At 37.7% G+C, this 68,607-nt stretch overlaps 9 protein-coding genes and 3 long non-coding RNA genes across 22 annotated transcripts in view; 5 read left to right on the top strand and 7 right to left on the bottom strand.

Annotated features, from left to right (window-relative positions):
- Positions 1-856: 856 nt before the first annotated feature.
- LOC124191919 (structural maintenance of chromosomes protein 2-like) lies at positions 857-2,723 on the bottom strand. Its single transcript, XM_046584965.1, is given in 2 exon segments — positions 857-2,189; positions 2,192-2,723. Coding segments are annotated over 2 exon segments (1,503 nt in total). The 5' UTR covers positions 2,475-2,723; the 3' UTR covers positions 857-969.
- A 5,486-nt stretch (positions 2,724-8,209) lies between these two features.
- On the bottom strand, positions 8,210-9,832 carry LOC124192071. 3 transcript variants are annotated; one of them, XR_006873570.1, is made up of 4 exons: positions 9,253-9,832; positions 8,902-9,180; positions 8,435-8,771; positions 8,210-8,335 (listed from the first exon to the last, which is right to left on the bottom strand). It is a non-coding gene; the product is annotated as an uncharacterized LOC124192071 (long non-coding RNA). The 3 variants fall into 3 exon arrangements; XR_006873571.1 differs by having other exon boundaries at positions 8,435-8,491; positions 8,581-9,180; XR_006873569.1 differs by having other exon boundaries at positions 8,435-9,180.
- A 9,260-nt stretch (positions 9,833-19,092) lies between these two features.
- LOC124192381 lies at positions 19,093-19,782 on the bottom strand. The gene is made up of 3 exons (XR_006873706.1): positions 19,655-19,782; positions 19,300-19,584; positions 19,093-19,227 (listed from the first exon to the last, which is right to left on the bottom strand). It is a non-coding gene; the product is annotated as an uncharacterized LOC124192381 (long non-coding RNA).
- Positions 19,783-22,927: 3,145 nt separating this feature from the next.
- LOC124192232 (trypsin-1-like) lies at positions 22,928-27,379 on the bottom strand. Its single transcript, XM_046585434.1, has 11 exons — positions 26,772-27,379; positions 26,084-26,286; positions 25,493-25,611; positions 24,742-24,772; positions 24,554-24,668; positions 24,403-24,480; positions 24,283-24,324; positions 24,132-24,194; positions 23,960-24,072; positions 23,242-23,321; positions 22,928-23,104 (listed from the first exon to the last, which is right to left on the bottom strand). The coding sequence occupies exons 1-11, from the start codon at positions 26,953-26,955 to the stop codon at positions 23,008-23,010; spliced, it is 1,125 nt and encodes a 374-aa protein (XP_046441390.1). The 5' UTR covers positions 26,956-27,379; the 3' UTR covers positions 22,928-23,007.
- Positions 27,380-28,648: 1,269 nt separating this feature from the next.
- LOC124192162 (spliceosome-associated protein CWC27 homolog) lies at positions 28,649-31,212 on the top strand. Its single transcript, XM_046585346.1, has 12 exons — positions 28,649-29,085; positions 29,147-29,312; positions 29,382-29,425; positions 29,500-29,536; positions 29,598-29,731; positions 29,811-29,840; positions 29,910-30,046; positions 30,110-30,268; positions 30,358-30,489; positions 30,557-30,744; positions 30,821-30,941; positions 31,005-31,212. Exons 1-12 carry the CDS (start codon positions 29,044-29,046, stop codon positions 31,165-31,167), a joined length of 1,353 nt encoding a protein of 450 aa, XP_046441302.1. The 5' UTR covers positions 28,649-29,043; the 3' UTR covers positions 31,168-31,212.
- A 1,125-nt stretch (positions 31,213-32,337) lies between these two features.
- Positions 32,338-35,243, top strand: LOC124191917 (ATP-dependent RNA helicase SUV3 homolog, mitochondrial-like). The gene is made up of 7 exons (XM_046584963.1): positions 32,338-32,747; positions 32,813-33,035; positions 33,100-33,388; positions 33,474-34,434; positions 34,497-34,618; positions 34,694-34,883; positions 34,969-35,243. The coding sequence occupies exons 1-7, from the start codon at positions 32,477-32,479 to the stop codon at positions 35,208-35,210; spliced, it is 2,298 nt and encodes a 765-aa protein (XP_046440919.1). The 5' UTR covers positions 32,338-32,476; the 3' UTR covers positions 35,211-35,243.
- A 219-nt stretch (positions 35,244-35,462) lies between these two features.
- On the bottom strand, positions 35,463-36,720 carry LOC124191918 (60S ribosomal protein L19-like). Its single transcript, XM_046584964.1, has 4 exons — positions 36,566-36,720; positions 36,143-36,249; positions 35,816-36,088; positions 35,463-35,758 (listed from the first exon to the last, which is right to left on the bottom strand). The coding sequence occupies exons 1-4, from the start codon at positions 36,568-36,570 to the stop codon at positions 35,553-35,555; spliced, it is 591 nt and encodes a 196-aa protein (XP_046440920.1). The 5' UTR covers positions 36,571-36,720; the 3' UTR covers positions 35,463-35,552.
- An 892-nt stretch (positions 36,721-37,612) lies between these two features.
- On the top strand, positions 37,613-46,138 carry LOC124191930 (WD repeat-containing protein 7-like). Of its 9 annotated transcripts, none has more exons than XM_046584980.1 (31): positions 37,734-37,754; positions 38,181-38,234; positions 38,299-38,422; positions 38,610-38,716; positions 38,779-38,857; positions 38,919-39,087; positions 39,170-39,363; positions 39,707-39,852; positions 40,045-40,068; positions 40,185-40,275; positions 40,345-40,519; positions 40,588-40,670; positions 40,732-40,870; positions 40,956-41,176; positions 41,250-41,445; positions 41,545-41,717; positions 41,793-41,952; positions 42,021-42,158; positions 42,271-42,339; positions 42,452-42,547; positions 42,855-43,076; positions 43,165-43,360; positions 43,520-43,742; positions 43,807-44,098; positions 44,167-44,367; positions 44,489-44,675; positions 44,782-44,899; positions 44,987-45,139; positions 45,274-45,456; positions 45,585-45,689; positions 45,782-46,138. In XM_046584980.1, the coding sequence occupies exons 2-31, from the start codon at positions 38,188-38,190 to the stop codon at positions 45,974-45,976; spliced, it is 4,506 nt and encodes a 1,501-aa protein (XP_046440936.1). In that variant the 5' UTR covers positions 37,734-37,754; positions 38,181-38,187; the 3' UTR covers positions 45,977-46,138. The 9 variants fall into 9 exon arrangements, with proteins under 9 accessions (XP_046440940.1, XP_046440936.1, XP_046440942.1 ...); XM_046584981.1 differs by lacking the exon at positions 37,734-37,754 and adding an exon at positions 37,977-38,077; XM_046584984.1 differs by lacking the exon at positions 40,045-40,068 and having other exon boundaries at positions 37,613-37,754.
- Positions 45,942-46,707, bottom strand: LOC124191932. Its single transcript, XR_006873513.1, has 3 exons — positions 46,532-46,707; positions 46,335-46,395; positions 45,942-46,271 (listed from the first exon to the last, which is right to left on the bottom strand). It is a non-coding gene; the product is annotated as an uncharacterized LOC124191932 (long non-coding RNA).
- Positions 46,708-46,913: 206 nt separating this feature from the next.
- Positions 46,914-47,917, top strand: LOC124192228 (NADH dehydrogenase [ubiquinone] 1 alpha subcomplex subunit 8-like). Its single transcript, XM_046585428.1, has 3 exons — positions 46,914-47,201; positions 47,363-47,538; positions 47,633-47,917. The coding sequence occupies exons 1-3, from the start codon at positions 47,073-47,075 to the stop codon at positions 47,841-47,843; spliced, it is 516 nt and encodes a 171-aa protein (XP_046441384.1). The 5' UTR covers positions 46,914-47,072; the 3' UTR covers positions 47,844-47,917.
- A 17,986-nt stretch (positions 47,918-65,903) lies between these two features.
- On the bottom strand, positions 65,904-66,845 carry LOC124192087. The gene is made up of 2 exons (XM_046585237.1): positions 66,694-66,845; positions 65,904-66,617 (listed from the first exon to the last, which is right to left on the bottom strand). The coding sequence occupies exons 1-2, from the start codon at positions 66,820-66,822 to the stop codon at positions 65,961-65,963; spliced, it is 786 nt and encodes a 261-aa protein (XP_046441193.1). The 5' UTR covers positions 66,823-66,845; the 3' UTR covers positions 65,904-65,960.
- Positions 66,846-68,335: 1,490 nt separating this feature from the next.
- LOC124192240 overlaps positions 68,336-68,607 on the top strand; it is a 9,946-nt gene continuing 9,674 nt past the window's right edge. The window contains exon 1 of the mRNA XM_046585446.1: positions 68,336-68,607. This exon is cut by the window's right edge and continues 198 nt beyond it. The gene's annotated coding sequence lies outside the window, so the exon portion shown is untranslated.

Below are 68,607 nucleotides of genomic sequence, written 5' to 3' on the forward strand. Positions count from 1 at the left end.
TGCAGAAGAACCACATGTTGAAGTAAACATTTTTCTTTAATTTGTCAACAATAGACATTTATTAGATTTCTTAATTATTATATTTTCAAGGAAATTGATGAACTGAAGTCCACAAATAGGAAACTTGAAGATACAATTACTTGACTTAAAAGATATTTGAAGAAAAAGGAAGACGAAAATGAGGAACTTACAGATAGGCTAGTTTGGAAATGCTACGTTCGTGGTTCGAAGAGCCGCGAGAGTTAGCACAGCGCATGGAATTTATCAAATTAAATTTTCATAAATTCTTTAATAATGTTTTTTTTACTTAGAAATTTAAAGATATTCTCCTCCATCTTACTGATCCAATTTCAAACTTGAATAGGTGACCGGAATCATTACCTTCTACATCATCTGAGAGTCCTGCTCAGTCAATGGTAATTGGTGGCTTATTATGGTTTTTTAAATATATTTTGATAAATATTTGTACGAGATGCAATTTGTTACGGGAGAGAAGGTTGAGCTCATTGAATCGAAGGATTAGCTCAATACAAGGGTGGAAACTTCAATTGGCAATTTTTTATTTTCCCGTGCCGTTTAATCCCCAACAGTAAGCCAAAGGTGCCAAGGTGAGTGACTTAAGGTGTGTCCCAGCGTTCTGAAGGGGTCCAACTCGTCAGTAAAGTATTACTGTGTCGTGTCGTTTTTGTTAAGCTGGTGTTTGTCAACATAAGAAAAAACTTCAATCGCTTTGCTTTTCTTGGGAAAGTGAACATGGAGATGCGAATTACTAATGTCTAATAGGCCTACCGACAAATAGCCTAAAAGTAAAATTACTTAATTTACGCAAAACAAATGAAAAACTACGAATGACTGATTCATTTTTAGTAACTGACAGAATTATTATTTACCGAACGCATTACACTTAATAGGTTCACGCTTCAGAAAAGATAAAGTACGATTTACAAATGCTTTCTGATACATAATCGTCTACTTTCGTTTTTTAGGCCGAGTTTCCTCTTCCTCCGCTGGGCGGGCATGAGAGGTCGATGACTGTTGCTGAGCCAATCGACTGACCGTAGACATACCTTCAACAAATTTTGTGCGAAAAAGAATATTAGCATTGTTAAACATACCGTCTTTCAGAGATACAACGATGAATTGCGACTGCTTAAAATGTTGCTTCAACATCACCCCAATATTCTGAGTGTGAGACAAATCCAAGGCTGCGTCTACTTCATCAAGAATATAGATAGGCGCTGGTTTGAATAATAGCATAGCCAAAATCAACGACAAAGCCACTAAGGATCTCTGACCGCCACTCAATTCTGATAAACTCTCTTTCCATACTCCGCCAAAAGCAACTTTAACTTCGAGACCGTCTAGCACGGTTTGACCGTCCGGTGGTTGCAGCTTTGCTTTGGTTCCGGGTAACAGGGTAGAGAAAATAGAACCGAAATCTTTTGTCACTTGTTCCCAAGCCACTTGAAGAGTTTCTTTCTTCTTTTCGTCCAGCTTCAGGATTGCGTTTTCAATTTTCGCCTTATCTTCTTCTACAATCCTCTTCTTCCGCATCAAGTCATTATACTGCGCCTCTGCTTGTGTTAACATAGTCATGGAACGAATGTTGACATGGCGGCCAAGCTTTTTCATGGATTCCTCCAATTTATGAACGCGCTGTCCCAATTCTTCTCCATTAATGACGTTAAAATCATAATTAGACCCGGCTACTCCAAAATGGTGTCGATCTTCGTTTATCCAAACATGTTTTTCGAGCATGGCGTCAACACGCTTTTCGGAATCTTTTGCGTCATCTTTTGCTTTGGAAAGTCGATGTTCCAATTTCTTCAAGTGCAGTTCACCTTCACTAACCTTTGCATTCCAAATAAAGAAATTAATTAGGATTATGAAGTATTGTAAATTGGAATTTAAAAAAAAACCAACCTGAGCTTCGTGCTGTTCTTTACCAGCAATTCGTTTGGAAATTTCTTGATTTTGAGCTGAAATTCGTGCCTTAAATTCGTCAATTTGTTTTCTGACTTCTTGTACATTAGCTTGTTCAACTGCCAGAGCTTCATTCAACACTTTCATATCTTCATGTAAATTGGCTAGTGTTATCTCATTCTCTAGATGAAGAACAAAAAATTTATATAAACAGTGCAAAGATAATTTTGAAACATACAATTCAATGACAGAAACAGTATGTCGTTACCTTTTAATTGAATGTCAGTAGCTTCAATAGATTTTCGAAGTTCCTCCAACTCTAGTTTAAGCGAGTCAGCATCATTTGCATGTTCTTTCCATTTAGACTGTGAAGCAGCTGCCGCCATCTTGCAACGATCCAATTCAGCTTGGGCTGCTTTTAACTGAGTTTTCCGAATCTTACTGGCATTCTGTAACTGATTCTCCAACTCCTTGATGCACGATTTACCTTCTTTAATTATGCCGGTGCATTCGAGGGCTTTTTGCTCTGCTGATTCCAATTCCGACTTCATATTTTCGACTTCTTGAGTTTGGCGGTGGTGAAGCGTTTGCTGTAGCCTTTGCTGGAGCAATTCAAATTCGTGCGATACTGTGCTGAAGCCTGCTCCATAACTCGAAGTTCTTGTTCCGCTAATCAAATAATTTTCTTGGAGGGTAAGAGAGCTACAGGAAAACCAATTTCCCTTTTCGGGGTATTGCTGATTTGGAGGGTATAATGTTCTTGAAACATGTCACAAGCTTGTCCGAGCTTCTTACAATTGACTGTCTTGTGCATGTCCACTCGAAAATGATGCATTCCCAGACTCCAGACCAGAATTTACCACGACTTCCACGGCTTCAGTCTCTCGCATGATAACCTCGTGAATATTGGGCACATGAACGAACATGGACATGAAAGATAGTGAAGTATGAGTCCTGGTATTACAGCATAAACAGTTCATGAATGGCAATCATAAACTGCTGCCCCGAAAGCTCTTACGCCTGCATTATCGCCTATTGATGAATTTGACCGAGGGTAAGAAAATTTTTCTTGATTTTTCGTCTTGATTAAAAATCATTCTGTGAGATTGTCTTTTGTTCTTTCTCCTCTGGAATGAGACTCCTTGCTGTGTGGACATGTCTTTAGCTTTCCGGAAGAGAAGACAGCATATACTATAATGATGCACCCATTTCTCGCAGTTTTTTAGAAATATTATCAATGCCATTGACATGGCGTTGAATATCCTTGCTTTTCCTTTACATTAATTTTTTAATTAACTGTTTCTGGTTGAAATTTCCTAAATTGTTTACCGGAATCATACTGGTAGAAGAACACCTCTTGAATGTATTGGTTTTCAATTTCTTCAGCCCTTGAGGTATAGCGCGACGAAACCTTAGTCAACGTTTTTCTGGCCTTTTGGATGCCTTAGAGATTCTATTTTTTAATTGAATCTATGGATGCCATTTAACAATTAAGAAGGGTCACATTTCTTAATTCCATGCATGTATCAATGCTGCCGTGTTGGTTGATTATCACATCGTCTACAATTGTCTGAAAACATGGACAGGAAAATTAGTTTGAGGGTACTACTCCATGCCAACTCCATGATTTTGTATCTGATAGATAAATGAGTTTGTGTTCGACATCAAACTCTTCGACATCTGACTTTGAATCTGATAGAGAAATAACACAGCGAGAGTGTGCTTCAATGAAATGGGTTTGAACAGGATTTTACAATACAGAATCATGCAAATTGGTGATCTTACAGTATAAATTATATTGAGGCTCGAGTTCTACTACATATCTGTACCTTAAACTCATATCAAATGGTACGGCACATCCGGAGTGTGATAATCAAAGAGAGCGTCAAAATTCAGCTTGAGCTTTGCTTATGCGGCGTTGCCTGTCACACGAAATCGTTAATTGCGGAGTTTCAACTAATTTTTAAGTTGACACTTGACGAACTGCAAGTGTTGTTTACCAGCTGTCTAGATGTGAAAAAGAAAGAAATAGCGATGGAAGAATGACATTGTCTAAAGAGAAACTACAACGAACCCATTCCATCAGAACGACAGAGAAAGCAGCAATACACAGACTTTCGTATAACATGCAACGTCGCATAAGCAAAGCTTAAGCTGAAATTTGACGCTCCAAAGTAAGTTAACAAACGTAACGAATATCGATCTCTTCCCCACATATCGATTTTCCACTTTTTGCAACCTCAGCCCCTTCTCCAATCTATAATTGGTTATCTGGAACAACCGTGACTCTGAAGAGTCAGCCAAATAACTCACCCTGAATATTAGCCATGTGTATTCCTATTTCTCTCCTTTCAAACCTTCGGGGATACCTTTCCCTTACTTCATGTACCTTAACGACCGTGCAATCTAGATCTATATCCAGGTTTCTCAGAGACCCAACTGGTATAATAGGACAAAATCCGGAGTCGGACACACGCTCTTAGTCCGCTCCCATTCATTGACAACTCCGAGGTCTCCTCCGTTTGCTTCCTCAGCCTTTACCCAACCAAGAGTCAACAAAATTAGAGCCACTATCACGCCCATACTAACTTAAGGCTCTCTAGTACCCTCTGAGCCCTTTTTTTTGGCGAACATCCGCTGTAAAAGTTGCTTAAGCCATCTTTGCAAAAAAAAAGTTTTCTGAAATCACCTTTTCTATCACTTCAGTTTGCACCTTCCTTTCATTGTGATTAAGGAACTAGTGAGAGTTAGCGATCGATTCTGAATATTAAAGAAATAAGCGTTTTTAGATCCACCGCTCTTCTATTCAATATTTTTACTTCGAGATTTTACTCATAGCTTATCTGCATTCGATGGCAATAATAGAATATTTGTTGACGAGAAGGCTAACGAGGACAGAGTTAAAGTGTTCATATTGTGGACGAAGGGTTTGAAAGTACACTGTGACAGTGACAGTGACATAACCGAGTAACATAATCCAAATGCAGATCACCTGCATCAATGCATTGAAGTAGTTTCGATAAATTTCCAGACGTGATTTGGCTAAAGAAAGCTTGACCGGTACGACCACAACATGGGTATGTGGTTAATTGTTTTAGTTCATGTTAGTTATTGTATATTGTTCATATATTATTGGTTATATTATATTTATATATTTATTAGCTATATAATTCTTTCAGTAGTTATTGGTATGTTGTTCATGCTGGTTATTGTTTTTTTAAAGACAGTGGTAAGTTACATGGCTTTGCTTTAGAATATTCATTAAAACAGGCGAAAGGTGTCATTTAGCAAATGGTTTTGAATCAATATCAAATCTTGTATATTTTCAACAACGATTTAGAGATTGTTGTAGAGTGCAGACTGTAAAGTAGACTTAGAGTGTTGGAGATTAACCTGAAAGCACCTGAACTCGCAATTGTTGGAGCAACGAGAACATAGCATTTTATCACAATATTCACAGTTAATCACGCACACTATTCCACAACAGTTTCTAGCAGGAATCCCAACGGCTTTGTGTGTCGCTTGAATCTCCTGAATTGTATAATGGTCGATAAAACTTCACATGCATTTCGAGAAGTAGTTATCAAGATCTTCCTGGAAAGATGGCTCCTTGGATGTAAGAATAGCTTCAACTTTGTCACGGCTTCAACTGTTGATGATAAATAATATGTACAATCGACGGTATCAGGAGTAGTATTTTACATCTGTAGTATTTAGCCTCACTATTTTTAGGCGACGATTTCTCTCTTTTCCCGTTGCTCCCCACGCAAAGGAGTCATCAGCATATCTAAATCTAAACTTCTATAACATCTCATGTACTGATGATCTACCTCTGGCGCTAAAGAAATTGAAAACAACAACTACAGGAATGTATAGCGCCCAAATAAGTGCAAAAAACTGAGCTAACGAAGTTCTCTCTTTCCTCGGTGCAGGCATTGGTCTTCGTAAACAAAAAACCTTTTTTTTTTTAATTTTTTTTCCTACCCAGAAAATGACCTTTTTCGAATTAAGAGTGCAGAAAGTTCCTACATTTAATTTTTTTTTTGTAAATCTATTTGATTAAAACTTAATTGCACTGGTAATTAAGAGGATTATGTTTCTTTTTATACAGGGTAAATTGAATATGAGATTTATGCTGGTATTTTTTATAAAAAGTTAATATCTCTAAAAATTTCAATATTTGTTGTTAAAAAAACAAGAATTAATATTTAGTACTCGACAAGCTGTTCATAGTAATTGAAAGCTGGTGGAGAATGGAAGTGTGTTTGACATTTCTCAAGCAGACTGAAAACCTGCTGGATTACAATTGCATCCAATTAAGTTATAAACAGTTATTTCATGTCCAAAATAAGTTCTTACATTTATTTTATGTTGATAATTGTTTACATCACTGAATTCTATTACGGAAATGACGATTACTACGTCTATAACTAGTTTACAGATATTGTTTTCTGATGAATCTCATTTAAAGACAGATCACGGGACTATTGCCATTGAACTGCAATCATTCTTCTCTTCAATTATTGGTTTGTTCCTTTCAACAGCTGAATTTTATAAGAAATATACTGAAATGTAAAGGTTTTTTCTTTTAACTTTGCCTTCGTTTTCTATCTTTTATTCTTCTGTATTTTATATTTCATAGAGTTTCCATGGACTTAACTTTGCGACTTCATTCTTTGCATTAAAAAAATCAAATGAAGTTCCATCAACCTCCTGGGTGAAAAAAGAAGTTTGAGTTCTATGGATTAGTCCTAGTATGTAATCAATCAATTTTATTTGAAGGCTACTTGAAATTTGTTGTTCTAAGCTCGTCCCTCTCCCCTACGGATAATACGTAGGGGAGAGTTGTACTTGATGACGCTTTTTTAGTTTTTGAGCCCCCACTTCTTTATTTCTCAATATTTTTATCCCCGCTAGAATTAAAAAAAAAGGAAAAAATTAGCTATCAAAAGCGTAATTTTAGTTGTGACGAATAGCTTTGTTTAAAATCAAAAGCGCTTTGAAAATGGAGGGGGTAGGACGAGTCAAGGGGCAACATGCTCATGAACAGTATCCTACAACAAAATCCGAACGGCGATTTTTTTGTTTTGAGCCACCTATCCATATTTTGGGAAACTGTTTGGCTTTAGACCTAAATTCGAGAGGCAAGGAACAAAGCGAATGGTAGGAACTGAGAAGAATGAAAAAAGGAGTTATAGGCTCAATTAGCCCATGGCCATGACTCTCCACCCCATCCCCCCAAAAAAATATGAACAAAATCAGACAGGCTGTCTGGAATTGTCATGGCGCGAAAAAATGAACAATAAATTATTCCCGCAGCTTTGAGGTTTTCTCGTCACTTGTCCAAAAATTGACAACGAGCCTAATGCTATTCCAGGCATTACTTTCTTCCCACCTTTCGCTTTGTTCCTAGCCCCCTAAATTTAAGTAAAAAAGCCAAACACAGTTTCCCGATATATGGACAGGTGGCTCAAAACAAAAAATCAATGTTCGAATTTTTTTGTAGGGTACTGTACGTACGTGGGGTAAAAGGGCAAAGTGAACACCTGGCGATGGCGTCATCAACTAAATTTTCTGAAACCTTTTTCCTCCAATCTCTAAACCAGCAAAACAATCAGATCCGAGAAAAGGGGTTATTGTTATTATTGTGTTATCAACCAATAATTTTCCCAATAAAAATAAATTAAAAATGGTTTCTGGAAGAGGAAAGAATTTCCTTTTAGAAACTTAATTTTTATAAATTTGTAGTTAACTAGGGAATTCCTCGAAATAAAAGAGACAACGGAATGGACGACACGATTTAAGGGTGGAAAAACTATTTTGTTTGTTGTTCCCATACTACTTCGACTATTTCAGAAATTTTTTTAAAGATGCGCATTATTAAAGGCCATAACTGGGAATTTTAAAAATGCAATCTCTCGATTGCAAGAGGACGAAAATTGGTGGGTGCCAACTTATCCACAAATCTAATTTCCCCACTCTCCCGTACCACAAATATTGATATTCATTTTATTTTATAGTTTTATGAAAACAATTTTTTTAATAATTTTAATTAAACTGTTTTAATTTACATTATTTTTTGGTAGAATATTGGTAGCATTACATGTGAATAAATACAAATTAAGTAAGGGGCAAACACTCTCATTTTCTTACAAAAGAGCCAATATTGCAGCTAAAACTAGGCACAATTCTGTAAACTGCATATTCAAAAAATTGGTAAAACTCCGTCAAAACGGGTTTAGGATACTCGAATAAAGGCAAAAAACCTTGAGAAAAGAACATTAAATGCATTAGAGAATTCATTTCCACAATCAATAATATATAAGTCAACGACGAGAAAAAGGGTTTCAGTTTGATGATGGAAAACAACAAAGGAAAAAAGGAACTCAAAATACAGTAGACAATTTATTACCTTGAGAAAACGAGACAAAATATATTTTAATTACTACGAAAAGAATACTAAGACTCATAGTACTCACATAGTACGTACCCGTTCTACGTAGATACTCACATAGTACGTACCCGTACTACGTAGAACGGGTCTCAAAATTTAGAGTGTGATTTTTACCTAAATGTTTAATGTGGACACAAGGGAGCAGTGTAATGTACTACCAAGGCACGTTTTTGAAAAAGTTGTTGCAAGTAAAAAGTGTGAACCTGGTCCAAGAGTTACAGCAAACCATAGACAGCCAGTAAACGTGGTAGGACAAGAACGACTTGATGTGGCGTATAACAATATTTCCTTTAATTTGTGTCGTGGCTGAAGACGTTGATGTTCCGGTGTTGGCGGGGTCTGCCTTCGTGTAAGGTCCTCAATGTAGTCAAGTTAATTGATTCATTACAAAACCCTAAAATGAAAAGTGAACCTTTTATTCATTAAGAAACATCAGTGACTAATTTAATTAACAAATTTGAGTCAGTGTTCAATTGAATTGACTGCCGGTAGAACATGGCATTTAAATTTAAAAGTCAGCTTACCTTTGGTGTGCCCAGCTCATCATAGAGACCCAGTTTAAAGAAAAATTTTAGGAAATGAAACATATTGGTTTAATTTTGAAAATAAGCGATCCTACTGATTGGGTTAGTCTCATCATATTTCATCAACTTCACTTAGCTGCCGATCCTACATCTCTTACTAAAATGGCTACACCGTTTGTTGACGATACAAATTTCGACGGCTACCGTTGTCATCAAGTCCCGAAGCTTATCAACAAATAAGGGTTGATCTGTCATCATCAGATGATGTTAATGTTGTTGCTGAGTGAATAAATGAAATGAACAATATAGAATATTTCTCTTTAATGTATTTGCCATAAAGGCTTTACATACCTATCTACGTATGGTTGAGAACACAAGTGACAAGTTTTACTTTACTTCCGTAGGGACTCACTTTTGAGGTAGAGAGACAAGCTGCAGCTAAACAGTTGCCTGGGTTTCCGCAACTCATGGGGTTTGGCAACCAGAAACGGTGCACACAGATTTCTCTGTTCCAACAATCCCACTCAGAGAAATTAGAGTAAATAAACAGAAAAAAAGGTAACTGTAGGTTAAGTGGTTGACACAGAGGAGATAATTCCCCTTTTTAGCCTTTTCTTTTTTTTGTGGAGGGAACAAACATTATTTAATAGGGTGGACACTAATCAGCTCGCAAAATTTCTTGAAGTCAGCGTGGGGTAGCGGCTTTGTGAAAATGTAAGCCAGTTGCTTTTTTGTGTCAATGCTCACCACCTTGATTTCTTTCTCTTCTATGTAGTCGCGAATGATGTGGTAGGCTAACCCTTATGTGTTTGGTTTTTGGGTGGTAGGCTGGATGATTGGCCAATTGAATTGCTGCTTTATTATCACAAAAAATGGTGACAGGACGGTTGCTTTCTAACCCCAATTCTTGAAGAAACCACATTAGCGAAACCACCTCTCTCGACTCATCGCTTGCTGACTGGTATTCAGCTTGAGTGGTTGATGCTGCAGTTGCCTTCTGGCGCCTGCTGGACCATGAGACGGGGCCGTGTTAAAGCAAATAAATATCCAGATGTTGAGCGGCAAGAGTCAAGGTCCCCGGCGAAATTGGAGTCAACGTAGCCAACTAGTTGGAATTGGTTACTCCCACTGCTCCCACTGCTTCCGCCAAAGGCAAAGCATAATCCGTAGTGAAACGTAGTGAAACGTAGCTTTTAGGTAGGCGAGGATGTTCTTAACGGCTGCCCACTGTTGTGAACCCGGATTTTGGCAGTAACGGGCAGTCTGATTGACGGCAAATGCGATATCGGGTCGTGTCATAGGAGTCAGGTAGTTTAAGCAGCCGATCGACTCCTGATATGGTACTTCCGCCATCGCCCCTTTTTCAGCTCTAGTGGAGGGAGACATCTCCTTTGATAGTCGGACATGGGGATCAGCTGGAGTGGTTCTCGGTTTACACTCGGCCATGTTGAATCGATTAAGCATTTTTTGAATGAAGGCGGAAGAGCTAATGTAGATTTTCCGGTCCTTTCTGTCTCTTTCAATTTTCATTCCAACGAAACGACCAGTCGGAAGCGTCCTTATTTCAAAGTGTTTGAAGAGAAAGGTGTAAACATCGGCTATCGCCTCTTTGTTGTTGCTGCACAGGAGTCCGTCGTCGACCCAAATCACCAAAATTAGAATCTCCTCCTCTCTAGAACGGAAATAAACACAGGAGTCGTGTTTGCTTCGCACAAATCCAAACTTGAGAATGAAGTCGTTGAACTTGGCATTCCAAACACCTGGAATGCCAAGGAGTGCCTGTTTGAGACCGTAGATGCATTTCACGAGTTTACACACAAGATGTTCCTTGCCTGGTTCGACGAACCCTTCGGGCTGGGTGATATAGATGTCCTCTTTTACTAGTCCATAAAGAAATGCTGTCTTTATGTCGAGTTGTGACATCTCTAGATCGAGAACAAAGCACATAGATAGGATCACACGAAGAGAGTCGTACCTAACGACTGGTGAGTAGGTTTCTTCATAGTCGATACCTTTTGTCTGAGCATGAGCATACCATTTCGCAACAAAACGGGACTTGTACCTTGGTAGAGTAGTTAGGTTACCGAGCTTTACTTTAAAAACCCATCGAGTTCCGATTGCTTGTCTCCCTGCAGGTAATATTTCCAACGTCCAAGTGCCGTTTTTCAGGTGCGAGTAAAATTCATCTTGCACTGAAGCTGGCCAAAGATGAGCCTCATCGCAGTTCACGGCTTCTTTGAATGAAGTCGGTTCAAAGTGTTCTGAGATGTTTTCAGCATCCAGCATCAGCAACCAGAAACGGTGCACACAGATTTCTCTGTTCCAACAGTTAAGTCGCATCCCATTTTTTGTCGGAGTAATAATGCACCGAGACTCTGACAACTGAGAAACATATCAACTTGGAATTACAATATGCACTTCATATTTTTTTTTTGTCAAGGACATTAATTACAATTTTAATTCTGAAAATCATCGATCCCTGCAAGAGTATATTTGATTCCAGACGACTTATTCAGTCTTTTGTGCTAGAATTGTAAATTACTAGTGGGATCGCTCATGAGCGATCTTTGGTCTTGTTGGTAATTGGTCTTGATTTCGGAATCGCTGCAGCGATCCCGAAATGTTATTTGAATTAGAATTATAGTATAAATAACGGATTTTGACACCCAATAAGTAGACAATATATTTAGCTCTTTAAAGTTCTTTTTCCTCGCTACATATAACGCCCCTTTTTCCTCAGACTTTTTCCAATGTTATTTAAGAACGTAATATAACGGGCAAAATACAAAAAATTGAGCGAGGGAGCTCAACCAAAAAAAAATTTTAATTTGTGAAAAAAATACCAACAGGAGAAACAAAAAAGTTTTACGCAACATTTGATTGTGATAGCTGATGTTTGGCAAGGCTGTTTAACAAAGATTTGCAAGTAAACAATGCTGCTTGGCAAAGGAAACAAAAAAAGTGACTAGCATTCTGGCAAGAGGTTCCGAACACGGTCTATGTTGATGGTATGGTGGCGAGGGCCACCATAAATATCTGATAATGTTCGATAAACCCTGAGTGGTGCCGTACAATTTACATAAGCCTTAAGAGCCTGAACTGAACAACAATTCGGATCAGATAGGGAGGGAATTGTAATGGTTTGTAAAGGCCCACCGTGTTGAGCTTTACTTGATTTAAGAAGAAAGAAATCGCTTTCTGAAAATTGGATAGAATGAAAACTTATAGTGACAAGTTCCGAAACGTGGAGAAGTGACGCCAAAGCAAGCAATACCGTCATTTTTTTTGTTAACAAGGAATGGGATATATTATGAATTCTACTTAGTGTAGCCATGAATTGAATGACGAAGGATGGATCCCATGAGCAATTGTACTTAGGTTTGGGGGGATTCAAATTTTAACATCTATCGAGGAGATTTTTAAAATTGGGTGAATCCCAAAAACCCTCTATGGGAGGTATATGTCCATAATTTTGAGCTGGGTTTGAACTAACGCTTCTTCCATCGCATTGGCCACTTTAAGAACGCATTTGTTCTTGGATCGGCGACTCATCCATGCATCCCGCTAGAGTCAGCAAACAAACCACTGACTATCAGTGTGGCCATGCGTTTTTTTTTTGCCCTTTTATTTTGCCCCTTTAATAATTGAAAAAAAAACATGTATGAGGACCTGTTACTTTTAAAATATAAAGGAAATGTTTTTTGCATTGCCACTCAACCCTAATGCCCGAACGTCCAACTATAGCCTATCCCAACTCACAGCGAAGAATCTATTATAATTGCCACGGTAAGTTTGACCATCAGGTCTGTGTGTGTTGCTTATATTTTTTGTATTTTAACTCTGGACATATTTTGTTTATAGGGCTCGGAAATCTTTACGGTGGCTGCACTGGATTCAATAGTAATCGAATCGGAAACATTAAGCGTTTTATGCGGATGGGGATGATAGTTTGTGAGTAGCATATATTTGTGTGCATTTTACCATTTTATTCGCATAATAACCCACTGCTACTTTTACATTACAGACCGCCAACTAGTTGAACACGAGATCCAGAGCCTGCTCAAGAAACTTACTGCTGCTTTCCTTGCCGGCCATTATAATTGGTTACCAATATTGCAACGATTAACACAAACGATCGCTCTTGAAAAACCACCAAATTGACGTGTTTTTATATTTGTTCAGATGAGTAGATGACGATACGTGTACAACATTTGATGGTTAACGGAACAATCCAAGCAAGTAGTACTGAAATTTTGAAATAGAGATATTATTCCATTATTAACCATTTATCAGTTCCAATATTTAAAAATGTTATATAAATCGTAAGTTCATATTAAAAGAGTCACAAAAATTTCTTTGAGATACTACATGGATAGAAAATGTAATCTATCGAAACGACAGGCACGCATTTCATAATTTTTTGTACTGGTTGTGCAACGCAATGAAAGAAAATTTTTAACTGGACAACGAGACACCGTTTTCCGATCAGGAAGAAATTTCATTGACTAGTGAGGTTGCTATGGTGACCTTTAAGTCAAGCCTCAAGGCAAGAACTGTCACATTTTGTTTTTGCAGTTTTTTTTTGCAATGTTGTGCAACATACAAATAGTAATTAATCCATTGAATTTGCATGCAATGTAATTTAATTAACATAAAAAAACAAATAAAAATTTCACATATATATATAACAATTTGCGATCACATTTGTTTTTTCAATACGAATGATTCTGAGACTACTCTGCTAAATTTAGTTATTAGAAACTACTGCTAGTGGCGTTACTAAAGATTTCTTGTGCGTCAAATGCATGAGGACTATGTGAACTATGTGGATGCCGTTGTGGTAACCTTTTGGAGGATGACAAATTCGATGGATGCGGTCGCTTTGCAATTAGACGATCATCAGACCGATACTTTTTGAAACGAGTATTGATCGATAATGGGAAAATCATCGATCGATTAAATGGCCGATACTTTTTTTGCAAATTTAAGGGAATCCGACGTTAATTCTTCAGTTCAAATTTTATTTCTGACATCAAATAAGTAACATTAAATCGCCAATTTTTGGACATCAAAACTATTTCAAATATTTTGACTAAGCAGAAAAAAGGTATTAAAGTATACATCTGCAAAATTGTGCAAAATGAAACATTTATACGCATTATTATTTTGTATTAGAAAAACATTTTTTTTATTTAAAAAATCATCGTAAAATCATAGTTCACGGCGATACCGACACTTTTTATCTGAACCACACCCAATAACTGAAAATCGAAAAATTGGGTATCGCTATTGTAATCGAAAATGGTTTTTCAAACTATCTGTTCGCAAGCCTGACGACCATTTATGATTGCATTGGATTTGGTAAAGTTTGTCGGGTTTGACAAATCCAAATCATTTCGACAATTTCCAAATACCAATCAAATCATTTTGTAAAATATTTAAAAATTTAAAATCAAATCAAATGAAAAAAGAGTCAAATCCAAATCAATCCGAAATTGATTTGATTTTGGTCAAATCCAAATCCTCCAAATCAAATCCTCTTCAAAACTTTTTTATAGAGTGGTTCGAGGTTGCCATTTTGGATACTTATTAGTCCCAGGTTGCTGCAACCACAACCCAATAAGCATTGACATTGTCTATAAGCAAAGTGTAGGAATGGAACAGAGATAAGGAGATGGCTTACTCTGTGTAAAGTCCAGCAGTCGACATTTTTCCCCCTCCTCCTCCTCAGACGACGAATTCGACTGCGCTGCTCCTAGTGGCTCGTAACAAACACAGAAACTCAATGTGTAAAATGAATTTTTATTGAAAGAAGGAAAATGAGCTCAAGTGAGGCCAGGAGCATGGTATAGGAGTTAATGGTACGCTAGGTTGTCCCATTTTTATCAAATTTTTTAATTTCGTCTTGGGGAACGAGATCGGGCTGTGTTGACCTTAAAAAAGAGATTTCTTTTTTTCTTAAAACAAATTAAATTTTGGCGTGCCCCTACTCAAAAAATGTTTTTTTTTGTACCTTTTTTTGTATTATTTAATTTATTTATATTTAACGAAGTATAATTACACTTCGTGGTTTAGACAGAAATATGGTGATTATAAGAAGAGCTTATGTTCAAAATTTGAACAAAATCAGAGCTCATTGAAGGGTGACCCTGACTGAAAAACATAACTCGCTTACAGTATACGCTCGTATACGCGAATACCCCAAAAAAATTTTATTCGTTTTTCCAACTGAATAACCGGGAAATGAACTTTTATACATGATGAAATAGTTAACATTATTGATATAATTAAAGTTCACATTTTTAAATTACTCAAAAATGTTTTGTTCGCTATTTGGGAACGAATTTCTTCGGAGGGTATTTTTCATTGGCAACATTGTAGCCTAAAAAGGTAAAATCATAATACTGGAAAAATGGTACTCAGCAACATTTTTTAGTAATTTCAAAACGTGAACTTTAAGAACAAAAAAATTATTTTTGGAGGAGGGGCACCCCTAAATTTTTTTAAGGTCATAACACACCCCGATCTCGTTCCTCAAAAATTCGATTAAAATGGGACACCCTAGTGGTACACGTAGAGAGAGGGCACAAATGGGAAGAAAATTGGAATCCTTGAAAGCGGCCACTGTTGCCGGGTGTGTAGCGGAATAGTCTACTTTAAAATGGAGTCTTATATGGGACTACCCCCTTTAAAGCCCTACATTTATGTGTGTAATAAATTTCAACTTTTAACATTTGTTTATTATGTGTAGAATAAATTTTTATGCAAAGTTCGTGTAATCAATTTATAAAAAGAACGCCGAAGTATTAAAAAAAAATTAAGAAAGTGACGAAATTGCAATCGCCGAGGTATAGGGGTGTCGATTTCCTTGTTTCTTTGGCTCTTTTACCCGCAGAACAAATATATGCCGGGTTTACGGCAGTTTTTAAATTTTGTTAGGTAGTTTTAACTTTGTTTTGTTGTTTGCTTTTATTTTTCAAGCAATGCAACAAGAAAATGCGACCGACTTGCAACTTGAGAATAAATAACTTATTCTCAAATGTTAAAGTCCTCACGATGATTCATGCCCGTTGTCATGGGCAGAGACAAAGTTCTGGGCTTTTATCGAGATCTATTGTCTATGAGATCTATTATCAATTAATTTAATCTAATTTAAGTTCATTTTTGGCGAATAAACAACTGTCTAATATGTTTTAAAATAATATTATTCGGGGGACGCTATTGTCTAGAATTTAGTTTAGTTTAAATTTTAATGGAGTTCTATTGTCCTGGAATTTTGAAAAAAAAAATCTTAGGAGAAATATTGTCCAGGAGATCTAAATGGACAGGAGATTAACAAGAAAAGGAGTTCCACTGTCTCGTTCTCGTTGTTTTTAATTATTTGCAATGTTTCTACATGTTTATTTCAGCAATTGCTATTTAGTATAACCTTACCTTTGACGTCATCCCGATTTCAATTATTGTTAATAGATTAATTGTGTTTGATCTCTGTTAGATGTGGTTTGATCGCTGTTAAAAACAATGATTTTTGCGGATTTTTGTTTAATCTGTGTTTGATTTCCTTTGATCTACGTTTGATCAATTTGATCCATGTTTGATTTATAATTAAATAATTTTCTTTTATTATTTTTTTGTATAATGATAGAAAGCCAAAACTATGGGGTGCCGTTTTCTATGGGGTGCCGTTGTACCTTTTTACCAACAAAGAAATATTAAACAATAAATTAAACATTATAATAACTTAAATCAATCGTGATCTTGTATTCTAACAGAAATCTAACATTCATTACACAATTCTAACATTCATTTAACATTCATTAAATACCAATAACGCCGAGGTAACACTCTTTTGATTCAAATAAAACATACACAATGAAATGTAAAATTAATCAAACCATCTATCGATTAACATTAGAAAAAACAATCAATCTTTCTGGTAAGCTATTATTTAATAAACCATGTATTTGCAAACCTAACATTAAATCAAACATCATTCGCAATCTAACAGATAAATTAATTGCGATAAATTAATCAATCATGTAATCAAACAGTTTATTTTAATAACAATTTAAAGGAAATGGATATGGTTAACATTTCAAAAATGAATATTTAATTATATTCCTTGAATCAATCAATTAACAAATGAAGTGTAGAGGCTAAGCTAAAAATTAGAAATAAAGAATCATTAAAATTGTAATGTAATTGAAGTTTGAAAAACAATTAAGGATTCAGCAAAGCGTTTATTTGTTGGGTAATAGACTCATTGGCTTTGTAGAATACTTCTCTGTCAGGCCACTAGAGGCATCATAAAATAACAGAAGTCCGCAGAAGTACTCATACGCACGTAGTAGCCTACTCATATTATATATACGCAACCGTCCGCAACAAGCAAAATTGTCCCATCACAGTTGCGCATATTGGTTGCATTTATTCGTTTTTATATCACGCTCATTTTCTGATACAAAATATATTTGGGAACGTGGATTTAAAATTTTTATTCGTTATCAGAAAATAATTTTCATATTAAAACGAATGTGAACCAACACGCGCGAATCCCGGGACACGTTCCACGAGTGCATTTTCAAAAATAAAAAAAATTTGTTTGATGACTGACTTTTGAATTTGTTTGCTACTTTAAAAGTTGTCCCTGTTCTCTGCGTGAAGCCAGTCAATTTCCCAATTCCTTATTTCTGGTAGGCCTACATGTATACGATCTGAAATAATTTTTCGTAAACATGATGGGGGCGAATGGGGATGATGGTAGATCGCCATTCTAGATATAACGTAATGGCATGAAATATAATGAAAATCAAGTACAGAAATTAAATTACAAAATTAGAAGTGCAACAGCATCATAATTGGTGTTTTGTGTTGCGTGATTCTGACCGCTAGATGACAAAGTTTAAAAAAGGGGCGGGGAGAAAAGAATGGGGGCAAAACCATTTGCCATATCCCATATGAGTTGTTAATGCTCCGGGGTTAGTATAGGCTACATTATATCTGAATTTTTGTTTTATTTTTTAATTTGCCTGATTGAATAATAGATAATAGGTTTGATGCAGGTTTACGGAGCTATTATTTTACATTTGATTTTAAGGTTAGGTTTGATTGCAAATTAGATTTGATAAATCTAATATCCCAGGTTTGACGCTATGTTACCCTTTGATGTTTGTTTAGATAAGTGTTTTATATAATGTTGTTTGTTTAATTATAGATTGATGTTAAATGATAGATTTGTTGTTAAAAAGGTACAACGGCACCCCATAGTTTTCCCGAATAACAGCATATGAAAGAGTCAAACAGCAATCAAACAATGAGGAAACATAGAGGTAACTCAAATTAATCTACCAAACTAAAATCAATCCGAATCAAACAAAGATTAAACAAAAATCAATGTTTTTAACAGCAATCAAACACATCTAACACGCAGCTAAAACAGATCTAACCGAATCAAACGTGATTTATTGATTAATAATCAATTAAATGAATTGTACGGAAATTGAAACGAAGTATTAAATGACAAAAGTTGAAATAAATTGGCAAAAATATTATAATTAATTAAAGAAAACGGGAAATATGATGAATACAATAATTCGAAAAGTAAACATAAAATCAAATGGCAACATTTGTATAAAACCAATGGGCTTTTTTTTAATTACCCCACAAATGTTATAAATAAAAGTCACAATGTTCTGAAACAACAAATGAGTGCCCATTATTCAATGAAAAATGTGTATTTAAAATTAAACATACAAACAATGAGTAATGTTTAATAAAACAAAAGGCTTTTATTGAAAATATTCCACGAATCTTGAATGAAAAATTCACAATTTAATAATTTAACTGAATGGAGTCAATGGACAAATGAATGAACAGTGTTCAATAAAAAAGTACATATATTTCAAACGTGCAATACTATGAAACTCGGGAAATGTAATATTTTAGGAAAGAATTATTATTTTTCTTAAAAAAATGTCACGACCATACAAGAAATAAAAACAAAAATGAACTAAACGTATTAGCGTGTATCAGCATAGCCTATAGCATGCAAACCGTATGTTGGTTTACTACGGCTTTACTAGGCGTCTAATGATCTACCTTAATACCCCTCAGCTAGATATTCTTATTGAAGAAAACAATTATAAATTCAAAAATGAAAATAAATAAATAAATAAAAATAAGCTAGTTACGTGAATTTGTATTTGTATTCACATAGTTTCACGTGGAATGGTGAATGGGAATGGGAATGGGCAGAAAAACAGACTAGTACCTTGGTAAATGCCTTTGGCTCTACCTGTGGTCTACCTGTAATTCGCCAACTTGGCCCTGAAAATTACAAATAAATTGCACCATGTTGTACTATAATTGTAATTAAAATACAATAGTAAAAAAACATACCAGGAGGGGGAGTACGGAACTTTTGGGAGCGTTGTTTTAATCTCGAACCACGATCAAGAGCTTCAGGAGGGACGTAACCATATCCAGGTAGCACAAAGTTCTGGGGGCCATTATAACCAGAGGCACCTCCAATTGAAATCGATTATTGTTGCCTTTCATTTTGATTCACGGACGAGCCAGCAGCCGATGAAGAGGTTGGATAACACCCTAATTGTGGCCGAGGCGGTGTTTGTCCCTGCTGACCACCGGTAAATGATGTTGGAGCTACCACACTGCCACTTGGTGCTTTAGTTTAAACGAATATGATACGATTCATGTTTGGCAAAATTAATAATTGAAAATGGTTTGTACTTACGGTTCGACGATGAATGGTTTTGAAGGGCAGATTGCAGGGCATAGGCCAATTGCCCACTTGCCAGTGCAGAAGTTAGTAAACGGCTAAACGCGTCGGGATCCATTTCCAAACTAAACGTTTAGATGCCAGAAACGCCAACCAGCAGACATTGAAACAAATGAAAATGGGAGGGAAGACCGGGAAAAACGGGTAGGTGCTAGATTGTCAAATTTGTTGACAATAGGTTAATGGAGGCGTTTTTATTTATATATTTTCCGCATATAATCCCACTCGCTCCCACTTGAATTGCATCAACAATAGAAATTCGAATTCAAGTGAGTGCCGGGAGCCTAATATGTGTTACCATGTAAAATTTTTATTAATCAACGCCCCGCGCTAGGAAAGGTATTTCCGCATGTTTCATTATCTGTTCGCCGTGCCAAAATTTCGTGAGAGGATCATATGGCACGTCCACGTTATTGCCGCCACATCTATTCGATTGATCTAACCGAATTTTTGATCGATCTGACATAGAATTTTAAATAGACTTATATCACCAGAAAAAAATGCAAATCAAATTCTATTTGTATTTGTTTTCCATTCACGTAAAGTGAAATTAGTCGGATGTGATTTGGTTTTTTATCGAAATGGTTTCGAATTTTCGAAAACCATAAATTAATTTTACCGAACGAGTAGTAACTGGGTAATCGAATGGTGTTTTGAATTTTCCAAAACCAGGAATGAATTTTTAAAATCAAGTTCGAATTAGCTTATTGATTATTTTCGAAATATAGGGATGAATTGCTCATTACGCGAAAAATAATGACTTCGAAGGAATCGCGCTAGATCTAGCGCCATCTAAGCACTTATGACGCTAGCAAAGTTTTTTTGCTATTAGCTTGCGCGAAATGCGCAAAATTTAGCCCAATACATTTTATCACATTTACGAAAAGCGCGTGCCCGTCCGTATTTTAGCGCTTAGCGTGGGTCCGTCGCTTATTTAAGCGCTAAGGTCGCCCATCCGCTGTTTTTGGCGGCTCAATCTGGGCGAAAAATAACTCATTCAAATATTTTGCGCTAGTAAAGCGCTATCTAAGCGCGCGTGGCGCTAGCGATGTGTTGGCGATAAACTTACGTGCGATGAGCTATATTCAGCGCATTTCTTTATTCTTCGCATTATTTACGAAACGCGCAAGCGCTTCTTTAATTTAAATAATTGGTTGCGAAAGGGAGAACGATTGCGGTGAATGGATGAGAAGCGCGCGCCAATACATGATATTAGCGCTTGTCGCAGGTCTGTTCGCTATCTTAGCGCTAATCGTCGCCCGTCCACTTTTTAAGACGGCTCGCTGGGCCAAAAATTTTAAATTGTTCGCGCTGGATCTAGCGCTAGCGCTAGCGCTAGCGCGCATGGCACTAATGATTAATTTCAAATTAACTTGTGCGCGATGTGCGAGCGGGATAAATAATGAAGTGAAATATGTCGCGCTAGATCTACCGCTATCTAGGCTCTATTACCCTTATTATGATTTATTTGTGATTGACTTGCGTAAGATGCGCTAAATATTGCGCATCGTAGTTAATCACAGGTAAATCATAAGCGCAATACGCTCTTATACAGCGCTAGATCTAGCGCTAAATATTTATTTTATAAAATTATGCGCGCGTCGTAATTTATGTAATGAACTTATTCAGAGCTGAATTTCAGCTAAATTTAGCGCATTTTTCATTGAGCGCATGTTATTTTTAAGTTTATCATTACGCTGCGATATAGCTAGATGCAGCGCTAAAAATTAGACATTTTTTGCGCAGCGAGCCGCCTTAAAGTCTTAAACAGCGGACGGGCGACGATAAGCGCTACGCCAAGCAGCCTGACTCGTGATAAGCGCTGAAAAATGGACGGGCACGTACGAGCTACTCGTCCAGTCTCCGCAATGGTTTTCTTTTCCAGAACCATTTAGTTAAATTAACGAAGCGCTTGCGCGTTTCGTAAAAAATGCGATGCAATGTATTACGCTAAATTTAGCGCATCGCGCGCAAGTTAATCGCATATACATCACCAGCGCAATGTGCGCTTAGACAGCGCTATGTCTAGCGAGAGACATTTGATTTAATTATTGTTGGCGGAAAAAAAAGCGGATGGGCGACCTTAGCGCTTAAATAGCGACGGGCTCACTCTAAGCGCTAAAATACGGACGGGCACGCGCATTTTCTAAAATACATTATAATAGGAATTGCGCTAAATTTAGCGCATCGTAGTTTATCACAGGTAAATCACTAGCGCCATACGCGCTTACAAAGCGCTAGATCTAGCGCGAAATATTTGACTTCATTATTTTTCGCGCTAAATATTTATTTTAGCTAGTTATTTGCGTTTGTAAATTATGTCATGAATTTAAATGTGCTAAATTTGACGAATTGCGCGCAAGTTAATCTTAAGTTAATTAAAAGCGCAATGCGCGCTTAGATACAGCTATAGATCTAGCGCCAACAATTAAAAATTTTTGGCCCAGCGACTCAGGTTTGCAGCTATGAATTTTAGCCCGATGTTAAATGCGCTAAATTTTGTAGATCGCGCGCAAGTAAATTAGAAGTAAGTCATCAGCGCCATGCGCGCATATAAATAGCGGAAAAATAGGCTATTTAATATAACATATAAATATGTATTTAATTGTTTTTCACGCAGCAAGCTGCGTAAAACAGCGGACGGGCGACGCTTAGCGCTTAGAACACTTATTTATTGGTCACTTTGCCGTTCCATAATATGGTATTCCTTTTTTCAGTTTTTTTTTTTTATAAAACAAAAAAGGAATACCTTTAAGTCATCAAAGAATCTCGAAGTTTAATATTAGTTGTATGTCTTCTTTTATCAATTCCCATGTATCAATCATTAATCAACAATTAATAAATGATTCAACAATGAGTGATAGGTAAATGAAAATGTATAGGTTTTATTAACGTTTCCTTTATCAATAAATATTTAATGGTTGATTTCTTCGTAGTAACTGTGGTTTCATATTTTTTTATTTATTTCGATTAGCTTGATTTATGTTTGATTATTTCATCAACGTTTAATAATTAAATACTTATATATTGGTTGATTTAATCATTTATCAATGCAAATTTATATGTTTAACGATGACACGGAGTTGAAATAAATTAAACGATAGATATGTTGTAAAAAGGGAAAAACGGCACCCCATACACCCCATACGTATGGCCCGTAAAATAGATGGTATTCGTTTTTAAACAAGAAAAAATACTATAACACTTTTTAAAAGCCACACATCAGCACACTTTTGAAAATTTATTTCTTTTATCATATAATATACATCGTGCTTTTATAAGGATTTCATCAAATCTTCGAAGGAACTCTATAAACTATCATCTGATGAACGAAACTTTCCACGAATCCATGGAAGGTAGTATGTAATTCTTGTAAAAACATCGGGAAATCCTGGTTTTGCACATCTGTGTATAGTAAAAAAGATTTATAAAGATAAGAATTTTTATAAAATGTTAGTCTGTTAATGGTTGCTCTTGGCGTTTATATCACAAATGAAACTATATTTTCTAAAAATATTTTTTTCTTTCTTGTAAAAGCGTACCCAGATCCAAATGATGTAATACCAGCAAGGTACCAACGCCCGTCACGTAAGCTACATTGAAGAGGTCCACCTGAATCTCCCTGAATTCAATGAACTGAGTATTAGTCACGTTTCAGCTTTTATAATTACAATAAAAATTTATCTGTTCTGGGGAACAATTTTTTAACTGATTAAATTCCGGGCCCTTTCCTACCCTTTGCAAAGCCGTTTTAAAAACGGGGATTGGCTGACAGATAGTTAAATGTGTCGTGCAATACGAGGGAGAAATGGATTGGGTGCGGGGATTTAAAAAGTGCGAATAAACCCAAAAAGGGATGTTTGCGGATTCTTGCTATTTAAATTGTATCTGACGAATGAAACAAATCTATTCTAAGGAAAGAATCCACATCACTTTTTATTATCGTTTATACTTGTTTTTCCCTATGTATTTTTAAAAGTGAATTAACATTTCCATTGTTTTCCGTTCATGTAAATGGCTTTGACTGGAGGAAGGAAGGAGGTATTTTGTTACGATGGTGGTAGGTATAAAAAAAGGCGGTGTCACGTAAGGGAATAATCTTGGGAATAATTAGATTATGTGTACGGGGATGTCATCGATGTCAATAAAAAAATTCTAAATTGCTTAGCGTCATCATTTATGAATAAACTCAAAAATATAGAAACTATTATTAATCCCATTAAAGTTCTTCATGACGAAGAATATTGTTTTCTTTCTTACCACGCAAGTTCCAGCGCCTCCTTCTGTAATTGGCCCGGCACAAAGATGGTAGTTATTGATTGGTATGTTGAACATTGTACCATATACTTGTTTGCAGTGCGAATTTTCTACCACTGCCATTAAAGATGATTCAGTGAAACCATAGTATTTTTAAAATCTGTAATTCAATTACCTGGTAATTCAGTTTGATGGAGAATGTTTTCCAGTTTATTCCCTTTTTTTGACTGTCCCCATCCTGTTAATACAGTAATCATTCTTAAGAAAAACTTTTGCCGCACGACTTATTTTGTGCTGAGATTTTATATTATGTTGTATCTACGTACCTGTTGCAATACACCTAACTCCTTGAAAAATCTCAACGTTATCTATGAAAAATTAATTTCGTTGTATTTCCAAGTTATCAAATTATAAAAACTGAAAAACTCCCTTGAATGTTAACTTACCATCTGTGGGTAAGCATATACCGCGAATACGATCTGTAACATTCTGAAGGCTTTCTGATTTCTGTAACTTCATTAAAGCTGTTCACATATTTCAAGGAAATTTTTTTTTTATTCCACTGACTAAAAAAACAAAAACAAAAAACAAACATACCAATATCATGGTGGTATTCTTTGAATCTTTCATGAAGATAAATTTTGTCTATCATAATCCTCTGTTCAAATCCGTCTTCTATGGCCCTGTCATGTTCTCCCACAACAGCTGTCCACTAAAAATTGATTTTCAAAAATGAGTAAATGCCATAATATAAAGTTAAAATAAAGAGTATTCAGTTTAATTACCAGTGCACTGAAGGGATAATGAAATGCATCACTGAAAAAAAAAATTTCAGAGAAATTAGTCACAATAGCAACTGCTGCAAAAAATGAACGTTAAATCCATTTTCATGAATTTAATTTAGAATTTTTATAATTCGTTATATGCAGCGCAGGCATTGCTTCTTTAAGAAAATGTCCGGTGCATACCGGTATGTAATTTTACTTAAAAATCTGTGTAAACGTAACGCCGCGTAGAGACACAAAGAAAATTCAGTATAATTGAACGCATCGTTCTGTTGGCCAAAAAGCAATATTTTTCATTTTACCCCAAGTACCCGCTCCAAGTTCCATACAACATTTCTAGTTTCTATATCTTCTAAATGAAAGACCCGAATGATTTCATTTGTTGAGGCATAAAATGAAAAGAGTGCTGTTTTACCTTCTCGTGCATTTGTGCCATTTAAAAAAAACCCACAGAAAACGCGTTTGCGTACTATATTCCCGCAAATAAAAAATTCAAAAGTTTTATTTAATTAATAGTGTCAGCGTGACACTACATTTCACGAGGTCTATTATTGGCCTACTAATTTCAAGATCTACTATACTGTCTATTGCCCTAGCTAGAATTTGAAGCTATAATTTATAAACGTTTAAAAAGCTATAAGATATAAAAATAAACTCAGAAACGGAAGAGCTAGCATGCGAATTAATGGTGTGAATTGGCAAACCAAGGGCAAATTATTTATATTATTATTATTTATTATTTTAAACCTACTTTGAAATGCAGTGTGCTGCCGTCAAAACCCAAAAATCTCCATTTAAACCATTTAACAAAACGCCTCCACACCAGTGTCCAACGAAGCCCATTTTAGGATGCAATAGTTGCAAGGAAACCTGTAAAGAATCAGTGTTTGTGGTTAGAATTACACAAGTGCTTCAATGGACGGTTTCTTGGATTTTGTGTGTAACGTTGTATATGGCTAGCTATATATGGCGTTAGTAAAGATATAGAAATTTTCTTAGCGTCGCTATGACGGGAGACTGGGTCTAAATATGACTTTTTTTTTCTCTGTTTTTCTATCACTTTTAAATATTGGGCGCTACCTACCGCCCTAGGTTCAGAATAGGTTTGCTTTGAAAAAAAAAAGACAGGACTAAAGATTTTATTATTGTTGTAATCTGCAATTTAATAATTTAATTCGTTAATCGTTGATTCACGCGGAGAGGGAAAAAAGTTTAAACTATAACTTTTGGGGCGTATAACGGACTCGATCCATAACAATGACTATTTCAGTTTATGAAATTTTAGGCTTTAGCCTACTCTGACCAACAACTATATTGAAGCACTTTGAAAATTGTAACTTACTTGCCACGGCCACGCTCCTGGTTTGCTTTGTTTTCCATTGATAATTCTGGCTTTCAGCCTTTCTCGTTTAAGAAAATCATCTTCTTTAAAATCTTTTTTGAAAATTGCTGACAATACAGAATTCCTATCTTTTTGGACGATGGAGCCCAGATGTTGATCATCGCGGGGTCGTCTTTGTCTGTAAAATTTGCTGATGCCACATTCTGTTCGATTGTAATAATAGATTAGAATGATTAAGCCGTTATATAATTTTTAAAGTTTTTGTACGTATGTTGAACGTGAATGTTAACGGTTATAACAATTAAGAATTAACAATAACCCATCGAGAAATGATATATATTCCTTTCTTATGTATATTCCCCCCCCCCCACCTCCCCGTTTTGGGTTCCATTCAATCTCATGATACGTACTATATGCTTTACGTGTGTTCCCGTGAAGTGTTTAACTAGGTTACCATATATTCGCTAGCCGCTAAAGATAGTAAATTCGCCATTTCAACTATAGAAAATACTAAGCTTCACAAATAAATGTATTTGTCGAAGCAGCCCTAACCTTACATTTGCTTTTCAGCTGTTAGCCTGTAAATAAATATATCATTTTTGAAACTACCAAAGAAATGCAAAAAATTAAACGATACCAACAAAAATACAATTTGTTGCTGAATTTCAAAAATGAGATGATACATTACCTTGGGAAATCACTGTGTCAATATTGCTCACTGGATCGGAAAATGGAAAAGATGAAAATGGAAATTGCTGGTAACCTTCTTGAAATTCCGTAGGAATATCGAAGCAGCAAACACTGCCGATTCCCATTGCGAAAACTATTGATACTAAAAGTAACAGAACGTTCACGGTACAACATTTCTTCATTTCTATGTGTACAATCCACACCAAATTCGGTCGACGGTTTGTATTTTAGAATGTAACAACAACGAAATTTCGTCACAATTCCGCTTTTGAAGTATAACACTCAGTGTTTCCTGATAACGGCTAGTTCCGCGTTGGAAGACATAGCACGGTCGCGTAACTTGGTCCACTGAAGAAATCACGACTGGGAGCAACGACAAGTAACAAAAAAGAAAAGCAAGTCCGAAAGATTTAACGGCGAAAAGGGAGGCGCTTATACACAATGATCCATAATTTGATTGAAAAGCTATGATGACTCATGTGACGTTGATAGTTTTATCAAAACATTTCCTTGTAACTTGTGAAGAGACCAAACACTACCTCATTGCGAGGCACTAGGAACACCACTGAATGCCTACCGCTCGTGGTTGGATTTCGTAGACTTTTAATCGTAACATTTCTCTTCGTCATCCTTTCATTTGTTCTGCTCTCTCCTCACTTTCTCCTAGGTTCCGCAATTTCCAATGGTTTACCGAAGAAATCCAGGTCACGTCGCTATTAAACTAACGTTATACGCTGCATGGCTGTTTACGAAGATTCATCAACCATGGAGAAGCAGCCACGCAAACTATGCGCCCTAATACTTTCTATTCACAACCGTTTACACATCAATTACGCTTAAACACTAACAATACCATTCAGATGTATTTAAAATTATGCAAATTCCTCTGAAACTCCCCATTTGTATGCGCGGTTGTCTCAGATATATTTGTTTAAGGTTTACAATGATTGTTACGGAAAAACCCCAAAATAGGTGAAAAAGTCTAAAATTTGTCAGCCTGCCATACGTTCAGTGTGTCATGTCGCGTCATCGTCCGATAGGCGTTTCATCCGGCTTCATCCTCATCACGTTCACACGGTACTTGCGTTTCCTCTTGCTATTCGATTTTGTTGCGGTTGTTGTTCTGAAGCCTCCGTAAAGTTGCTTGCTAATTACATGCTAATAATAAGTATCGCAGCAGCAGATTCGTTTACCAAATTGGGAGAAAATAGAATTTGGAGAAAGCAGGCCATACTTTTATTGTTTGGTACATTGTGGTCATAGCTTCATCCATGACTTGGTTTGTCCTATTCCTTAGTCAATTAATAACCTTCAGCTAAAATACACAACTTTCCAAAAAAGAAACTGAATTTTCGTCTTTGCCTACTAAAAGTAGGTCGGGTTATTAAAAAAAAAAATTCCAGATTTCATAAAAGAAAATTTGTCAGGTTGATCGCGGTAAAGTTTAAGTTTTTAAATCTAATGTTTAAAATATATTTATTGTAATAAAAATACTCTTAGCACAGTAGAAAACAAGATACAAAGGCTTTCCTCACACTTTAGATTTTTCAGTTTCTATACCTAAAACAAAACGCAATTGAGATATTATAGCGGTAGGAATAGGAAGATGAGGAAAAAGGGTTTCTAGATCAAATTAAGGGTATGGAGCTATCCAGCAGATTTTTAATTTTTTACAGAAATGCAGATTTCAGTTTTGGGACATCACAGTTGAAATCCTGATCCCAAATTTTAAGAGAAAAATAATTAAAATGAATTTATTAACTAATTATTTCATGAGTGATAAAGAAATAGTTGGGAGAGATTTTTTGAAATTCCAAATCAGTAAATCACGAGCTTAGTTCTATGTGTGTCCTATAAGGAAATCTATTTTTACTAAATCCATACGATACAACGATAGTTATCGAATAAGACTGAAGATAAGTGAATTTTTCCGTCAGAAACTCAGAATTCAAGAGCGATAAATGTATGAGTATGGCCAGCATAGTATCAGGCAACTCTTATTTACAGTGCGTTGCAATCGTCTGCCACCAGTAGCGCTGTGAGTCGAAAGGATAAAATGGTTTGTTTGTTTAAAAAAAAACCAAACACAGTTCGCTCGAACTAGCAGCCAACAACTCCGAACTAGACATAGAACTGACATAGATGCTAGATTGCTACTACTACTAGCTTTGTCGAGCTACACATTACCTCTGCACATTATACACATCAAAACACGGAATTTTAATTAGTTTCATTTTGATTTTCTTCCTTTTTCTCCTCGATTTACAACAATGAGTAACATATACGTTCAAGAACCACCAACAAATGGAAAAGTTTGTATTCTTTTCATGTATCATTGATTGAACTACGTGCTAAAACGTAACTTTTGTTTAGGTTGTTGTGACTACTTCTCTAGGAGAAATTGAAATAGAACTGTGGAGCAAAGAATGTCCAAAGGCTTGCAGAAATTTTGTTCAACTATGCCTTGAAGGATTTTTCAATGGAACAATTTTTCACCGAGTGGTACCAAATTTTATTGCTCAAGGAGGAGATCCTTCTGGTAAAACTTAATAATGTGATCTGTTGTTATTTATATTTGATTGAAACAATTACCACCCCTTTTTCTTAGGGACTGGCCATGGTGGTGAAAGTATTTATGGGGAACCATTCAAGGTTACATAGTATTCATTTGAATAGAATTCATTATTTCAGTCTTTATTAACCTTTTACAATCTTTTGGTATTCAGAACGAAGTTCATTCACGTCTACGATTTGTCAGAAGAGGTAAAGCAAACATCTTCTGTGTTTTTATTACATAATGTACCATTTCAAACATCTTTTTAAGGATTGGTTGCAACGGCTAACACTGGAAACAATGACAATGAATCACAGTTTTTTTTTACCTTGGGTTCTTGTCCGGAACTGCAAAATAAGCACACAATTTTTGGTAGGGTTGCTGGGAATACTTTGTTCAACATGGTAACTGACAATTTGTTAATTACGCTGGGAACAAATTATTCAAGAAATTCTAATGTACAATTTTTTCTCTTTCTCATAGATCAAATTTAATGACTTGGATATTGATAGTGTAAGTATATTTAAATTTTGAAACTCAAATAATAAAATAATAAAATCAATAAAATCATAAACGCTATAGGAAGATAGACCTCGTCATCCACCTAAAATTTTTAAAACAGAAGTTATTTCTAATCCATTCCCTGACATTGAACCAAGGATTAGCCAAGAAAATATCAAGAAACCAGAGGAAATAAAATCTAAAATAAATAAAAAAAAGTATTAAGTCCAGCTATGTAATATTGTTATAACTGCTATAAGAGCTTGTGTTTGATTCTGTAGGAATCTTCAGCTGCTTTCCTTTGGGGACGAAGAAGAAGATGAAACAGATGTTCATCAGCCAACTAAGTCTTTTCGTGGGAAATCTTCTCATGAACTGACTAACGACCCTAAACTTAGCATTGTTCCTGCAGTCAACGTAGAAACGGGGTTAACAAATAAGTACGTTTAATAGAACAAGCCGTCAGATCATTTTCAAAGACTGTGTATGGTCTACATTCATATGTAAAATTTCCATGTCATATTTTCAGCGACAAACCGACAAAAATTGAACGGCAATTTGAAAAGGTTGTGCCTCAAACTGATTTGCAACCAGAAGTATCACCTGAAAGTGTAGATGTTGACATTTCGAACCAAAAGAAATCTGAAGCAAACAACAAACTGTAAGAAACAAACAAGTCATAACAATTACTTGATAGTTATGCTCATAAGTAAATGCTTTACTTTTAGAAAGCAAATCAAAGAACAGATAAGAGACTTGAAAAGGGAAATGAAAAACCCAAGTGAAACTCCTCAAGATCAAGAATTATCTAAGAAAAGAAAAATTAGCGACAGTGAAGAAGATAATGAAATACTTAAAGATTTTCATGAGCAGCAGAAGAAGTATGCGGACATAAAAACAACACGGCGAGGAAAGGGTAAATAGATCAATTGTTTAAAATATTTGTTACCTCATCATATCATCAACAAGTTTTAATATTCTATTTGGAATAGGCACGGACCGAGAAGCTGAAACCCTTAATTTCCTTAAAAAATTTCAGAGTAAGCTTAGCCAAACTCGGACAACGAAAGGAGGCGTTGATGATATTGATGACGTAAACGATGATGATGCATGGTGAGAAATAATTTTTTATCCCTATAAATTTGAAAATTGCAGAATTTCTTTATTTCTTTCTAGGTTGAATCACACGTTGAAATTCGAAGACAAAAATCCTTCGTTAGCCCGAGATGCTAATACAAAAAGTGATGATTGGTTTGAAATCTACGATCCCCGTAACCCCTTAAACAAACGAAGAAGAGAGGAATCAAAGAAGATCATGAAAGAGAGGAAATTCAACTAAAAACTAAAAATGATCTCCAGTTTTGAAATGCACATATAAAACTCACCTTTGTTTGTTAATCTCACCAATTTCTCTTTGATTCAACGAGCTTGAAAATCAGAAACAAATGTCACTTAGGCTTGCTGGAACATAAACTTGTGTGTCAATTGTAGCCAAAGTAGTCTGCACGCGTAAAGGAATTGTTATGTAAAGGAAAATTCTCCAAAATTTTTCGTGGGATCAATATAAACGGGATTGGTCACGAACGGTCACGAAATAACCGGGGATAAAAGCAGCGTGCCTGTGTCGGTTATCTGTTGAAACATCGGACTTATGCAAAAGAATCAAGAATAGGAAATTGCAGAGCTACTAAATGTTGCTAAATGTGTGACGCGTGTTTTTATCAAACCAAATGGTAAATGCGCACGACTAAATAAATGGACTCTTCGGGGGCGCTAGGGCGGGGGCACTGGAGACTTGGTCGAAGTTGATTTTGACTTCACAAAATTTATTTAAATGAATTAAACAAGGTTCTGTTTTCTGTCTCTGCTGTCTTCGTTTTCTCAGTGAATCTGGATAGCCAGATATGGAAGCCTAAAACCGGCCTATTTTCAATATAAGACTAAACTTAATTGATCATTCCTTTGATTTTTTGTGTTCGCGATGCCTCAAATACAAAAAAGGAAAAAAAAGTCTATTATATTCTCTATATATTCATATAATAGACATTCGAAGTTTGAAATCAGCTTAGACTTTTTCATTTACGGTGAAAAATGATTTATTTTAATGATTTGATGAAAAAGCTACATTTCCTATCGATAATTCTTTTTACGAGCCCTTGAGAGACTTTGTGTTTTCGTGATGTTTCACGATTTGCAATCCCGGATCCCGGTTATCTCGGTATTAAATAAAGAAGATAAAAATATGGACTTCGTGTGCCCTTCGTGTCGTTTGAATCGTCTTGCGATTTTGCACAGGATAGATCTTTCCGGATTCTATTTCCGTATTTACTCTGTCTTTATGGGAGTGTCAAATAATCGACTAGGCCTATACTCTGTTTGGAGCCTGCCCTAAACGCGGAGTAAAAAGAAAGGGACCGACAAAGGCAACAATCAGAGACAAGCAACCATCACGTGACTAGGCGGGGTTTATCGGTGCAGGAGAGATGGCCGTGTAGCAATTTCGTCTGCTAACGTACGGCGTTCCCATAGTTACCGGAACCACATACAGCAGGGCCATGTGGTTTTCCCAACTCACCATGTATGAAATATAGTGCCTACAGTGTGTCTACCTTAAAGTCCAATTACTATAATAGAAATCATCAATCAACATGCTTGTGCCTGGCCTAATAAAGTATCTTGTGAAACACAGTGTTTATGTTTCAAATTTTAACTATTGCAGGATTCTAATAAGACAAAAAAAGACCATGCCTCCAGTGTCACAACTTATGGTCCCTTTACCTGTCAAATCTGTGCCAGATAGTTCAAATGTGGGTGCTGAATTAACTGGAAAACTCAACAAAGAAGAAATAATGAAATGGTTAGCGAAATTCTATCAACGAAGAGAAATTAAAGCTGCAGCTGTGGAAAATGGAATTGACAGTATGTGTTTATTATGTCACTAATCTTTCTGTGTGATGAAAACTAAACAAAAGCATTATTTGCAGATTACATATATCATCAGACATACCTCAGTTTCAGAAAATTTTGTCTTGAAGATGACAAGTTGCCAGTTGATTTACATGTCACCCTAAGTGATATCATAGCAGGAGCTTGTCATTTAGATAGTTTGTTACCATACTTTATTCGGCATGCAAAACAAGCTTTTCCTCATTTAGAATGCCTTGATGATTTGAAAAAAATTTCTGATCTTCGACTTCCTGCAAATTGGTAAAATTTAGATAAATGTGATTATGTAAAGATTTATTTCATTTTGGTTCTTTGATATGTTTAGGTACCCTGAAGCAAGAGCTTTGACACGCAAAATTGTATTTCATTCTGGCCCAACAAATAGTGGGAAAACATATCATGCTCTTGAAAGGTTTTTTAATTCAAAATCAGGAGTTTATTGTGGTCCCTTAAAACTTTTGGCATCTGAAGTGTATTACAAAAGTAATCAGCGTGGTGTCCCATGTGATTTAGTAACTGGAGAAGAAAGAAATTTTGCTAATGCTACTGATAAATCTCCTTCTTCCCATGTATCCTGCACTGTTGAAATGGTCTCAGTGAACACTCCATATGAAGTATGTACAATTTTTCAATATAATTAAATTATCAATTTAACCGTGTGATTTCTGACATTGTTGGTGAAATCTTGAATTTTCATAGGTTGCTGTTATTGATGAAATTCAGATGTTAAAGGACCCTAGTCGCGGTTGGGCATGGACAAGAGCATTATTGGGTGTAGTTGCTGAAGAGGTGCACGTTTGTGGTGAAGCCGCCGCAATTGATGTTGTAAAAGAAATTCTCATGAGTGCCAGCGAAGAAATCGAGATGCGTCGATATAAACGTCTTACGGAGCTAATTATCGAAGATGCTTCTCTGGGAACCTTAGATAAGATTAGGCCGGGAGACTGTTTAGTTTGTTTCAACAAGCAAGACATATTCTGGTCTATGAGACAAATTGAAGCTATGGGCATTGAATGCGCAGTGATTTATGGATCACTACCACCTGGAACAAAATTAGCGCAAGCCAAGAAGTTCAATGATCCCGATCACCCCTGTAAAGTTCTGGTTGCTACTGATGCTATTGGCATGGGATTGAATCTGAATATTGGCCGCGTTATATTTAATTCTCTCATCAAACCTACGACAAATGAAAAAGGGGAGAAAGAAATGGACACTATAAGCACTTCGCAGGCTTTGCAAATTGCCGGAAGAGCTGGCCGGTATGGAACCCAGTTTTCGACTGGCTATGTAACAACTCTAAAAAATGAAGATTTGCCAACACTCAAACGACTTCTATCCCAACATCCAGAGCCAATCAATCAAGTTGGTTTACATCCAACAGCCGAACAAATCGAACTCTATGCCTATCATTTGCCCCATGCTAACCTATCGAACTTGATTGATATATTCGTCAATTTATCAACACTTGACGATTCTCTTTATTTCATATGCAACATTAACGATTTCAAGTTTTTGGCTGACATGATTCAGCACGTTCCTCTACCTTTGCGAGCTCGGTATGTATTTTGCTGTGCTCCTATCAATAGGAAAATACCTTTCGTCTGTTCCATGTTTTTGAAGTTTGCACGTCAGTACAGCAGGAACGAAGTCCTTTCCTTCGGTAACAACACTATATTATTTATATTACACAACCGCTGTTATTTATGCCCAAATTTTTACCAGATTGGTTGGGACGGCAAATTGGCTTGCCTTTTTCTTGCCCCAACACGTTGCTCGAATTAGTTCACCTTGAATCTGTATTTGATGTGCTCGATTTATACCTTTGGTTAAGTTATCGCTTCCAGGTAAGCATGTCATACATTGAATTAATTTTTAAATAGGAAGAATTTAAAACACAACAACCTTAATTCATTTAATAGGATTTGTTTCCGGACGCTTCTCTGGTTCGAGATATGCAAAAGGAACTTGACTGTTTAATTCAAACAGGTGTGGCGCAGCTTACTAGACTATTAATAAACTCGGAAACCGGAGTAAGCAGTGGAACGAGTCAAGCGGTCGAGGCTGAAGAAAACCAACATGTTCCGAGTGCTAAGAAAACTCCCTATTTCCGTAAGAATTTCTGTCAAGAACCATTTCACTTTCCATTCATTTGGGTTAACGCATCTTTCCCTTCATGTTTTTTTTTTTTTTTCAGACAATGCAGTCAATATCGTGAACTCCGTATCATCTCATGGAAGGATAGCCGATCGCCTGTTGTCTGAAGGTTTGCTGACACCTAAACTTCTGGAGGATTTGAAAACAGAGTGGCAGCGTGAAAAGGACAATGAAACGGCCCATGAAACTGTTGGCACCGTCACTAGTCCTCTTTCAACTAAGCGTAGCAAAAATGAAATGTTCAAAGCCGTGAAGAGAATTAATAGAAAACGTGTAAAATAGAATGTTTAAATTAATAAACAGGTTATGTCTGATTGACCTTTTTTTATACTTGTACAACCTCCTATAATCACTATTGGGAAATTTTGCTAGAAACTCCATGGAGTGATGAAATGCCAAACTTAAATAACTTATTGGATAAGTAATAATGATTTATATTATAAAAAGCATCGCTGGGAATTTATGAATAGCAGATGCAGAGAAAACAGCAAAGGTATAAAACACCCTTCCCATGCTAATGAAAAGTTAAATATGTAAAGGAAACTTTGATTGTATTGTTTCGCCACAGATTAATATCCAAGAACATAAATCTAATGACAGTCAACATTAACACAATGTCAAATTTCACTTTTTGCTCTCCTCCTCCTTTTGGAAAGCCTGGATCAGCTCCTGTTTCTTTTGAATGACGCGGTCTTCTCGTCGTTTGCGAGCCTCCTTCACCTTCAATCTCCTAGCCTCAGCCTGGTCACTCAACATCTTGCTGCGGGCCTTCTCTGCCTTCTTCTTGTGGATGAATTCCATCAACACACGCTTGTTCTTGAAGACATTACCTGTACACAAGACTTATGTTAACTCACTTGCAAGATTTAAATTTATCTTAAACTTACCCTTTGACTTCATGTACAAATTGTGGTACAAATGACGATCGATTTTCTTGGCCTCGCGGTAACGTTTAAGGAGACGACGCAACACTCGCATACGACGGATCCAAAGGAGTTTCTGTGGCATACGGGCATTCGCAGTACCCTTCCTTTTACCAAAACCACAGTGTCTTCCCTTACGACGAGCTTCGGTATTTTTACGTACGCGGGCACGTGAGTGGACTGCGACAGGTTTCTTGATGATCAAGCCATCCTTAATCAACTTGCGAATATTTTGCCCTACAACAAACTTGTTGAGTAAACGAAAACACATGACATGATAATGTAACTTACTGGAGTTGGCATTGGCTATTTCATTTACTTCATTGGGGTCAAGCCACACTTTGCGCTTGCCACACTTCATCACTGAGGCTGAGAGCCTCTTCTGGAGACGTAGGTTGCTGCAATAAAAATTGATAAATTAGAAAAATTCCATCATTTGATATAAAAGTCCTAGAATATAGCCCCTGATTGAAATGTAATTGAAATGCATTTTCCAAAATCAAACACAAGTACAAATTCTACCAAGAAGCTTCACAAGTACAAGTTACTAGACATGGTGAGGCCACTTTTGACATCACATGCTTAGTCTTTCAATACCAACAATAAATAAAGTATTTTCAACTAAATATACACAACTTCAATCTTGATAAAATGAATAAGCACAATTAACTTTGCAAGAAAATCACATAAACACATAAAAGATTTCTACTGTACCTCATGGTGCCGACTCCACTCTGGGCACACCAACAGAAGAAGTGACCGATAGAACAAAATGGTCGGCACGAAGAGCAAGCTAGCAGCACGATCTGAGAAAGAAAAGGCAAAGCGGCAACTTTGCGACTTCCCGTCAGCGTTGCCGATTCTTATAACAAACAAATAAAACTTTTGAGTAAATATAAAAAATAAATGTTTTTAAAATATTTCAGAGAAAAAAACATGAACACATATTTTTTTATTTCTTACATTTAATTAATATTGAATTAAGACGATAAATGAGATGACGATTATCCAGAGCTATAGACTCCTATCCGAGTCTATAGCTCTGGGTTATCTGAAAACATTCAGCAGCTCTTCATACAAAAGAAAATTATAGAAGAAATATAAATGATATGGTTCTATTTATAATCAAATGTTACACGTGGAATTGAATCGTCGTTGCAATCCCATCAGCTCATTACAAATACTAATCGCCTCTGAATGTCTCATGTCTCATTGTCTCCCGATCAGGAACAAGTAATTTTTTTTTCTTGTTTTCGTACGCCAACTCTTTGATCTATATTCAAAGGTTGCATGAAGTTTCATGCATACCGAAATGACTTTACTTTATTCGTTCTGTTTGAAATTACTTTGTTCGCGGGTATTGAATTTACTCATTATGGCATAGCCAGACGTACAGTAAATTTAAATCATACACTCACGTTGCAATATGCCTGTATAATTTTTATTCGTGCACTAAAATGGTCTGTAAATAAATGTTAAATGGTGCATTTTTGCAGTCTTATAAAATATCATAATTTTATTTTTAATTTTAAAAAATTGTAATGTGCGCATTACTAAACTGTTTGCTTAGCGTTTTATTTTATTTTTTTCTGAAGCGTTTTGTGTGTGTGTGTGTGTGTGCATTATATTTTACATTTCGCGGGAAAAAAATTCTTTCAATGCGGACGAATTGTGACTTTGATAAGTTTTATTCCTGCGTTGCACGACCCGAACAGCTGAAGTTGCGAGTAAAGAACGGATGTTGATGAGCCCTTGTAGTAGATTTATTGAATCCATGCAATGAATCAGTTTCATTCTCTACTACGTTATTTAGAGACCTACAGCAAAAAATTTAGACTTATAGATCGTCTGTAATAAATAGTTAACGGATGAACTATCCGCCGTAAGAGACTGTGTTAAAATGGTGGGTGCCGCAGTCAGATGATATATTTTTTTAATACTTAATTTGATCTCAAGAAGTTTATGTAAAATAATCATAATAATTGATATGAACAAAGTTCATGAATTAAATTAATTCTTGCAGTTAGTTTGACGTAATCCCACCTTTTGGATAACTCAACTCCACTATTAGGCTCTGCTTAAGGGCCTTAGGCTACGAAAAACAGCAGATGAAAACAGTTTTTGATGTCAGCTGTCAGAGTAGATCCAGATAATCATAACATTACACAATCAATAGTGTTTTGGTGGACATGTAAAATCTGTGAAAGTGAAGCAATTAATAATAAAGTGAGATTGTGTCAGCGGAACATATTCTCAATTGGCTTCGTTATAAAATCGGCGATTTTTTTAAATATTGTCTTTAGTGACAGTTTTTTGTAATTCATTTTAGAAACAAAATGGCTGGACCTACATCTCCTCATCTTGTCATTCCTTTGATGTTGTGGTATTTAAAAAAAAACTACTGCTTATTTTACAAATTGTTGTGTTAACATTAGATTTCTTATTAGGGGGGAATCATCTCCATCCCATTGCATTTCAGCAATCCAAATTTCACATGATCATTGTACTTTAGTAACCGGAAGTCATGATGGTCAACTGTGTGTTTGGGTTATGGATCCAAATACTTACAAGGTAATAAATTTAATTTTCTGCTTCACAATAAATTGATAATTGAGTGTTGCTCATGTTTGGTGTCTGTTTTCTTTGCTAAGAAATGAATTTTTTTTCTTTCATTTGTTGTGTAATTTAAGAATTACTTTTTCATAATTTAAGGGTACCAGTTAACAATCCATAAAATTTGTTTTCAAATCTTATTTAGGCCACCCCTAAATGTTTATTAGTGGGTCATACAGCTTCTATTGTGTGTCTTGTAGCAGCTAAGAACACCCTAGAAATGGAATGTATCGTCAGTTCATCAGAAAATGGGTTTGAACTTTAAGCCATTAGAATGTTTCAGTGTTTTTTCTTACTATTATTCAAATTTACAGAGAAATGTGTACATGGGATTTGATTGATGGTCAATGTATTGAATCAGTTAAGCTCCCCCAAATTCATTCTCACATACAGGTAATATGTTTGTTAGTTATCAAAGTTACACATCATTAATTGTATTTTTTTTTTGAATTAGTCATATTCGTTTGGAGGGACTGAAGATGCGTCGCTGTTTTGCATTGGAAACTATCCAGAGATCCTTGTCATTGACCCGTTTACTTTAGAAATAATTATGAATCTGACTAGTCGCGTGCATCCTGATTGGATGGCAGCAATTCACGTTTTACGTCCAACACGGAGGCAAGGTATGGAAAGTCCCGAAGGGTTCGCTGGCAATTTTCCCTGATGATTTCTTAAAATTCATTCCTCGTGACTTTTGTTTCTCAGATGATGTGGTATTGGGATTAACCACTAGCGGCGTGGTCAAAGTCTGGACTGTAGGCGCACAAGATTTGAACAATTTAGGAGAACCCGTTCTGGAACATGAGAGCAAGCAAATTCGTTGTTTAAGTGCAACGTCTATGACGTGTTGTTTGTATAATCAAAGGACTGTTATCATTGTTAGTCCTAAATATTGGCAGGTAACGAAACTATCCCGTACAGTTCCGTGCAAAAAACAAAAACAAACAAACAATAACAAATCCCCAGAAGGTTTTGACTGTACATTTGTATGGTGTATTGTCAGACTGTGTGGGACAGGCGAGAAAACGGAAGATTTCTCATATACCAAATCCATTTGCGTCAACATTTTTTTTTTTTTTTTTATCTTGCCTATTTCCATAAACAGTCCGGCAAAAGAGCATAAAAGATTAAGTCAAAATCTTCTACGGAATTTTTTTTTTGCGCGGCTACGCGATATATATTTTGTTTGTCTTATGTCTTATAAATTGGCTCCATGAAATACGACGATATTGTTTTGCTTAGATTTACGATGCCGGCGATTTTTCGTTGCTGTGCTCCATGGCATCGAGGCAAGGCGAATCGTGGGTTGGTGGAGATTTCTTGGCTACCGATCGCGTTATCGTATGGAATAACGCAGGGACGGGATTCATCTATCGACTTCCAACAAAGTAACAAACATTTTCTTTACTGTTGTGTAGATTAAACAAATTAATCTAAGAAAACACAAAAATGTCTCTTAAATATTGGTCTTAAATTTGTTATGTTTGTGAAATAATTTTTTCGAACTGTTAAGTTTCTTTGAAGTGGACCATAATGTAAACAATAATACTCTGATAAATGACTTATTTTTGGTTTCTCAGCAAACTGAAAGGACATGTCATGCGGTTAGTGTTTGCCGATCTTTTCTAATTAGTTAGGTTAAACAACCCCTTCAGTTTTAGCTCGTTCAAGTCCACAACGTTGAGCGTTAATGTTCGTAACGTCTTCATTTTTTTCACAGTTGTGTCGTGGAGAGCAAGGACTTCCACAATAAATCCTCAGAAGAAGATTTCCCTTTCCTCTACTGCGTTCTGAAATTGGCAGATGAGCAAGTAATGACTTATCTATTTTTTTATGTGGTTTGAAAACTAATCTTTATACCCTGTGTTTTTTTTCCACAGAAATTCCCTTGCCCGCCTTCCATTCGCTGTAGTTTAGTTGTCAAGGGTGACGGCCGGCTGGTCAAACTTTTATTGCGAGGTGATGCAAACGGTCGTGTTTCCGTGTTCAGCATTCCAGAGGTTACGGACAATCAGTTGGAACAAATTCAACAACTTGATTTTGACAACCCGCCAAGTAATTTTACCATTATTTGATGACTCATAATTGGTGGTCTTTCTTCTATTTTGGAATTCTTGATTAAGTTATGAATCCCCAGTCATGCAGTAGCCTTGCAGATGCATGGGACGCAATTTATCCGAAACCCGTTGGAGTACTAAGTCATGTGGTAAGATTACTATCGTGTTGAAAGATGCCTTGAATAGTCTCCGATAATGTTTTCCCTTTAGGACAACAATATCTCTGTCACAGCTAGTTTGTATATTACAACACAAAATCGTCTCGTGTGTGGCAGAGCAGATGGTTCTATTGTTCTTGTTAATGGCCTCGCAACACTCAAGTCGCTGCTTCTTCAGCAATCTCAGAATGGTAATCATTTTTCTCTCTTTCAAATGGCAAAATATATTTTTTAATGAATTGTGTGTGATGAAAATTGACATTTTTTAAAATCTAGATTTACAAAATATGCTCACTCTTGAGGGACATACATCCAGAGTGACTTGCTTGTTGTATCCTTATCAATTACACACTCGCTACGATCCAGTTCAACTCGTATCGGGCGGGGCCGACTTCACTCTCTGCTTATGGGACATTTCTTCTGGAACACTACTGCAAAAATTCTGTGTCCAAGTTGGAGAAATAGCTCAGTTACTCGTACCTCCAGCTAATTCATCGGTAGTTTGGATCTCTACCGTTCGATTGACGAAAGAAAAGAGACTACTAACATTATATATTTAAATATTCTTAGCCGCGCATTTTGCAGTGCATCTGTAGCGTTGCCAAAGACCATTCCGTTTCTCTCATCAGTTTAAAGGAGCGCAAATGTGTTCTCCTCGCATCACGTCACCTATTTCCAGTGACGTGCATTAAATGGCGCCCGCTGGACGACTTTATGATGGTCGCTTGTTCCGATGGAACTCTTTATGTCTGGCAAATGGAGACTGGTAAAGAAACAAATTTGATCTCAATAACGTTATGGCCGGAGCAAAATTGGAATTGACAGTGTTTGCGTTTTTGAACCATTATTATTTTGGTGTAATCAGGGCAGTTAGATCGAGTCGTCCATGGGATGTCTGCTGAAGAAATATTGAACGCATGTGATGAAAGCGTTTCTATCGTTCCTAGTTTTCAAGAAGGAGGGCTGGCCAATCCCGCTGTACATTTTTTCCGTGGGCTGAAGCATCGCAACATCTCTGCCATCCGACATGCCGCTCTTGTAAATCTTTTTTCCTGCAATTATATTTTCGTTGCTGTTTTATTATTCAAGTTTTGATGCATTGATCCACCAAAGAGGGGACTCAATCAACTGCAGCACGCAAGTGCGTCAGGTCATCATGATTCTGGAGATCATGCCAAGGATCGAGGCGTTCCCTTGACCATCCAGGGACTTCGTTCAAACGCGAGTGAAAAAGAATTTCACGCCGTTTTCTTCGATGCAGAAGCACTCGTTGGTATTTTGTTTTTAAATGGAATAGAGTTTAGCTCGTTTGTTTTTTTAACTCATAAAAAATATTTGCAGTTCAACTGTTGCACGAGGAGTATAGTTTGATGTCACCCAACACCCTGGAGACTCACGGTCTCATCAACCAAAGTGAATATCAAAAAGTTGCCGCTTTGACTCATTCGGCTTCACCAGATGCCCAAAAGAAAATCGCAGGTATTACTTGACAAGTTCTTTGGATTTGACATTGTTTTTTAAATATTTTACTCCATAACTTGTCACTAACATAACCTCCATGCTACTAATCAAAATACCGGAAAAATATTAGATTTCCTTGGCAAAGTTAAGGACAAAGCCGGAGACATGGAAAGACGTCTTAAAGACAAAGACAAACACGGTACACATTGTAGAAACACTGCATCATGGCAACTTATTGCCATTCAAAACTATAGTAGTTTTGCTCTTTTAGACATTTTGACTAAGTACTTTGAGCTTTGATTTACTTGCAGGCATTCTGGCAAAAGTGAGAGAAAGCGCGGAGAACATGCAACATAAAATCCAATCCAGAAGTGATGCTGGAGCCAGTGTTAGGTCTTCAGAGAGAGGTAATTGAAATTTGGTTATATTCTGTAATTTTCGGCCGTGTTATAAAAATCCTATCAAGGTGTTTTACATTTTATTCATCATTTTTCCGTCATTTTTTTTAATAGGGAAAATGATTATCTTTGAGAATAAAAACACTGATTTTTCTAGTTATTTACTAAGTTTTGTCTGAAGCATTATTTGGCTATTTGATACATTTTTAAGATATTGTATCATACATAAATAAATGTTAAAATTTTTAAGTATACCAGCACTAGATAAATGGGAATATATGTATCTGTTTCTATAAAGTTTGATTTTCTAAATTAGGAGCTGAAGACGACGGTCTTTCCAACAACGAAAATGTGCGTCAACGTCAAATTCCGCATACTTTGCCCAACGATTGGAGTTTGACAATGGAAATAGCCCAGCTTCTTCTTTCATTACTGCATGGATGGACATTGGACAAGGATCTGGATCATGCCTGCCAGAACAGATTAGGTCTCGCCAAACCCAAGAGCCCCGTATGCTTCGGACTTATTTCACGTTCTGGTACGTTCATTCAGACATTGTTGTCCTTTTAAAAGGAAATTTGTCTAGTTTTATTTACTATTTTTTTTGTTTTTCTTCTCTCATACAGGCCACATGATGCTTATGCTTCCTACATGGCCTGCCGGAGAGCCTGTAGATCATTTCACTTCATTTGGACATTGGGCGATATCGAGCACGTTAACCACCAACCATTTACTAGCTATTGTGGCGCTATCAAATACGCTTATGTCTATGAACAGTGCTGCATTCACCGACGGGAAAATCATCCGCCAATTTCCCCCAAGGTTCAAAAGATTATACTGATCAAACGCATATCATCTAGTGTTTTCTAAATCTGTCTATTCATTATGTCTTGAGGTTTTTTTTTTTAGATTCCTATCTATTATTTTAAAATGACTAGACGTCCGTTTCACGTGGTGTAATGAATTTTCGCTTGGCTGTAGAGAAATCGCGAGGTCCAGCGAGGATAGAAAGGGAGAGGAATCTTCCATGGTCCTTGATGTGCAAACCAAGCAGGGATGGAGCTTGATGGCAACTTTGCATTGTGTGCTGTTGCCCGACAAAGTTCAAGAGCTCCAACTGCTGCACAATTCTTCGGTCTTGGAAGTATTTAGAAAGGCTCAGATAGAAATGCTTGCGCGTCGTTGGCAAGACCGTTGTTTAGAGGTAATCAGCCATATACATTGACTTTACTATTTTGTGTCTATCGAAATCTTTGTCTATTGCCTAGATTCGAGAAGCAGCACAAGCTCTTCTCCTTGCCGAGTTGGAGCGAGTGGGAGTGGATGGGAGAAAATCCTTGGTGGATAAGTGGGCCACTTTTCTGCCCACATATGCAGATCCCTTCACTATAATCGGCTCTTCGCTGAGCGTCGGATCGAACGCAGCCAATCTCACGGGATCTGGAACGCAGAATCTTTCGATTCCTTCACAGCAGTGGGGAAGTGATGGAAGTTCACCAGCCCGTCCAACCGGAGAGTATGAGGCGGAAGAGGATCACGATGATGAAGATGATGGTGAAGGTACTGTATATGTTGCAATTGCTATTTCAGGCATTGCTTTGTCGCTAGATTGATGAATTCTTTGTCAGATGTCGCCCTTCGCCGACCCAATCGTTCCATGGAACTCAAGCGACGACAAGCGACCTCTGTAGTATTATTGGGTGTCATTGGAGCGGAATTTGGCCAAGACGTCGGCGAAAATAAGAGAACAGGCGAGGCAGATCCGCGCAAAAAGAAGACTGTCGAAGGTTTTGGCCTGGGACCGAATCAGAATCTTGCACGATTGACCAGTACGTGTGAAATATTTATTTATTTATTTATTTTTTAAAGATAATCAGCGCAATGTTGTCTGTGCAGTAGATCGTCTCTTATCGCCGAGTTAACAGAATAATAGTAACGTTTTATGTTTAGGCAAAGCACTGACTTATTTGTTGTTGGCGCCAGCGACACCCAAATTACCTTTGCATACTTCGTTACGACGAGCAGCCATCGATTTGATTGGACGTGGTTTCACCGTCTGGGAACCACATCTTGATGTCTCCAAAGTGCTCCTGTCCATGCTTGAACTTTGCTGTGAAGGAGATAAACTCATCCCGAGGTTAGACACAATTCCCTTCTTTTTCAATTTCAAGTTGATTTTTCACTTCGTGACATTTGTGAAAAAAATTTGTTTGATGTAATATCGTCTACACTCTACGGTCTAGTATGAGCTACGGTCTTCCTTTGAGTCCAGCAGCCGACTCTTGCCGCACGTCACGGCATGCTCTAACACTGATAGCCACTGCACGACCCGCTGCATTCATCACAACTATGGCAAGAGAGGTCCGTATTTCAAAATGGAAATCTCTCCTTATCACCGCCAATTCAATAGGTTGAGACTATAATACCTGATTTTGGCTGGTTTGATAGGTTGCAAGATACATCACTTTACAGCAGAATGCCCAGGCATTAAATGTTAATCTCGCTAATACGACCCTAGCCAGAGCTAAACCAGAAATACTTCGAGTGATTGAATTGCTCATCGACAAAATGCAAGCTGACATTTCGGATCTGCTCGTAGAGGTCTGTATAGTGTTGCCTTTGCTATTCGTTTATTGCCCACGGAGTGGAGTTGGTTGTAATCCACGTTCCATCCGTTCTATACCAATTTCCTGATGATTTTCCCTGAGAAATTGTATTTGCATTTGATGTTGTAGGTCACCGACATCGTTTTACATTGCGTGGACCACGGGCATTTGAAAGGTCGGTCCCTTTCTGAAGTGTTTCCTTCCTTGTGTCGTTTCAGCCAGATCACTCATTGCTCTTCAAGTCGTCGAATAGCCGTCGGTTCTCGAAATGGATCTCTGGCTTTGTACGAACTCCGCGGGCAAAAGTGCCAGGTGATTTGTTAATTTCATTTCTAATTATTGCAACAACTCATTCTCCGTTCGAGATTTGGAGTCTGTCAAAATAGTCTTGTCGTTAAACTCAAATAATGAATCAATTGTAATCGCTTGTCTACATACAGTACATTCAGGCACACAATGCCGAGATAACGGCTTGCGCCTTTTCGCCTGACGGGAAAAATTTAGCGTCGTACTCTAGCACAGAGAACAGGCTGTCGTTTTGGCAGGTAAGAAACACGTGTTTCAAATAGACCCGTCTCTGCACCAGCAACATTTTCAATGATTCGACATGTTTAATTGTTTGTTCCCGTTTGTGTAGCAATCGGCGACGGGTGTGTTTGGATTGGGAGCGGTTCAGACACGCTGTGTTAAAACATACACCACTGATCCCGTGCCGCAGTGTGTAAGACCTGGAAGTACGATACCGTTGAGAATGGCTCGTCTTCAGTGGCACAGTGGCAAAACAGTTGCTATCATGCTTTCTGATGGCTCCGAAACGCGTTACCATCTCTGACGAGTGATGATGAGAAGTCAGAACTTACTTTTTAAAATGAAGAAGTCGAATTCCAACCATAAATCAATGAAATAGTCGTCGCTTCTATTGCGAGCTCGATGTTAGTTCTAAACAGTTTCTATGTCTGGATGTCTTCATATGTAATAAACTCTAATCAAAACACTTGCCATTTCCGGCCATTTATTTTTAAATTATATTTTATGACTTTAAAATGTATTTTCTATTTAATCAGTTATCTTGTTTGTATTATTCTGGAAGGAAAAATGTGGTCGTCGGAGGAGAGTTTCCCATCGTGCTAGCCAATCGTGTAGGAAAATTAATGAAAACGTATCAAACCAACCAGCAAAGCATTTTATACTTGCAAGTACTATTCTCCGAGTCAGTTCCTGTACTTTTTTTCATCACAGCCGCGTTTTGTTCTAAGGGTTGACAGAGACGATAGGCGATTCCCACACAGCCGAAACATTCGAAAAAAAAAGTAGATGAGTGTCAACACTCATAATTCATAAATAGCACGGAAAAGTCCCGGAGTTGCGCTGGTTTTTTTCGTATTACCTTTTATGTGGCATTTTCTGGTAAAATGAATAAACAGTATCGTTTTCCGCCTGCTATCCTTCTCCGCTGACATCCCCACGCGGCCACGCCCAATGTGCTCAAATTGGCTGACGCGACCCTGTAGGAATTCTCCATGTCCATAAGGCTTCGTCAGAGGTTTTCCATCAACCGTCTGCTTGTCGAACAAAGGATTGGGTCTACATAGGGTGTCAAGCGTAATAACAATTTTCGTTCTGCTATCGGCCGCCGTGGTGCGCATCGGCGTAAACTGCGCACGACTTTTTTTGCTCGACTACTACTTTTTCCTTGGAATAACATCTATAGCTCTGCTTTTAGTCTTTTGGTGCGGAGCAGGTAAAAATAAAATAGACTTTTATACCCTTCTACGGACAGATGGCGTTGCGATGAACAGCTGAGAGCAACAGCTGACGAGTTGAGACTCTTGACTTGTAGAGAATAAACGATTTATTCAACTGTAAATTTAAATATTTTACTTTCCCTCTGCGTCTTAATTGTGAGACAAATATTTCACGCTACAGTAATGGTTTTAACTAAAGAAATAACCATTCCGAGTGAAGAAGAATTAACAGTTCAAGAAGTAGAAATTAGTACCCCAGGACTGAGGGCTGCATCTTTTCATATGGGCAAAGCATGTGAAAATGTTAACAATGTATGTATAATTTGATATCAACTTCTAAGCACAACAGTTTATCATGGTTTTAATCTTTTATCATGCATGAAAATCATGTATTTTTATTTATTTTCTGAAATATGAAGCCAACTAACTTTTCATATGAGAAATTGTAAGATTGTTTGTTCTTTTATGAATAGGAATTTATGCTTTGCCGTCAAGAATGTCAGGATCCTCGTAAATGTCTGAATGAAGGAAAAGCTGTTACTGCCTGTTCCCTTGATTTTTTTCGCAAGATTAAAAAGAATTGTGCAGTTGAGTTCACACAATTTGCAAATTGTTTGGATCGCTCAAGTCCTGATTTCAGCTTTAAACCGTAAGCTATAAGTTATTGGCATTTTCAATCAGAACTTTTATTTAATCTTGTTTTGTTTCTTATCCTGAATATTTCTTGCTTCTGTAATTATTAGGTGTAGAAAAACACAAGCAGTCTTTGACAAGTGTATGCTTGATAACTTGAAAATCGAACGTCCGTATTTTGGTTACTTTTCTGAAGTAAAAGTTCATCACACAGAGAGACCAAGACCTGAAGTGAAAAAGCAAGAATATCCGGACGCGCCACTACCAGTCCCTGATGATTTACCCTTGCAACCAGCTAAGTTTGGCAAGCGTTCACTCTAATAGAATATACCCCAATACAAAGATATGTATTGAAAAGTAGGAAGACTTGTAATACATGAATGTAATGAAGACAAGATTCAATTTTACTATGTTCCATGTCAAAGAAATGTTGTTGAGTTGACATTGATCATACTCAACGAAACACTTTGTATTTGGCAGGTAGTGGAAAATCCGGAATTCGGAAACAGATTAGCAGAACGTTTTGGGTATCGTGGGGCGTCCCTAAACTGCGAAAGCGAAACGCTTAAAATGCGGAACAGCTGTACGAAACGGACCAAAATTTTGGCCCCGTTCCGCGGGACCTAATGCCGATGGGCATACTAAAGAGCGAAACGTATTTTGAAACTAAAATTTTTCACCCTCAGGGTCCAAATTGACGGAGTATATAAGGCCGCCATGTATTTCATGAATCCAGCTATGGTATTGTGTCTGTGTTTCGAAATTCATTTCGCTAGTAGACCCTAAGGGTGTAGACATACTTTATTTCAGCTCAAAGACAAAAAACAAAACAGAGGTGTTGTAAGCTACCCTTTCCTCCAGCCTGTACACGCCCCCATTATTCAGATTTATTTTAGCTCTTGAGTATAGTGAGGTTGTCGGCTCCAGGTGATCCTTATAGTGGGCATAGGCGCCATTTGTGGGATCCACGGGTCATAAGTACATTTAATAGAAATCAGGGAGATCGTGATTTCCAGTTTAGATGGGAAGAATTTGACAGGCGACCTTGTGATCGGTACGAAGAGGGCGAGTTTGCGAAACGAGATCGTTCGCCACTTCCTAGCCGTCGTAGTAGTACCCTGTCGTTGTTCGATCAAACACGTGGCCAGGGTCAGTTCGAGTACCGCGACCGGCGACGCGGTGAAAGATGTGAAGGGCAGCAACACGACGAAAGGTATGATGCGGTATGATGACCGCGCTGGTCATATCGTTAAGTTAGAAAGTATAGAGAAGGGCCGACTAGGCCAAGCCACGTTGATGTTTAAAAGAGAGGTTCGAAGATTCGAACCAACCACCAACCTCTCGAGTCACACTCCAGTACGCTAACGGCTAACCACTTCATCACCCGATTTATAATTTGGCTTAGAAATTTTATCTATATGTTACAATTCAAATTTGTTTTCTTTGCATTCAAAAATTTTTCTACCTTTCGTCATATCAAAAAGACAAAAAGTGTTCAATGAAAATGATAATCTAACACTAAATCTACATCTTATTGTTTTTTTTTAAATCATGAAATCAATATGGAATACCCCAGGCAGCCTTTAATTTCAAAATTTAAGTGATTTAAGTATTTTTAATCCGAAGGGGTTGAACACTCGAAAAAAGTCTCGTACACTTGGGTTAAAAATCACTTTTTAAGGAAATAAATCACTTTTTAGGAAAAAAAGTTGTTAGTTTCAAGAAAAAGTCCCAGTTTTGAAGAAAAAGTCAGTTAAAACAAAAAAAGTCATATTTTTAGCAAAAAATAAATGGAAAATCACGAAGTTTTTCAAAAATCAGATATGAAGTTGATATTTTTTGCCGCTAGATGGGGTTGTAAGATGGGGTAAAAAAAGGCAACTGACACAGTGACACTACACACTTCACTACACTTTACGGCTTTCTCATTTCTCAAATCAGAGATGACATTTGATGACGTTAGGGGAGAACGGGGCCATCATGGACAAAATTTTTATTTTTCAATTATTTCTTTTTGTATTTATTTTTTATGAAATATTTTTTTGTAAAGTATCCTTTTGTCTACCTACCCTATTTTTTATTTATTTTTCCGTTTGAAAATAAAGAAGTTGTAACGCTTTTTACAAAGTCAATTTTTTGTTTTTTCGCGAACAAACGTGGGGTCAGACTGGACAGGCTAGGTATGAGATTGGACAGTAATAGTTAAAGGCACAATGATCCACGAAAAAAAATTTAAAATTTTTTTTTCGAATTCTCCGTCCATTCTTTAGTTATTCACGCTAATATGGATAAAGCCGTGTAAAAAACTTCAGAGTTATGAGTGTTTCTGTAAAGAAGGGGTTAGATTGGAAATTTGGGGCCTAAGGCTACTAAGCTCCTCCCACTGCTATAGTTAGCGCTGTCCAAATACACCCCTAAAACTGCTGTCCAATCTGATCCAACCCTACACTTTTTGGTATTTTGGTTGTATCTTTTAATGTACTTGACATTAAAATTTAATTTTTACAGTTAACATAAAGGAATGAATACTCTAGTTATATCCATAATTTGTTTATTAAAGTTTAACGTTTTTATGTTATTTTATAGCTGTTGAAATGGAGAAAAATTACATCAAACGCCCCTATTATTTTTATTTTGCGATAACATCCAAAATAATCAAGCAATTTCAATAAAAAGTTTAGCCGTGATGTAAAACACTAAATTCTACATAAAAAATCAAAAAATTTTATTTTCTTTTCTGAACTGAGGGAATTATTACATTTGTCTAATATGACCCGTGTCCATCATGACCCCATTCTCCATACGATAATTTACAATTGTCCCAGTCTACGACAGGACAATTACAATTTTACGAGATTTTACGATTCGATTTGAACTGTGTTGACCATGTATTGAAACAGCTGTTTTTAAAGGGGGGTAGGGAAAAAAGGGGAGTAACCGGCCGTCGCCTCCTCAGACCGTTCATTGATAACCAAGGTAGGGAGGGACAGGGTCAGGGATAGGGTCAAACAAACAAACAAAGAAAGAGAGAAAACAGCAGAAAAACAAAAAATTATCTCGATCCCCTGAGTGGCTTGGCTTTCGTGATATCCATGAGATGGATGCCTGACCTTAGGCTTCTCTGCCACGATATCCCCGGCCTCTTCCTCGGTTAAAACTGTTGTTGCCGGGTGATCTGCTTGAAAAAAAGGGGGTTATTATACAATGCTTATTCCGGTGTTCCCTAAGAAGGTCCTTTAGAACATTAAAATATTTGAACTGTAAAGGGTGGGAATGGGAGGGATTTTTACAGTTCAAATCGAATCGTAAAATCTCGTACAATTGTAATTGTCCTGGCGTAGACTGGGACAATTGTAAATTGTACATATAGATTTTCTAATCGATTTGAACTGTGATTTTTAAAGCAATAAAAGTTGAAGAACCCCACCACCTTACGATCACTCCAAATCTTGCACCCCACATCATTGAACAGGGTGCATTCCTCCGTACAGGCGCGTAAATAAACGCATATGAACTGCTAGAAAAACGGGAGCAAATTAAATACTCATTTCTGCTGCTGGTTCCATCTGGATTAAGTACGAATTCGACCAGTGATGGGTCTGTCGCTACCTCACGATGGTAAAAAAAATATTTGAAGGTGGACGCGGAAGCCCAGTGACCCGCGCGCAAGACCGTGACGACTGAAATCCCCGCTCTGACTGCTTTCGAAGCCGCGACTTCCCGTGTTGAGTGGGCTGAGAACATGTTTAAGTCGATGCTTGTCTCTCTCAAGACTTGCTTGATCGAGCCCGTTGAGGGTGAAGGAGACCCTATTTCCCGTGAATACTACGGATTTTAAATTTACTGAAGCCAAGTCCGACGCCCGAAACAGGGTGGCCAGAGGCAAGAGTGTCGCTCATTTTGACGCCAATGCACATAGTGAGGGGGAGGCGTTTTCTTTGCTTTGAGGTATACAAACATCCCAAATGGAGTCATACTTGGCTGCTGGTGGTTTTTTATTATGAATTCCTTTCAATAACAATAAAATTTTGGGTGTTGGCCCACTGGGAAGCCTTTAACTTTTCTAGTGAGGTGGGTGGAGGACAGGGCGGATCTATAAACATTTACCGTGCTGTATGATTTCGATCTGGATTATTCCGCCAAAAAAAAGCCGTTACCATGATTAGATCCTTAGACATGGGAACTGAACCCCTTCCCATACACCAATCTGACCAATTTCGCCGGGCACTATCGTACGCGCTGACAGTATTTGCTCTGATGGCCCCCACAAATAGCTCGACCACCTCTCCCAAAAAACACCAATCTCCGTAGATCGCCCTGACAATTTCTAGGCGACTAACCGGAAGCCCGGGACGCTGCACAATGGGTTCGTCTTCCCTTTGACAGACTTCAGGAGCCATGGGCTTGGCCTCAAGACCCAAGGGGTATCGCATGCCATGCTCAACAGCGTTGGGAACCACGGCTGAACCGGCCAAAGTGGGCAGATCAATAAAAACGACGCTTCTTCCCTCCGCGCTTTCAACAGGCAATCCCGAATGGCAATTTTTTAAATAAAATCTAGTTGCTCTACGATGACGATCTTACACTGATTCAGCAGGATGATGTCGTCGAGATAAATTATGATCACCCTAAACCCGAGGCTCCCGTTACCGTCGCTTCTTTTGAATTAACGATCTGACTTCGTCCCGCCCAATGCTCAACTGTTCTTCGCCCATTCGTGTGCTCGACGGGAAATGAAGCATCGTAGGAGGTGACTCGAACTCAAGTTCCAGCCCGTTCCTGACCACATTAAGTATACAAGGATCTGCTGAAATTAGTCCCCAAGCTCTCCAAAATTGTATAATTCTTCCACCAATAATGCTTAAAGCTAATGGGGGGAGGAGCTAGAAATGGAATATATTAAATCTATAGCATACCTATTGTTGTTCCAATCCTGTTGGTTGGCATTCCATCGGCTAGCCCATCCGGGTCCTTGGCGGAAGTGATCACCTACGCCGTTTCTGGTATCTCGGGAATCTGGTGGCTGAAACCGGGCGGCGTGCCGTTGGTTACCGTTGTCATCTTGGTTTCCACTGCTGTGGTTGGTCTGCTGGACTTGGTAACTGCTCTGCTGGTCGTGAGAAGGGTTTAAGGAGAGACGCTTTCTGACTGGTAACTTGCCCTTCCTCTGCCCTCCTACGTCCAGGTCGACCAGCTCTCTGACGAATCGCCCACTCTTTCATAGTCTCTTCATGATGGAGCTACCAAACAAGTCTGTCCCCTCACTGACTTCAAATATGTCCCAGTCTTCCAAAAGCGGGGCCCACTATCTCCAAGATGTTACGACGGCGCAAGTCCGAAACGTCAAAAAAGGATCTTCCAATTAACTCAGCCACATGAAGGACTGCCTTGCCCGTATCTCCTTCCAACTCTTTGGACTAAAAAAACGCAAGCACTGAAAAACCGGGAGCATAGATTGATGGACCTTGTATAAAGTCTTCTCGATTTCATTGACTCCTTTCCCAGTTGATGGGCCTAACCACTTTTGCAACTTCAAGTGCATCTCGAAATCGATCGACGGGACTTTAAAATCCAGACTGCTTTCTACGTCCAAATCGTATTTGGTTTCAGCTGCCCAACTCTTTTGTTGCTCACTCCCATTCGCAATCTCTTCAGCATGCGCGTGCTTTGCTTGATGGAAGGCTTTAGCTTTTTCTTCTTGTTACTCCTAGGGGCTTGTTGAGCTGTGATAAAGGAGGCAAGTTGTATCAGGGCCTGTCCCACTGCCGGATTCGGTCTTTCCTGGACCAACCCGTCTGCTGCTGCTGCAGCCACTGCCGGTAGGCCTACTTCGATTCCGTCTGTCCCGGCCTCTGCTTGCCCTGCTGCTTCTTGGGCTGGGACTAACTCTTCTTGACCCGCAACTCCCAAAGTTGCTCTAATAAGCGTGGAGAATGCCGCCGAGGCTGCTGAAGCTTTCCCTGAACCATTCGCCTTCGGATCATTCGGATTTTCTTGGATACGGTCGGATCGCGTGTCCCCCTTACTGCCCTTCTTTCAACGTGGTGCGGCGCACGAGTCGGTGGACGAGTCGTCCGTAGTGTCTTCCGAAGTCGAAGAGCCGGAAGAGTCACTTGGGCTAGAATCTTCAAAGTCTCTATAACTTTTCCCCATTTCACAATCACACTTTCGAAAATAACTGACGGTTAGGAACTCTGAAACTGCGACTGCTCTCCGCTAACAGCTAGAATGGTCTGAGAAGGCGACGGCCGGTTACTCCCCTTTTTTCCCTACCCCAGTTAAAAAAAGCTGTTTCAATACATGGTCAACACAGTTCAAATCGATTAGTAAATCGATATGTACAATTGCAAAAGAAAAAGAATAAAAATATTGAAATTGACAATGATATCATGAAGTCTTTGGAATTTACAAGCTTCAGATCAATTTCAAAAATTGACGCAAAAATCTTAACCACAATAGAAACCACCATTTTGTCATTATATGGAGAACCCAAATACTTTGATTATAAAGCAGTTGGACATCCTGCGTTGCGCATTCTACGCAAATGCGAAAATCTCATTTGTGTCCAAGTTGTTCTCTGTCGCCTACAGTGTCTTATGGGAAAACCAACTTCTCCTCGGTAAAAAAATTGTTTTCTTATGACTATATGACTCTGATTTCCCCCCCCCCCCCCACTTTTCTTCCTATCAGTGAATACTTTATTCATTTCTTTATAACATAATTTTTATCTTTATCCCCAATTCAATCTGGTTAATTTTTAATTAATGTTTCACTGTTTAAATTTGTTCGTCTCCTGTAGCAGACGTTTCTAGACGTTTCTAGGCAGAATCGACCACGCTACGAACAAAATTCTTCTGCTAAAACAAAAAAAAACAGTCACAAAAAAATTAATTAAAACTTAACCGGAATCAAAGAATTTTAATCTGATTGATAGATGAAAAATTTTCATTGAAAACGAAAAGGTCCATAAATTTTTAATACCAATCTTCTAATTAAAAACACCTATTGCATTCATAGTATAGACCTTTTTCACAATGCGGAAAGTCGGGATTTTACAATCCGGCAACACAATTTTAAAATCCCGACTTTTCGCATTGTGAAAAAGGTCTATTAATGGCCAACACACCAAATCACGAATAGACAAGCCATAAGGTTTGCGAAACTCGAAGTATTTAACAATCCAAAATCTAAAAATTGTTTTTTACCTTAGGTGTCACTCTATACAAAATTTGTTTGTTGGTGGTGACCATTGTCGTCTGCTATCAAGACGTTTACGCTACGACGTTTCCCACCCACTGATTTCGCAGATTAGTACGGACCCAATGACTAAAATGCGAAAAAGGGTCTCAACTTTTGGGTCCGTTTCGCAAAGCTGTTTCGCTGGTTAGGCGTTTCGCGTTTGGCTTTCGCAGTTTAGGGACGCCCCCTTTTCTTATGTTTTAAGATGCAATTGTTTTGCTGAATCATCTTCACTGAAAGCTGTTGCAATTTTCCTTTGTTTCCTTTCTGGACTTCTAACTATAATATAAATAGAAAAGTAGGTAGGAGTTACATAGTTACATCATGGTAAAATAGCTTAGAGGTAGGCGGACTTTATCATAAGTCCCCTATAGAAGGGGGGGGGGCGCGTTTCACAGGAATGTAGGCTAGATAGCGCTGCGATCAGCGGCAGTCGAGATTGTTAGGTAGGTATAGGGAAAAATCATGTTTTAGGGGTATCATTTAATTTTAGAATTAAGTTAGGGAAATGAAAAATTTAATTTATATAGATTTAAACTAATCTTTTATAGTCCATTTATTAAATCTTCATAGTCGTCAATCGACAATTTTTTATGAATTTTTGTGGACCGCTTATTTCGCCAGCAGTGTTTTCCATTTTTAAGGAGGTTAGTCCCCTTCCTCGTCTAGTTCTTGAAGCTCTTTTTCTTGGTGAGAAATTCCAAAATTCCTCTCCTTCTTTTGGCACGAATGCGAGAAGCTCGTGAATACTGTAAATCTGCCCGAGAAGAAACGTCAGAAATTTTCTTTCCTGTTCTACTAAGGTCTCCACCAAGTGCCGCAACTCGGACTCTGTCCTCCCTAGAATCGCTACACGCGCTAATATCTCCTGGAAATGCCTCCTCTCTTTGAGTCCCATTAGAGCGCGCTTGAATACCGTCAATTCCGTTAATTCAATCGGTGGTTGATTCGTTTCCCAAATTTGAAGATCCTGCAGCAACCGAATTAACTGTTCTCAACCAAGCTGCCCACCCGATCGGAAATCTTTCTTCCGCTCCCGTACGTTCTTTAGAACCAAAATAACAAATGGAAGTTTACTGGTCAGGACTGGGAATGGTACAGTTTTGTTCACCACTAAGTTCTGATATATTCGGTGTTTGTGATCGACTACTCTCACTGCCATCGGAAGTCCCCTTTCTAAAAAAAATGTGCAACCCTATTTGTAAAAATACCTACTGGTGACTTCCGAAAAGAGGAATTATTGGACGAAGTATGTTGAGAAGGAGTAGTGTGCGGGGAAGATTTTATAAGAGATTGGTTCACTGCAACTCTAGCAGCTTTTCCACGAGCCCAAAATTTGTGTGGTGGGGTCTTATCAAGTTTTTCAAATTTTTCGTAGCCGGAAAGTGACCGGAGCCTCTTTGAAATCTCACTATAGGGGGGAGCTGGGCTATTCCGGACAAAATTTTGCAAACTGTGTTAAAGAGTTGACATTTCTTTCAGTACAAGCTGTTGACATTTATCAGCTCAATAAGTGTGTGAGAAATATTAACCATATTATAGTATATTAACCTGTTTATTCTCGCCAAGAGAGATGAAGAAGAAGAAATACGGTACACGAACGCGAGATGAGAGAAGACAAGAGAGAGCGAATATGAGTCGTACAAGGGACGACATACGTAAAAGTAGAAGTAGACAGTAAGAGATTCTGAGTTTTGTCACTAGATGGGGTAGCTCCATATTCCCAACACAGCTAATACAAGAATTTTTGTTGGTACCAAAATGTAGCCCAGGTTATTTTCTTCTTTTAAAAACTTCTGTTAAAAGGTTTTCTATTAATAAATGGCTACGTTTTAGTTTCACTGACTTTTTGTCCGGTTTCATCCCACCGAAGGGGCTTTTTCGGACAGTTTAAGAATAAATATATTTAAAATAGTTTTACCCAATATTTATGCCAATCGAACCGGATTTTTATTTACGTTTTGATGGTATAAGTTTTATGTTAGCTTAAAGTAGGGGAGAGCGGGGTCACTCAGGACAAAAATTATTTTCCCAATATCTCTTAAACTATACATAATTTTTTAAAACAAATAAAAAGCATTGGAAAACTTACCGATATCTATGTCCCCTTATTTTTTATAAAGATCAAATCATTATTTTAGCTGTAATCAAGCTTTGAAAAAAAATGGGAAACGAAAATTTCAGAGGGAAAAACTGGACAGAGGTGATAAAATGTTATAATGATGAATGATGATATGAATGATATGAATGATGTTAATGATAATATGTTATCAAACTTTGGTCTTTAATGCTTGGGGGGGGGGGTGGAATGGACAACGCAGCGCTGAAAATGTAAAAAAAGGAGTGGCTTAAAAAGTTTCAAGTATTGAATCACAAATAAAAGTTGTAATGACGTCAATCAGCGGAATAAGCTATACGTCGATGAATGATTAAACTGATTGTATTAGAGACGTGTCAAGTATGGCGGGGCCTAAGTAACGGGTGTGCACTACGCCTCAGTCGTGTAACTACTGTGTGTCGATCAGACGTAGGATAAAATCAAGGGGAGGATGGGAGGCTGTCAAGTGGCCGACGGTTAATACGATGTTGCAATATTGCAAGTCATCACAAAAGTGAAGGCGTTTTTTTTACAAAATTATGTTGTTTTTTTACAAAAAAAAAATGCTGATATTTTTATAGCCTACTGCTCTTACAGTCCATTATTACCCCAAAAAGATGTCCAGTATTACCCGCAGCAAAGACATTTTTCTAAATCATTATTATTCTTAAACGATTAACCGTAACAAAAAAATTTTACACAACATGAAAAAAGAACGACTAAAGTATTTTATTCAACAATAAAATTTTTTTTAACCGTAGAGGTTGTTTAGTTATACAAAAAACTATGGCAAAGACAAACATAAAATTTGACCGCCATTTTTTTATTATTGCTATAAATCAAAAACTATAAGCAGGATTTTACTTACACTTATATCCTGTAGTTTTTATGAAATTCTTCATTTCACAATTTTTTTATTTTTTTTCCTCCTCCCCACCGTTAGTTATTGAGCTTGTCCCACCTGGTACGTGTCCAGCGTAAAACCGCTCTCCGCTAATGGAAATCCAAGAAATAAAATGAAATGAATAAAGTATAGTAAAAGTTTGTTTTCCCTTTTTCTGCAGTCTTTGTACCACAACCAGCAATTTTTTGTAGGCCGTCCGGAAGAACCCCGTCAAAATAAGATAGACATTTTCGTTAATTGTGAATGAACGAGAAAACCCACACACAAAAACTTGGTACACTTTTAAAGATAATTGAATGGGCTCTTCATTAATGTATAGTTTAACTAGATTTTCAATTTTTAAATATTAAAATTCGCAATTAAAGTAAAAAAATCAGGAAAATTGTTTTGGAAAAATCAGATTTCCCTAACTAACTCTAAAACTAATCATTATTTTTTTTTTACCAAACTTGGCATACAAATACCTCACATGTTTATGCATCAGTTAGTAAACAATTATTTCCTTAATTGATTTCTAACAGTTTGATAAGGAGGCTGTCCGGAATAGCCCCGCTCCCCCCTACTCCTTAATTCTTATAGTGCCTTATCCACAAAATTTTAACTAACTTTTTCTATTTAAAGATCTTTTTCACAATGAACTAATAGGTTTTCGTCGTCTAAACGAGAAAAAGAATAACAACGCTCTTTATTAACTGTTTCTAAAGAAGTGGTGGCCTCGCCTTGTCTGGCTTTGTCGGACCAACTGACGAAGGTCAGATGACGCCATCAACCCTTGATTAATTCATGGTCAGTGTTTACATCAGCTGAAGAGGTTGATACAGACGACTCCATTAGGGTAAAACAGCGAACTGGGACAGCGTTTTTCCAGCGTTTGTCATTAGACTTTCTTATTGCATTTACGTGTATCGACGAAATGCGAATTATGGGACAAAACGTGTAATCATGGGACAAAAAATTATAATTGGGACAGACTTATTTTTAAAAACTAATTATTTCATTCGACGCAGAATTTTTTACTGAATCGAATTTCCTAAGACACTAAGTATGGTGCAATAGAAAAATATTAAGATATTCTGATTTTAAAAATCAAAATATTGAGCTGTCAAAAAAGTTTTTCTTTCTGCTAAACTTTTCGAACGATGTTCAAAACTTTTAAACAACACAAAAATGTGATTTTTAAAATCCTATTAACTCATTGGCTTAATCTAAAATGAATAACCCAAGATTTACAAAACTTAAAACTAATAAAAATTCTGTAGTTTATTTCCCGAGAAATTTGATTGGAAAGTTTGACGTCCGTGTTGCGAATGTCTCAAACTTGAGTAAACATATTTAGCTTAACCATCCTGCTTATAATACTACAATGGCGTGGCGGTATAATCTCGGCGAATGAAGCTGAGTATCACGAGTTCGGTACTCCTAACTAACAACTGACATTAAATAACGGTTTCGGTAAAAGTACTTTTTATATTTCAGGTTTGCGAATAACTGAAATGAAATCGTGCAATCAAATGAAAGTAGGAATGAGAAAGGTTCCGTTGGCACAGATTTCGCAAATGGCTTTGTCATTTGTTTTTGCTATTGTATGAATAGTTATTGATGGTCTAGAGGATAAGGTTGTGGATTTCAACAACGAAGGCTGTAAGTTCAAGCCTTGACTATGTGTACATTTTTTTAAGAGAATTCAACCAGGATAACTTTTTTTTAAAGAAGAATTCATTTGACGATGTACGATAATAAAACATGTTTTTTAAATATTGAATTAGGGAATTAATTATTTGTGTAATTGGGATCCTAACACTTTTCACGTTTTATTAGGATTCGATCACTGGACCATAGGACTACGGAGTTTTATAATCTGGCGTTTTTACCGTGGAGCCACTGATGATTAATTTGAAAAGAAGTCTGCGGTAATAGAAACAGTCTCAAATTCGGCTGTCCCAATTAGCATCATAGCACCTTATGGCAGAAAAACTGCAATTATTATATCGTAAATGTTACCTGTTTTTCGTTCTATTTGAATTTTTAAAAGTAAATTCGAAATATTCGATCAAGATATACAGGATTAATGAAAACGTTGAGACTTAAATAATATTGCCAATAAAATAATAAGGGGCTATAGTTTGGGACATAAGATATGGCACTATGAGAAAGAGGAGCCATTATCAAATTCAAATGTTGACGTAAAATTAGAAAATTTTAGCGAAAATTCCTGAAACCCTATTCGCTTTCATCCATTTTATGAAAAGAATAAAAAACAAACAAATTGAAATGACAATTTTCTTGTACCTAGATAGAATCGATCCTGAGTCCCTGAAATATAATTTTTCAAAAAATGCTTGAATGACAAAACAAAACCCTAAACCTTATACATCAATCGAATCGCCTTCAAATTCTGCGTCGATTGATGTACAGACATTGCGAAATAAAGAATTTTTCTTTTTCAAAATTTGTTGTCCCAATTCGCGTCTTCTGTCCCAAATTCGCATTTTTCTTCCATTTCCTGGTAATGAAATATTTCGATAAATATTCAAAATACTGACAAAATCTTTTACAGTCTAGTAGAACTTTTAATTCTTTATCTTTTGATATAATTAGTTAAGGGATTACTTCACTTATACTCTAGGTATTCCTTATGCCGTATTTTTTTCTGCTAACAGCCAACACAGAGCCCAAATTTCTTGGCCTAAGCAAAATTCTGAAATTTCAATTAACGATATCTCGTTAAATTCTAAATATTATAAGACGCCCTTTTGCTTAATTGCGTACCCCCCCCCCTAAATTTTCAATTTAATCAATTAGATTTTGCAATAAAACTTTATTTTTTTTTGTATTTGACTTGAAGAAAAATTTGTCGATTTGTGTCCCAATTCGCGTTTTCGCGGGCCGTGTTCCAGTTCGCTGTTAGACACAGACACAGAAAAGTACAATTAGTTGAACGTAGAACGGTTTCAACATGGTTAGATGATTAAACATAGTTAGACTGAGTCCCAACATCACTACTTTCACTAATCATGACTATGCGAATCATCTGTAAACAACTACAGAGAATCAGCTGATGTAAATGTTGATTATCACTGACCATGAATAATTTTCATAAATAAAGCAGACGTTATATCGATTTAAAAATTATGCAGTGTATAATCAATCTTTATTAAGAATTTAGTTCTAGAACATTTCTTTTTGAAACAGAGTAGAAGTATTTTTATAGTTAAAATAAAAGTTCTCTCCATAAGGCCCGAGAGGAAAAAAAATTCAGTGGGATATTGCAAATACATGCAACTCAGCATCCGATCCACGTCTATGAGCGCTAAAATAAATATTTAGCGCTACTTAACGCGCATCGCATTCAAATAAATTGAACGTGCGCTCTTTTCGTAAATTTCCGGTTAAAACTAATTGCGCTAAATTTTGTTCATCGCGCGCTGCCTTTGTTTAGTGCTAAGCGCAGCCCATCCGTTGTTTCATGTGGGTGGCTCCACGAAAATTTTACCATGCACTTCCAAGCTTATGAGACTAATAGGGCCTAATTTAGTTGTTCTTAACTTGCTCGCAATGCAATAAATTTAGCGCGATTGATGTCATAAAAAATGAACGAAAGAAGTGCAAAATAATTATTTTGCACTTCTTAACGCGCATCGCACTATATTAAATTAAACGGGCGCGACAACGAATACGATTGTGGTGACGGGGCGGACGAGTAGCGCACGATCGTAGATTATTTTAGTGCTTATTGCGGGTCCGTCCGTTATTTTAGCGCTAAGCGAAATCCACCATCTGTTTTAAGTGGCTCGTAGAGCAATAAACATAATTTTGTTAAATATTTTGTGCTAGATCTAGCGCTAATCTAAGCGCGCATGGCGATAATGATTTAATTGAGATTAACGTGCGCGATGCGCTTAATTCTGTGCCATACATTTCATCATATAATTTACGAAACGTTTAGCGCTAAAATAAATATATAGCGCAATTTAACGCACATCACATTTAAGTAAAATGAACGGGAGCACTTCTCGTAAATTATGGATTGAAAGTAATAATTAAATTTAACTTAATAACTAAATTTTGCGCATCATGCTGACGCATACATATACAAGCACGGCTGTAATTTGATCTATTGGCCTGTATATACAGTCATGCTTGAAAGTTTCTTTAGCAGGCAAATGGCTCTATATGTTTTAATTTTAAATTTACGGAAGGTATAGCATAGAAAGATCACTTAACCTCTAATATTTGTTCATTCTGGTGGGAAAGTTGAAAGAAATAGAGGAAGAGAATGGAAAGGCGCAAAATAAATCCCAAAAGGGGGAAAGGTGGGTGTGAGCATATCATATTCCAGTTAGTTACTCAATGTCTCAATTGGATGTACATAGTATTAATAGCATTGATAATCGTATTAATACTTACACACAATGTTGAATAAAAGATAAGATGCACACAATTAGTTCTGTAAGATCTGGACTGATAGATCATGTATTGTTACTCGAAGCAACAACGAACAAGAAGAAGGAACAGATAGACTTCAGTCGAGCTAGGTTAATACAGACGAACTTCTCGCGTTGATGATGTTCTTCATTCGTCTTGCTGCGTCAGACACAGTTGGTTCTGCAACCCCCTTGGTTTCCGCAACCATTCGATTGTGCGTATCTTGTTGGTGTTTATAATGAATCACAACACACCCTCTCATTAAAAACAACATAAAAAAAAAACACATGGGGACCAGAAAAAACAACAACATAATATTGAAAAATGACAAATGGAAATTAATAGTGTTTCTGAATGACATGAGTAGTTGGTACTATCTCAAAGAGAGTAAACGGACACATGATAGTGTAACAACACAACAGTGATTATCCAAACAAATACGGAGACTACTCAATAATATCTGGAACCTTTCCAAGACCAAAACCATTCAGACAAGAAGCGAAAGTCTCTCCTTCAACAGCTTTAGTCAGGACATCAGCAATTTGTTTGCATGTGTTAACATAGCCAAGTTCAATCGTTTTATTGGTTACCTGTTCACGAATAAAATGCTACCTTACTTCGATATGTTTCGATCCTTTGTGTGCCAGTGGGTTGTAGGCCAACCCTATGGCACTTTCGTTGTCACAGCGTAAAGCGGTGGGATTCATCTGAGTTGATCCAAGATTGTCTAATAGACGACGTATCCATACAGCTTCACGTGTCGAATCGCCAGCGGCGATATATTCCGATTGCATGGTTGATAATGCAACAATAGGTTGTCTACGGCTTGAAAAAGTGACTGCGCCTCCGTTGAGGATGAAGACGTAGCCAGAAGTGGAACGGCGAGTATCCGGGTCACCCGCGTAGTCGGCATCAGAGTATCCGATTAAGATGTTGTCTTTGATGTCATTTCCGCAGAAGCATAGACCATGATTGCGCGTTGAAGCTAGGTACTTCAGCACACGCTGGGTGGCTTTCCAATGATCCAAACCAGGTTTCTGACAATGTTGAGCTAGCTGGCCAGCTATGAAAGCAATGTCAATCCGTAGAGTGAGAGCTGCATACATGATACACCCCACGACTTCGCGGAAAGGGATGGTAGACATGGTCGCCACTTCAGTTGGGGTAGAAGGGGCGGAGTAAGATGATAGATGAGGCGAGCCTTTCAAAACCGGTAGAGACAGCGGGTGCGCATCTGACAGTCGATATTTGACCAAAGTTTTCTCGATGAACTGCGGAATAGACAGATAGATCCGTTGGTTGGGACGATCTCGAGTTATCACGATACCGACGAAAAGTTCGGCAGGTATGGCTGTAAACTCGAATTTCCGGTTGAGATAACGGATGATGTCGTCGATGACATCCATTGAATTGCCGGCGACAAGCCCGTCATCTACCCATACTGCAATAATGAGAAAACACGTACGAGTAATACGGTAGTATACACAAGGGTCCGCAGTAATTTGTATGAGACCATATTGAATGAGGGCATCGTGTAGAGTCTTGTTCCATATGCGAGAAGCTTGGCAGAGACCGTAGATCCCTTTGTTAAGGCGGCACACTTCATGTTCTCGCCCAGGGATGACATATCCTTCCGGTTGTGCAATAAAAACAAGTTCGTCAATGAGTCCGTTGAGAAAAGCGGTAGTGACATCCAGCTGGATGAGTTCAAGATTACGCGCGGCCGTGATGGCAATGATGATGCGTAGAGAGTCGTAGCGGACTACGGGAGCAAAAGACTTTTGATAGTCAATACCTTGTACTTGCCGGTACCCCTTGGCAAAGAAACGGGCCTTTCGGCGACATGGTAGTCCAAGTTTGTCAGTTTTGACCTTGAAATCCCAACCACTGGGTATGCAAATCCGTCCTTTTGCAAGAGTTGTTAGAGTCCAAGTTTGATTCTTCATATGGGCTGCTATTTCATGATCCGTGGCAAGTTTCCATAGAGCACTTTCAGGCCCACCAATGGCTTCTTTGTAAGTCTGTGGCTCGTAGTATAAAGAGGATCCCTTTAGTGCAATGGAGATGCAACAAGACATGGGCATGGTGGACGTCTCAGCATTAGCGTATGACCCGAACGTTTCCATGGAAAATAATTTCTTAGGTATGAGTCCACGAGGAGACTTACGAAGTGGGATCTCCACCTGTCGTTCTTGAAGTGGTTCTTCGATACGTATTGGTACTGTTGTAGGAGCTACTCCATTCTCCAGACTTTCCAGGTTGGGCAAAGGTTGAATTGTCGATTCAGTCTGCGGCGTAGACGAAGGTTGTTCCGGAATCACAGGCCAGTAAGGGAGATTTTCGTACACTTTGACATGTCTCGTGATGTGGGTCCGTCCGGTCGCAACAACAAAGATACGACTCGCCTTTTTCTCCTCACTCTCTCCGACGTAAACGCCTTTTGTGGCTTTGGGGTCGAGTTTTTGACGAAGCGTATCAGGTATGAACATATAGGCTACAGATCCAAATATCCGAAGATTCGAGACGTTCGGGACCACACAGTGCCAAAGTTCGAAAGGGGTTTTGTTCTGGGACTTGGCAAGAGTTCTATTCAAAACGTATACAGAATGATTCACTGCTTCCGCCCACAAATTCAATGGGACGCCTCTGTCATGAATTTGACTGCGTGCAGATTCCACGGTGGATCGATGATCTCTCTCAGCTATTCCATTCTGCTCCGGAGAGTAGGGAGCACTGGTCTGTAGTTTAATCCCAAGTGATGTTAGAATAGTATTCATTTGACTGTTAATGAATTCAGTTCCACCGTCACAACGCAAGAGTTTAACGTGAAGACCAGTGTCAGTAGTAAGCATCTTGGTATACTCAAGGAAACAGTTAGCAGTTTCGGGCTTGTGTTTGAGGAAATAAACCGTTTTGTACTTGCTGTAGACGTCCTTGAAGAGAACGTAGTACCGAGCACCTCCCACAGAACTGCCTTGCATTGGTCCAACGAGGTACAGTATTTGGTAGTGCTGTTTGCGAATGGCAATTTGTGCATCTTACCCACTTCACAGCCATGACAGCATTCTTCCATCGATTTGGATCCCGGAGTAATTTGCATACCGCCAATACCAATATTATTGGCCATGCGTCGAACAGTTTGCTGGTTGACATGTCCTAGGCGCTTGTGCCACATGTTAAGAGTGACTTGACTGCTGGTGTCTGCATTGAGACCCATGGTGGCATATTGTGATACAATAGCTTTGACTTTGTAGAGACCTTCGCCGGATCTTGAAGCTGTCATCACGATGGTGTTTCCTTTTTGTATACTAGCATTTTCGTTGCAGAACGATACAGAGTATCCATTGATAGATAGACTTGCAATGGAAATGAGAGTCACCCCCAGATCGGGCACGTAGAGAACGTTCTTCAATTCTCCCTCTACGGTGACTCCATTGACAAATGATGTCATCTTGATAGTTCCGACACCGACAGCGTGTAATATTTTCCCACCAATTCCATTGATCGGCCAGCTGTTTGGTGGAATATCGCATATATCGGTGAAATAGGAAAGTACTCCACACATGTGGTGAGTCGCTCCAGAATCCAATACAATTCCATTTAGATCTCAATCAGGAAGACAGCATACAGAAATGAGAGAGAAGTTGGGTCGCGAACCTCCATTGTCGTCGTTGTTCGGACGTTTGGGTGGTGTCGGTTGTTTCTCCCCTTGTTGAGCAATCCGAAGTCTGCATTCAAATTCATAGTGGCGCGATTTGCCACAGTAGGTACACTAAGCAGTATCTCGATTTACTATATCGCGTGATCCATTTGCACGTCCTCGTCCTCCACGTGCATTACGTATAAAGGGAGTTCTTTTGATTCCATTGGCCTGAAGTGCACTATTGTTACGTTCGGGTGGTGGAGGTAGGGACGCTTGCTCTTCAATACGACGTAGTTCAATCCTTCTTTGTTCTGAGAAAATTCTGGCTCGAAGGGCATCCATGGATCTCTCATTATCAGGGATGTTGTCCCACGTAGATGCAAGAAAACCGAATCTAGCAGGAAGACTACACATGATGGTTGTAATCAAATCGTGCTCAGTGATGTTGACTCCAAGGTCGTTGAGTTCGGTTGCCATTGATTCCAGAGCAGTAATGTGTACCATGATATCTTCACCAGCAGTGGGTCGTAAGTTGAGAAAATCTCTGTGGAGGAGATGTTTGTTATCGGCAGCACGCTGAAGGTATTGCGTCTCGAGTCTTGTCCACATCTCATGACTGTTTCTGCTGTTGAGGAGAGCAAACTTCCTTGTTTCATCACAGCTGTTGAAGATAAGGAATCTACCGTAGCAGTCTCTCATTCTCCACTCTTCGATCTCAGCAGCATTGATTACCAGCTGGTTATCTTCTACCTCCTCGAACTGTTGAACCGTTTCAATGATTAAACCCTGTAAGATTTCAACAGTGAGTAGAGGATTAGAATTTAGAATATTCTCTTCTAATGTATTAAATTAGGTTACATACCTCAACGATGGGTCTTAGATTCTTCAATGTGAACATCATTTCCATGTTGTGTCTCCACGTAATGAAATATTTTCCATCAAATCTTTTTAAGTGTTTGATCACATCAAGAGAATAGTTTTGATCCATCATGGAATGTTAAACGTATGGCTTAGCGTTTATGCTGGGCCCATAACCTGTGAGCATATCATATTCCAGTTAGTTACTCAATGTCTCAATTGGATGTACATAGTATTAATAGCATTGATAATCGTATTAATACTTACACACAATGTTGAATAAAAGATAAGATGCACACAATTAGTTCTGTAAGATCTGGACTGATAGATCATGTATTGTTACTCGAAGCAACAACGAACAAGAAGAAGGAACAGATAGACTTCAGTCGAGCTAGGTTAATACAGACGAACTTCTCGCGTTGATGACGTTCTTCATTCGTCTTGCTGCGTCAGACACAGTTGGTTCTGCAACCCCCTTGGTTTCCGCAACCATTCGATTGTGCGTATCTTGTTGGTGTTCATAATGAATCACAACAGTGGGCTTTTCAGTATACCTTCAACCAATTTAAAATTTAAAAAATATAGCAATTTTCCTGCTTAAGAAACTTTCAAGCAAGACTGTACATGTACAGGCGCGCGCATGTCTGTAGCGATTATTGCGGGCCGGTTCGCCATTTTAGCGCTAAGCACTGCCTGTCTACTATGTTTTGGGCGGCTCGCTCCAAGCAAATCATTAATTTAAAAATATAGCGCTAGATCTTTAGCGCTACTAAGTGAACATTGCACTAATTATTTTTTTCTGAATAATATGCACGTGATTAAAATAATTGTGTGTGTTACTTAACGCGTATCCCACTAAATTGAATTAAACGAGCGCCTTTCTCATTTTTTTCGTAAGACATTTATCCCGCTAATATTTTACCCATAAATTTCGGTCTGGCCAGACTGCCCATTGCTTGCGACGACACGTACACAGATTAGTACGACGATTGTTTTCACGATGGTCGTTCTGTCCCGGTTGGGTATTTCTTCAATAAAGCGTGGAGCGGCTTGGCTGTTTCAGCGAATCATGGGGTGCATAAAGTAAATAGGCTGCAAAGCGTAAACGCTCATTTGTCAAAAGTCACGTGACTCAGCTTATTGACCAATGAAGACTTCCTTAGAACCCGCCAGAATGAGCTTACTATTTTTTTGTCGGAAAAAGAAGAAAAAGCAAAACGACATATTTTTAAACAATTCGACAACGTAACGTGTTCTCCTTTGTCTTGTTTTCGTAGGGGGGAGGGATACTACTGTCGAGCTAAACCCATTCTGCCATCTAGCGTTGACTGGTGAAGTCTTGTGGTGTGGAGAACTGGGTGACTTTTTAGACTCACCCGGGGTAGAAGTGAAGCGTCCTTACGGCTCTGGCAAGGAGAAAGCGTCACCGCTACAAGTGTTCTAGAAATTAACTCTGTGTTCCTCTCTTAACTAGAATATACTTTGTAAGTTGTCTCACTCTATCTCAGTACATCGAGATACGAGTCAATACACATACTCATACGTGAGGTTATTTCCCAATTTATCATATTGATTCACTCTGTTATTTAACAATTGTTAAATAACAGAGTAGGTAGTTAACTACCTTTGCTCTTGTAGCTTGTAACGGTTCCTTAACCGTACACATAGCAACAGCCGAGACACTCTCCTTATTAGGCGGTAGCATGCAAGCTACACGCCAGATACACGTGAACGATCCCTATCTGGATTGTCTGGAAACTGACCTACAGTCTGTGCCCTCAAGGCACAGCCACGTCAGCATCCTCACTAGTATATAAGCGGAGTCTACCTGAGACTCCGCAGGACTGTATAACCCAACTGTTACTGTATGTAACATGTACATCTGTGTTTCATACCAATACAAGTTGTCTCCCATACT

This window comes from Daphnia pulex, chromosome 4 (assembly GCF_021134715.1).
Source record: "Daphnia pulex isolate KAP4 chromosome 4, ASM2113471v1".
Taxonomy (NCBI): domain Eukaryota; kingdom Metazoa; phylum Arthropoda; class Branchiopoda; order Diplostraca; family Daphniidae; genus Daphnia; species Daphnia pulex.

Coding starts and splice junctions, on each gene's coding strand:
- LOC124192232 (XM_046585434.1), bottom strand. CDS start 26,955: ATGAAGAAATGTTGTACCGTGAACGTTCTGTTACTTTTAGTATCAATA. Junction 26,287..26,771: donor TGACACAGTGATTTCCCAAG/GTAATGTATCAT, acceptor ACAATCGAACAG/AATGTGGCATCAGCAAATTT. Junction 23,105..23,241: donor ATTACATCATTTGGATCTGG/GTACGCTTTTAC, acceptor TACTATACACAG/ATGTGCAAAACCAGGATTTC.
- LOC124191930 (XM_046584980.1), top strand. CDS start 38,188: ATGGCTGGACCTACATCTCCTCATCTTGTCATTCCTTTGATGTTGTG. Junction 38,858..38,918: donor AAATTCATTCTCACATACAG/GTAATATGTTTG, acceptor TTTTTGAATTAG/TCATATTCGTTTGGAGGGAC. Junction 39,853..40,044: donor ATCTATCGACTTCCAACAAA/GTAACAAACATT, acceptor TTGGTTTCTCAG/CAAACTGAAAGGACATGTCA.
- LOC124192087 (XM_046585237.1), bottom strand. CDS start 66,822: ATGATGGATCAAAACTATTCTCTTGATGTGATCAAACACTTAAAAAGA. Junction 66,618..66,693: donor ATCTAAGACCCATCGTTGAG/GTATGTAACCTA, acceptor GAAATCTTACAG/GGTTTAATCATTGAAACGGT.
- LOC124192162 (XM_046585346.1), top strand. CDS start 29,044: ATGAGTAACATATACGTTCAAGAACCACCAACAAATGGAAAA. Junction 29,313..29,381: donor TCAAGGAGGAGATCCTTCTG/GTAAAACTTAAT, acceptor CCTTTTTCTTAG/GGACTGGCCATGGTGGTGAA. Junction 30,745..30,820: donor AACAACACGGCGAGGAAAGG/GTAAATAGATCA, acceptor TATTTGGAATAG/GCACGGACCGAGAAGCTGAA.
- LOC124191917 (XM_046584963.1), top strand. CDS start 32,477: ATGCTTGTGCCTGGCCTAATAAAGTATCTTGTGAAACACAGTGTTTAT. Junction 33,389..33,473: donor CAGTGAACACTCCATATGAA/GTATGTACAATT, acceptor GAATTTTCATAG/GTTGCTGTTATTGATGAAAT. Junction 34,884..34,968: donor TAAGAAAACTCCCTATTTCC/GTAAGAATTTCT, acceptor TTTTTTTTTCAG/ACAATGCAGTCAATATCGTG.
- LOC124191918 (XM_046584964.1), bottom strand. Junction 36,089..36,142: donor AATAGCCAATGCCAACTCCA/GTAAGTTACATT, acceptor AGTTTGTTGTAG/GGCAAAATATTCGCAAGTTG. Junction 35,759..35,815: donor TTTGTACATGAAGTCAAAGG/GTAAGTTTAAGA, acceptor TCTTGTGTACAG/GTAATGTCTTCAAGAACAAG.
- LOC124192228 (XM_046585428.1), top strand. CDS start 47,073: ATGGTTTTAACTAAAGAAATAACCATTCCGAGTGAAGAAGAATTAACA. Junction 47,202..47,362: donor CATGTGAAAATGTTAACAAT/GTATGTATAATT, acceptor TTTTATGAATAG/GAATTTATGCTTTGCCGTCA. Junction 47,539..47,632: donor CCTGATTTCAGCTTTAAACC/GTAAGCTATAAG, acceptor TGTAATTATTAG/GTGTAGAAAAACACAAGCAG.